Source organism: Pan troglodytes, chromosome 2, assembly GCF_028858775.2.
Source record: "Pan troglodytes isolate AG18354 chromosome 2, NHGRI_mPanTro3-v2.0_pri, whole genome shotgun sequence".
Lineage (NCBI taxonomy): Eukaryota > Metazoa > Chordata > Mammalia > Primates > Hominidae > Pan > Pan troglodytes.
The window spans coordinates 179783145-179855233 of NC_086015.1; the positions used below are offsets into that span (position 1 = coordinate 179783145).

Genomic DNA, 72089 nt, shown 5'->3' on the forward strand with positions numbered 1-72089 from the left:
GAATTGCACAGATGCAGTTATACACGGATTTTCTTCCACCTCTGTCACCCCTAAGACAGCAAGACCAACCCTGCCTCTTCCTTCTCTTCTTCAGTCTACTCAGTGTGAGGACAACGAAGATGAAGGTCTTTATGATAATCCATTTTCACTTAATAATAGTAAATATATTTTCTCTTATAATTTTCTCAATAACACTTTCTTTTCTCTAGCTTACTTTACTGTAAGAATACAGTATATAACACATATAAAAATACGTGTTAGTCAACTGTTTATGTTACTGGTAAGGCTTTCAGTCAACAGTATGTCTTAGAGGGTAAGTTTTTGGGAAATCATAAGTTATACGTGGATTTTCAACCTGGTTTATTCATGGGTCAATTGTATATGCCTATCTTGCCCAGTTAATTCAGAATATTCAAAATTAAAATTACATGAAAGGTCAAAATAGCATTTAAGCTTCCAAATAATAATAGCATGTAAGCACATATACCTTCTTAGAAAACTTTGCAAGTACATGTGCTTTTCTTTAGCTGATAAAATCTTGCTTTTATAAGAATAATGTTCTTCTGCAAAATAGATGTTCCAAAGGTAGAACTGGAATCGATGGTTATAGTTTGCAAAGAGATAGATTCAACTTCAATCTATCAAGACCTTTCTAACAGTCAGAGTTTTCCAATAAATGGATTGACTACCCATGGGGTATTAAATTAGCCTCTCCAGGGAATTCAGGTAGAAACCAACTAACCACTTGGCATTAATGAGAAATTGGACTAAGGATCTTTAATGTTCCTTCAAATTCTGTAGTGAGAGGATTTAAGACCCAGTCAGGATTTCTGAAGTTATTATTTTTTTTAAATGTCTCTTTCTAACAATCAGATGTTTTAGCAGATAGAAAAGGCTTTTTAAAAAATCAATTTTTCATACTGCTCAGCCATTTAGGATAAAGACACTTTTAAAGATCAAAGACTTACAGAGGGTTTGTTATGTACTTGTTTTTTTTTTTTTCCTAAAAAGGGATAAGTATCTGCCAGAGCCTGTATAATAAGCTGGATTTATAATATTTTGCCCTACAGGGGAAAAAAAACTTTGTTGTAGTAGGAGGAAACTACAGCCCACTGTCTGGTAGATTAGATGCACAGTCCTATGAATCTTAATAGGCATTGTCATCCATATACAAAGTCATTCCCAGACAAATGCATTAAAGACATGGAGAACACATGACTTTAGCACATATGTTGTTATTATCCAGAGAAACAGTTGTAGTCTATTTGGATCCAAATAGACAAGGGATAAGGAATGCAGGACGTCATGACAGTGGCTCCTTTCCGTCTCTTCCCAATTCTACATCATTTAGAGATGTATTTTTAGAGCACATGGAGCAATTGGTTTATGTTCCATAAATAATGATGCTATATTTACATCTCTTCAGACCCAGTCTGAAATCACATCTCTGGCCTGCAGAGACTTAAACATAGATTGGCTCAAATAAGATCTCAACTCCTTTGTCACCATAGCAGAAATAATTAATAAGAAACTTTATTCCCTGTACTTAGAAAAGCACCTGAAAAATAGCTTCAGAGCTCAGAACCAAAGACAAAAGGTTGTGATCCTGGGATTAAACTGCTTCTCAGAGATCAGATGCCTCCAAGAAGTATGGTAGGTTTCTCTGACTACAGAAGACCAGGAGATGGAAAGCCTAACCCTGAAATGAGGAAAGAGCAGTAAAAGCAGAGATCAGGGAATAACTATCTGCAACTTAACAGGGCCTGAAAACCTACACAATTATGCACCAGTAATGCAGACACTCAAGTAAGGTTCTTGCTGTTTACAATACTGTATTTGACAAACCTCAGCCCAGCAAGTCCAAGAAAAAATGTCAACTGAGCTAAAGGGGCTGAAAAGCTAGAGTTGATCCAGAAAAATAATCAGAATACATATCCTGTGATATAGAACTGCTAGAGGAGATAACTTAGGATCTGAATGAAAATATATTCACTTGAGAATTTTTCAAGTGAAACATAAAGACCTCCTGGAGCTAAAAGTTACAATTTCCAAATTTAAAAAATTCAACAGATGAGTTGAAGGATAAAGCACTATTGAGGCCCAAATTAGTGATTTGGAAGGTTAAGTGTGAGAACTCTCACATTGTCTTAAAATACAGAGCAAATTAAGGAGATGAAAATCACCAGGTAAAAATAAAATAAGACAATTAAAAAATAAATGCAGAAGAACTAACATAAGAATATTTTGTTAGCTCCAGAGGAAAAACAGGAGCAGATGGAAGAAAAGAAAATAAACTAATATTAGAAGGAAAATTTCCCAAGGAAAGGAAGAGACCTGAGTCTAAAAATTCAAGGGACTCACTAAGGGCTGGATTGATGAGAAAAGACGTGCAACTAAGCATGTCTTGGTAACTTCATGAACTTGGAAGATACATTTTTAAAAAATTTCACAGACTTTCCAGCTGAAAGAATCACTTAGCTAATAAAGGGCAATTAAAGCCAAACTGAGGATGACTAGAAAATAGAGGAGTAGAAGCAATCTGGCTTCACTCTCCTCCACAGAAAACCACCACCAACTACCCAGTGCCAAAATTATCACCAGCAATATTCCAGGACTCAAAACTGAGTCTGTGATAATCCCAGGGGCCACAGAGAAGTGAAAAACTATGAGCAGAAAGTAAGATAAATGGAACTCTCTAGCCGTAACACCTCTCGCCCAAACTTCCAGGCACTTCATGGAAAAGTCCTCCTGGACTCACTGGAAAAAGTGAGCTTGAGGCAGACATCCAGCTTCCCCATGACCTTGAGTTCCTTCACAGGAAAACTGTTCCTGCTTCAATCTATGGAAAGCATCAAGAGTGCCTGTAAGGTGAATAATTCTGAGGGCAGCTGGAAATAAAGAGTGGAGGTGGGGCTAGCAACCCCCGGCATGAGAAACTCAGTGGCTGCTCTTCATGTCAGCCAAAGGAGATGCCAAATCAGAGATGCTGTTCAGCAGCACCATGCTGTAAGAGGCATGCTCCACAGGTCCTCTGGACCCAAACCCCTAGCCAGTCTTCTCACACAGCCAGAGTACCCCATCTGGGATGGGCAGTGCTCCAAACTTTTGTGAGGGCCACAGTAAACCTGGACTTAGTGTCCTATCAGGTGCCTAAAAGGAGGCAGCAGTCTTGAACTAAAGGAACCCAATAGTCAATCTGCATAAAACCTTTAGACAGGTATACTTGTAAAAGACCAAGCCAAGCCAGACAACAAAGACTGGAATAACTAACACTTCCATGTGAAGACATGACATATGTTCATTAAAAAAAAAAAAAGAGAGAGAGAGAAAACAGGGAGCCATTACATTCGCAAATGGAAAAAACAATGACCCAGTAACCAAACCTAAAGAGATAGTAATGTGTGATTTTTCAGATCAAGAATTCAAAATAGTAATTTTGAGGAAACTCCAGAAGCAATAAAATGGCAGTAGTAAGTCCTTACCTATCAATGTAAATGTAATAAATTATCCAATCAAATCCATACTAGTACCAGACATCTCACCTTCAATCCAGAGTAAATAATAGCCAGTGGAATAGCATTCACAGAACCACTGAAAAAAATGATTATAGTCCAAGAATCCTACATGCAAATGATAAATTAATTACAGATTGAGGTGAAAGAAAAATATTTTAGGAAGTACAAGACATCAGAGAATATATCACCTACGTACAACCTCTGAGGAAAACACTTTAGAAAATCTCCTAATCAAGAAAAAAAATCAATAAATGTTAGTTATTCCTAGTATTGTTACTAAATGATCTTACCAAAAATAAAGAAATTAGGTAAAAGAAAGAGTAGTAAATGTAATCCAAATGTAACAATAAATAGGATTTTAAAAAATACTTTCAGATTAATAAGGGGGAGGGCTAGCAGACGGAACAGAAACTTGACCAAAGCAGAAACAATAAAGAAAAATAAAATATAGAAATAAAAACAGAATTTTTGAGATTGATAAATAGATATCACCATGGAATACTCTTCAGCCATAAAAAGGAATGAAATAATGGCATTTATAGCAACGTGAATGGAACTGGAGATCATTATTCTAAGTGAAGTAACTCAAGAATGGAAACCTGAACATCGTATGTTCTCACTCATAAGTGGGAGCTAAACTATGAGGAAGCAAAGACATAATAATGATACAATGGATTTTAGGGACTTGGGGGAAAGGAGGGATAAAAGACTACAAATTGGGTACAGTGTATACTGCTCAGATGATGGGTTCACCAAAATCTCACAAATCACCACGAAAGAATTTACATGACTAAACACCACCTATTTCCCAGAAATCCATGGAAATTTTAAAAAAAAAAGGAAAAATTTAAACAGAATCTAAGTAATGAAGAGAAAGTGAGACAAAATAAATTTTAAAAGAGTAGTAGTAGTCAAGGAGTCGGGGGGAAGACCAGCTATAGACTGTTTCAAAATAAGTAATTTTTTAAAAGCTTAATGAAGTATAAGCAAAGAGGTATCATGTAAAGAAAACTAAACAGAAAGTGGGATGAACTGGGGAGGGGTGTACAGTATCAACCAGAATGGGATATAACATTAAATATACTAGTCAGATAAAATGGATATTATATAATTATGAATCAGTTAGTATAAGGTAGTGAAAAAAGTGGCTGTGTAGTTGTCATAAACATGTATATAACAACCAATATAGCTGGTAGCTCACAAAATCAAACCTTTTTATGGTGCCAGGATAGCAAAGAATAAAAAGTTAATTACCGTGAGAGTCTTCAATATGTTTCTGTCAGAAACGGACAGATGTAGTAGGTTTGAGTCAGGTAAAAATTGAATAATAGAATTCATTAAATGTGAGCTAACATATATTAAGAACTATACATACCTCAAAATAAACAAGAGGATTTCAGTAAATGTGTGTCCCTGTAATATTTACAAAAATTAGTCATCTTGGTCACAAAGACAATCCTAGTGATTTTTTTTAAGTAAAGATTTTACAGTCACATTCTCAGCATAATACAATTAAAAATTAATAGACCTAGAAAAAAATTGTAATACAACAAATAGACAAAAGGCTCATACCAATGATATATGAGCCGTTATAAATTGACATAGAGAAGAAAATATCCCAACAGAAAAAAAATGGCAAACCATGTGAATGAGCATGCACAGAGAAGATATCCAAGGTCTTAAAACAGGGCAAACATGCTCACTTTTACTGATTAGCAAAATAACTGAATAAAATACTATGTATCTACGCCCTGGAAAAATGTACAGATATTCAAAGCAAAGAATTAGAGACTACTTATTTGAGTTGGAGGGATTTCCATTGCATATTATTTTTAAAAAGCAAGATAGTCAAATCTACAGAGACTTGGGGGAAAGGGTGGGGAGGGGGGGTGAGGGATAAAAGTCTACAAATTGGGTGCAGTGAAAGTACCCAATACAAGTAGATTAATGATCATCAAGGACTGGGGATGAGAACAGGGATTAACTATTGATCCCAGCAGAGATCATACTGGGGTGATGAAAAACAACTGATTTCATGGAGACAGAGAGTAGAATATTGGCTACTAGAGGCTGGGAAGGGGAAGGGGATCAAGGTGGAGGGGAAAAAGTGAGGATGGTTAATAGGTACAAAAGTATAATTAGATAGAATGAATAAGGTCTAGTATTTGATAGCACATCAGGGTGACTACGGTCAACAGTAATTTATTGTATATTTTAAAATATTGAAAGAGTGGACTGGAATGTTTCTAACACAAAGAAATGATAAATTCTTGAGGTGATGGATACCCAGTTACCCTGATATAATTATTACACGTTGTGTTCTGTATCAAAACATCACATGTGCCCCATAAATATATATAACAATTATGTACCCATAATAATGAAAAAATGAAAAATTTTTAAATCATGTTTGGGAAGTGATTAAGTCATGAGGGCTCCACCCTTGTGAATGGGATTAGTGATTTTATAAAAGGGGTTTCCAAGAGCTGCCTGGCCCTTCCATCTCTCTGCATGTGAGGATACAGCATTAGTCTCTTTTTGCCCTTCTGCCATGTGAGGCTGCAGTGAGAAGAGGACATCTTGGAAGAAGAGAGCAGCCATCACCATACACTAACCCAGAATCTGCTGGCATCCTGATGTTAGGCTTACCAGTGTCCAGAAGTGTGGAGAAATACATTTCTGTTTTTTATTTTAAAAATAAAAATAAATAAAATATTTAAGTAGAGGCAGTATAATATTATGTACATGCAAGTTAGTTTATGATCCCACTGTAGGGACTGACAGTTTCCCTAATAATAAATTCATATTCCAGTGAAGGTTCTATAAAGTCTTATCAGAAATCCACAAATCAGAAGTGACCATTCCAAGTGCTTCTGTTTTCCACATCTTGATTATCACCTAAACATAGAAAATGTCAGGAAAATGATTTTACTGGTAAAATTATTGGTTTAATTAACATGGAAAATGTTAGAATTGGGCTTGTATTGGTAAAATTAAATATATTCAAGAAATGTTTATTGGGTAAAATACTATGAGACCCATCCTCCCTCCAATCCCTCGCATGAGCAAAATAGAAGACAGTGGCGTGTCTTCTGAATTCCTTGGAAAGATATCAAAGCTTGACCAATAAGCAGACCTATGCCCAACCTTTGCAAATCAATGTGACTATTAGAATATCAAAAGCCAGCTTCCAGAGATCCTGTCATGTTATCCTGAGTGACCCTTTCATCTAGTATGGAGGTTGAAGAATTTAAAAGAACAAAGAGCCGTGCCTTCTTCAAGCTGACAGACCCAGTTATAGAAGCTATTTTCTGCCTGCTTACTAATGTTTGGTTGTTTAGTAAATGTCTTTACGTGTGTAAAAATTTTGTCAGAGATTTCTTTCATTAAAACCTGAAAGTAAGATTGTGGGGGACTGCTGACTCTCACCAGCCACATCAAACTAGTTGCTACCATTCTCAACCAAAGAACCTCTTCAGAAAGAAATTAGCTGTGTCAGTTCCCAACAATAAAGAAATAAAAGTATCTTTTAAAAAAGAAAACTATATAGATTATCTCTTTATTAAAAGAATAATGCCATGAGTATACACAAACAAAACTTTCATATTAAAGTTTTGGGAGGTCACAGGTTTGCCCATTTCCATTCATAGACTACTGGGTCTACTGCCAACAGGTAAGCCCTTGAACCTTAGATATAGTCATGCAAATTCAACCCTTACTTGAGTAGACAAGATGTGAAAGTTGAAGGACACAGGTAGGATCCCTGATTCTATTCAATTACAGTATTCCAGAAGTAAACTTTTTGGAGGCAGACTTTTAACAATGTACAAGATAGGATAGTTTTCTGATCACAGAGATTTGCAGTTCTTTCTCTGCGGGTACAGACCAGTGTATATGTGTCCATTTGGCTGGTTTTCCATTATGGCCGACTAGTGAATGCTAAGATTTCATAATGAGAAAGTCACTGTAGAAGTTTCCTTTCTTGCTTGGGTTTTGAAAAGCAGGAACATGAATGAGGAAATGACCAAAATCTTCATCTCAGTGGAAAACATATAGTAAAGGAGGCAATCCTAAGAAATAAAGGAAATTAAATTAGAAAAGGAATGGATAGAAGTACCTTGAACTCATGATTGGAGATTTTTATTTAATTAAAATGAGACCACTGAGAGGGTTTTGATTAGTTCAATGGGTGATCTTCTTCCACAGAAGTTACTAAAAAGACAAAAATAACTGGCAATTTCAAGCTAATGGAGGAAAGTCGGATGTCTGAGAGCAAATGAAGAGAAAAAAACATAAAATGATAGTGGCTGTATATGAAATTGAGAGAATAATAGAAGAAAAGGGAAATCTATTTAAAGACATTATTTAGGAAGAAACTACAAGATCTGTTGATAGTGAACAAAAGATAAATTTCCCATTGACGTAAGGTGAAACAAACACACACTTCATCCATCCACCAGCATCTCATGAATCTTCTAAAAGTGCTACTTCCACCATGTTATCTTTCTGTCCCCAAAAGGGAGAGCCTTAGTTTAGAATTTTAGAATAAGGTCTAAATTCCTTATCTTGAAATTTAAGACTTTCTGTAGTATAGTCCCAAATTCTCTTTTTCAAAACTACCTTTAAAAATAATTCTGATAAAGGAAGATATTTATGCAGCCGACAAACATATATATATATATAGATAGATAGATAGATAGATAGATAGATAGATAGATATTAAAAAAAGCTCATCATCACTGGTCATTAGAGAAACGCAAATCAAAACCACAATGAGATACCATTTCATGCCAGTTAGAATGGCAATCATTAAAAAGTCAGGAAACAACAGATGCTGGAGAAAATGGGGAGAAATAGGAAGGCGTTTACACTGTTGGTGGGAATGTAAATTAGTTCGACCATTGTGGAAGACAGTGTGGCGATTCCTCAAGGATCTAGAACCAGAAATACCATTTGACCCAGCAATCCCATTACTGGGTATATACCCAAAGGATTATAAATCATTCTACTATAAAGACACATGCACACATATGTTTATTGCAGCACTGTTCACAATAGCAAATACTTGGAATCAATCCAAATGCCAATCAATGATAAACTGGATAAAGAAAATATGGCACTATTACACCATGGAATACTATGCAGCCATAAAAAAGGATGTGTTCATGTTCTTTGCAGGGACATGGATAAAGCTGGAAACCATCATTCTCAGCAAACTAACACAGGAACAGAAAACAAAACACTGCATGTTCTCATTCATAAGTGGGAGTCGAACAATGAGAACACATGGACACAGGGAGGGGAACATCATATACCGGGGCCTGTCGGGGGGTTGGGGGCTAGGGGAGGGATTGCATTAGGAGAAATACGTAGTGTAGATATTTGATGGTGCAGCAAACCACCGTGGCACGTGTATACCTATGTAACAAACCTGCATGTTCTGCACATGTATCCCAGAACTTAAAGTATAATAAATAATAATAATAATAATAATTCTCATTGCAGGAGTCTTGTGAGTTTCTGTTCCACAACTCAGAAGCAGATTTAAAACTAATTTTATATAATTCAATCCTGATCAAGAGCAGGGCTTTCTTATCCCACTATCTTTCTAAGTGTTCCACCTTCTGTTCTAACATACAGAGATGTACGAGGATGTGAGTTAGATAAATCAGTGAATGTACCTCACATTCAGGTGGAAAACTTTGTGGGATGGATCTGCAGGTGGGACGGGCCTGGGCAGAGACATAAGCACAGGTGAGCTAAGCAATTGACTTTGGTCTATGACCTGACCATGTGCTGTATTGGCCTCACTAAAGGCTATGTCTCTCTTGCAAGAACTTTCATTTCTTCATTTCACTCTCTCCTGTCATTGGAAGCCCAACTTTTCTTCTCTCAGCTTCTCATTACTTTTTCACTCATCCGTGTGAGTTGAGAAACCATCGACCTGTACGATGGTTGAGTATTTGTAACCATTATGGCTCCTCAGTGAACAACTGCGGACTCCCATCTAGCTCTGACACAGTTCCAGCTGGAGAAAATAAGAGGTCCCTGTGGGGTACAAGTAAAAGGAGGAAACCGCAAAAATAACCATGAAATAGTTATTGCCATGAAGTTACTTCATATGTCCTTAATTTTACACGTAATTGATTCTTTCTTCAGCAAGAAATGTTTCACTGTTTCCTTGGTATTTTGGTCTGCTTTTGGGGTCTAAGCCACACTTCTAAGACTCTTAGCTTTTCCATTGCCTCATTTCATTATCTTTATTCCCATTCCACTTCAAACTTATGGCCATGTCCTAAATACTTTAATCATCACAATTTTTCTCTACCCAATGTATTAGGTTAGTGCAAAAATAATAGTGGTTTTTGCCATTAAAAGTAATGGCAAAAAATGGTAATATTAAGTGTAACCACCCTGACACAATGCCATAAGATAAATTTTCAACCCTGCTTCATCCCAAAGTCTGCCTTCTCCATATTTATACCTGGACTGCTGATTCATCACTGCTAGAGAAAAATCACACAACCACTGAGATTGATACCATTAAAAATTCATGGCCTCAAACCCTAACTGTCCAGAAATCCTGCACTTCTTCTCCAGGCAAATCTCTTTCCTATTGTCCACAGTGACTATTTTTATACTTCTCCACCTTCCTCAAACCTCTGAACCAGATGCTGCTCACTTCATTCTCAACAAAAGACCTAACCTGCTGTTTACAAAGAAAATAGAAACCTGCTGCGGGGCGCGGTGGCTAATGCCTGTAATCCCAGCACTTTGGGAGGCCGAGACGGGCGGATCACGAGGTCAGGAGATCGAGACCGTCCTGGCTAACACGGCGAAACGCTGTCTCTACTAAAAATACAAAAAATTAGCCGGGCATGGTGGCGGGCGCCTGTGGTCCCAGCTACTTGGGAGGCTGAGGCAGGAGAATGGCGTGAACCCGGGAGGCGGAGCTTGCAGTGATCCGAGATAGTGCCACTGCACTCCAGCCTGGGCGACAGAGTGAGACTCCGTCTCAAAAAAAAAAAAAAAAAAAAAACCTGTTGTGTGGAATTACCTCAATTCCTCCACCACACCCATAACCTCGTCTGTTTCTGACTATATACCCATATTCTATCCTCCTTCCCTTGCTATAAATGGAAAAATTAACATGTCCTCACAATGTATTATTCTCTTTTTCATGTATCATTTTGGAGAGGTAAATAGGAGTTTCTGTTATATAATATTGGAGGCTACCACCACATTGCCTGAGAAGAAGCTGCCTGAGATTAGTGGCTCCTCATTTTCCAATGGGAGGGATTTCTATTATTTTCAGCTTCGTACAAGGTGTGCAGGTTCTATCACGCCAGGGATTTGATATCCGTGATAGCAGGTAGCCAGCTGCAAGATATCTGTCTGTGACTCCTTGAGTAGTTGGTATGCAGATCTATACTGCATATTATTTGCTCTCTCCACTTAGTACAAAGGATAATAACAGGAGAGTTAGAGCCCCTTCCCAACAGCATTGCTCTACTGTGGGTCCAGCTGTGCCCAGGAATAAGGCATATGCAGATCTAATGCATTTCAGCATATAGTCTCTTCTTTAATCATTGTGCAAGAATAAGTAGGGTCATCTTGCTCCAGGAATACAAGTTTACTCACACCATCCATACTGTTAAGTGTGTCCCCAATCATTCGTATCTGACAACCTCTCCTAGGGAGTAAAGGTATTACTACAAGATGCCGGAACTAACATCTGTGACCTTCACCTCAGTTTTAAGATGTTTATCTAGTGGTGTGGTGGGTCTCTCTCTGTATCTTACCTCCTTTAGGGCTGTTGACATCATGTAAGAGACAGTTCCAGGTCACTGGCAATGGGAAAATTCCTAAGATGGAGCTAGGTGCTCCACTCATTCTGACATCAAGATTTACCACCACAACATGCAGGGTTTTTGTTTTGTTTTGTTTTGTGTCTTGTTTTGTTTTGCTTTGAAATAGGATCGTGCTCTGTCGCCCAGCCTGGAGTGCAGTGGTGCTATCATGGCTCACTGCCGCCTTGACCTCCTGGAACCAAGTGATCCTCCCACCTGGGCCTTCCTAGTAGCTGGGACTATGGGCGCATGGCATCACACCGGGCTAGCTTTTGTATTTTTTGTAGTGATGGAGTTTTGCCATGCTGCCCAGGCTGGACTTTAACTCCTGGGCTCAAGTGATCCTCCCACCTCAGCACCTCAAAATGCCCGAGCCTGAGACATGCAGTTTTGATAAACTGTACCCAGCAACATGCAGTTCTGATAAACACCAAAGTGACATGAATCATAAAAATCACAGCTCAAACCATATCATAATCACAAAAGGAGCCCAAAGAATTAATAAAAGAGAGCATAAGATGTTGAAAAGTGATAACAGCCCTTCCTAGGAGAACAAATGGAAGGACAACCAGAACCCTGATGGGCTAACCAAAGACTTCAATGGTTCAGGCACAATTTTGTTTAAAAATCTCACTTTTTAAACCATCCCCAGGATAAGAAATTTATTTCCTGGCACCCCATCAGCACTGATTCATTAAGATGGGCAGCTGGCACCCGCTTTGATTCTGCCTCTACCTATGAGGTAGTAGATGATTCCAGAGAGACTTTCCGTGGAACAGCAGGCAGAAGCTAACTGCATGGTGGTCCAAGAGCCTAAGAAGCAGATTCTTCCTGGTGCTGTTTTTTTTTTTTTTTTAACATATCCATACACTTGATAATAAATTATTAGTATCCATCTTCCACTGGCTTACAGCATGTCATTTCTTCACATTTCTACAATATTTTGCTCGAACTTCACTATCATTTGGATTTTAGTTTACTTTTATTCAGGTGTTTTTTTCCTTGATTTCACATTTTTCTCACGTGAGCTGCGAATACAACTAGACTTCAAACCAGAGCATTTGATCTCCCCTTGTGCTTAACTTTCCAGGAAGATGTCGCAATTGCCCCTGAACAATAATCAAAAGGCACTTCTCTCTCTTCCTCTGAAAAATCACAGCTCCTGGGTGGGGAAGTGAGTGGAGATGTTACATCTCTCACATCCTTACTTTAGTTTCGAGAGTGAGAAGAGATGAAAGAAGATGAAAACAGACTTCAAAACACACAGAAAACTCCTGTATTTACAAAGGGGAAAAAATGATGGCGTTCAAAACACTACAGAGCAACGTAAGCAGTATCTCCAACTCCCAAACAAATAAAAGAACCTTTCACAAAAGAAATCGTATGTGACCCGAGACAATAAACCTCTGTACAGTTCAGAAGTTGGTTTTATAGCTAAAATAGTCAGGCTTTGCCTCGACATACCCACAGTTCTGGAACATGAAACTTTTCAATACCCATCGTGTTCAAACTATTGCCACCCCATAATTTCCTCAATCCCATTTCACTGAAGTGGAATGTTTTATGCATAGCAGCCATTTTAAATCAAGAGGGGCAGGAAGTTACCTATACAGTCTGTTATGAACTTCCTAAACTTAAGTAAGATATTTCAATCCCATGCAAGGAGAAACCAGTGGTGAATTTATGATATGAGTTTTGTCTTTTAATTAAGAACTTAAAAAAGAGTTGACAAAGTTTTTTTGAAAGTGAAAAGAGGCAAAATAGATCTATTGGAGAGAGTTTCTGAGTTGGAGAGTGGAGTACAGGCAACCTTACGAGGAGCTCGGACCTGGGAATCAGCATTTGCTGTAACTTGTAGTGAATGTCAGGGAAGAGTAGGTGGTGGAGAAGGACAGATTGGGCAGGTGGAATTTAGTGTCTAGAGACACATGGTGTCTTTTGGCACAACTGGTGATTATCGTCATCAGAGAGGCAACTGGGTGGGGTGAAGTCTCTGTAGGTAGAGGGTGCATGCAATGGGGTATCTGGGATGCTGGCCAACAACAGGGAAGACTGGCAACAAGGAAAGAACCTCAGCTCCTGGACTGTTGTGTGATTTAATAACTGAAGGAGAATGGAAGGAGCAAGGCAGCATTTCAATACAAATGACAACAATTACTAACAATAATAGATTTGCTAAAACACTGGGAAGGATTGAGTCTTGTACTTCATAGAGGAAACTGAAACTCGAACTACATAGCCTTCCCAAATTCTCTCAGCTAGTGGGTCCCAGAGCCAGATTTATCAAAAGGCAGATCTACTTAGATCCAGAACTCATAAGCACCATGGTGTATTTTACTGAGCTAGAAAGAGCAGAGGTGCAGGGAACTCGGGAAATGATGCACAAGGTTGTGATCCACATATAAGTACATAGCAGTTCCTGTTTTCATAATGTTAAACGTAAGGAAACATAAGTAAAAGTCTACAGCATTCTAGAATTTACGTAGCACTTTCACTTGGGTGGTTTCAAAACCAAGATAGAAACCTAGACAATCAGGTTCAGTGTCCAAAGACCTAACAGAATCAGCAAGGTTCTGTCTAGGATGACTTGAACATTAAGCCATCCTTTAAAAAACATCTACAAGAATACATAGGAGAAATTTTTTAAGACCTTGGATTAGGCAAAGGGATTTTAGGTATGACACCAAAAGCATGAGACCCAAAATAAAAAATTGTTAAATAAGGCTTATTCTCTTAATAGTGTTAAGAGAATAAAACAGCAAGCATATTTAAGTAATTTATTTTCAAATCACATATCTGACAAATGACTTGTATCCAGAATATATATGCACATGACTCTCAGAATTCAACATTTTAAAAAATCTCCCAATTTTTAAAATGGTCAAAGGCTTTTAAAAAATGCTTCATCAGAGAAAATATACAAATGGAAAATAACCTTAGTGTCATTAGTCATTAGGACAATGAAAAAATTAAAACCACAATGCAATACAACATACAACTATTTAAATAGCTGAAATCGATAGAACTAACAGTCATAAGTCTGGCAATGAGGCAGAGCAACTGGAACTCTCACACATTGCTGGTAGGAATGTAAAATGGCACAGCCACTTTGGAAAACAGTTTGGCTGTTTCTTCTAAAATTAAATATACACTTACCGTATGACCCGCAATCCCACTCCTGTTTATACAAAAGAAATAAAAACTTATGTTTACCAAAATAGCTGTATGTAAGCTAATGTTTTCAAGTGCTTTATTCATAATTGCTAAAAGCTGAAAACAACCAAAGTGTCCCCCAATTAGTGAAACAGTTGCACATACATTCAGTGCAACATTGCTCAGCAATAAAAAAGAACCACTGATATGTATGACAACATGAATGATCTCAAATGCATTATGCTCTAAGTGCAAGAAACCCCATTCAAAGACTATACACTGGATGACTTCATTTATATGACATTCTGGAAAAGGCAAGAACTGTCAGGCAGAGAACAGATCAGTGGTTCCCAGGGATTGAAGTGGAGGAGGGGCCAATTACAAAAGGGCAGCATGAGAAATTGGTATGTGTGTGTGATGAAACTCTTTAGCAGCTTGATTGTGGTGGTGAACACAGGACTCTATCTACTAGCAAAATATATACTACTGTACACCCCCCCAGAAAAGTTTACTGTAAATTGAAGAATAAAAAATTGTAAACATTAAAAACTGATTATATATATATTTTACTTTTGCTGAATAAATTCTGTGTGTGTATGTGTGTGTGAGAGAGAAAGAGAAAAAGAGAGTAAAGAGAAAGAGATTTTGCCAAAAAAAATGGTTCTTTTATGAAAGTATGGGAAGTACGGACTGTCCCCTCATGCAATGTTTTATGCAGAGTAGCTGTTCAATATGCATTTGTTAAGTCAAAATGAATAAAAGAATAACAAAGTATACCAGTTACTTCAAATTAATTTCACTTACAAAATATAAATACCAAAATTAAACAATTAATGATATTTATAACTGTCTCAGTAATGATTCACATTGAGATCTTTGAACTTATATCACTCTCAACACACAAAACTTGCAAAGTTACATAAAAGCAACAAAGCCAACTCAATTAATTTATTAGCATATTTAAAATTCAGGGTGCCAATGATAATTTTAGTTGTCACTTTAAGTTATAAAGTAGCAATTTAAAAATCGTAATAATGAAAAAGAAGACTAGGACATACATATTATGTATGATTATGATTTTCTGCACATATTGAAATTCATCTTTATTATAATTGATGAATATAAAATATATAAAATTACTTTAGAACGATGTGGATACAATGAAAGTATATCAAAGGAATAATATTTCATATGCTGAATGCATTTTATATTTTATTTTTAATCCAAACTTTTGTAGAATGATTCAATGCTACTTTAAAAATTAAAGTAGCTTGTAAAGAATACAAATTACAGTCATTATCATGATTTGTTTTAAAAACAGATCATTACAGCTTAAATAACTTTCATGGGAAAGAAATCAACAATAATTCAAAAAGCAAAAGAAAGTATTGAGAAAACAACGTAAGTGTGATATTAGCAGATATATTTCACTTCTGAAGATAGATCAATGTCAAATGAAATTATCTTTTGAAAGCATAAACTTTTATGAATTTATTTTAATTTATAAAATAGCTACAGCTGTTAGTACAAAACTCTAATAGTGTTTATTGACATGCACTGAATTGGGAAAAAAAGATACAGGGAAATGAAAAGTGCACACATTCAATAGAATTTTAAGACGGTGTATATGCCCAAGCTCGCCCAGTTTTAATAGAAAGCAAGAATCTGGTTAATAATGAAGCCACTCCCTAATCTTAAGAAAGTGCAGCAGAAAATAAAACTAAGGAAAAAAATTATCTCACTTTACAATTGTGTATTTTAGACATTTCAATTGCCAGTTTTAATTTTTCCTTGCAACATGAAGCTTTGTTTTCAAGATAGCTAGTGCAGCTTCACATATTAATACTTGTGTTGTTATTTCTTTTGGTAGAGACTTGACAAATATTCCTAACTGAACAGTGGAACAACAAGGATGTGGAACTTATATCCAGCAACTTTTTTTTGTCCAGAACAACTAGTTCGGAGTTTGCCTATGAGTCAGTAATGTATTTTATGGTGATTACTAATATTTTCTTAGGAGTTCAATAAATATTTGGACAAAAAACAGACAAAAGTTACATAACTTACCTAAAGTACAGAACTAAATAAAATATTTTGAGAAAATGTTAACTCATGTCACACATCCAAGATGATGATGATAAATTATTTGTAATGGATTGATTGTTATTGGTGCCACAATACAGATGGAATTCTCTTCCTATAAAACCTCATCTAACAAGATTTACATTTCCTTTTACCTTTTTTTATAAAAGTGGTTAATGGTCATGTATCTAGACTGTGACAAGTAAAGATACTGACTTTATGAAAAATCACAGATTATATTCAGCACCTAGCACAGTGACTGGCCCACACTAATACTCAATGGAAGTTTATCGGACTGATGCGAAATGTGAATAAATTCTATGTAAAAAGAATAAAATTATGCTCTTAGGACATTATGCTAGAGTCAGTTTTAAGTAAAATGGATGTTTTATTTTTGGAGGGTTGGGAATATTCTCATACACTATATGCATGAGCAACAATTTATACAGATTTTCTGATGGAAATTTACTAAGATTTTTTTAAAGTCTTCAAATGTATATATGCAGTGATCTAACATTCTTAATTCTAGGAATTTATCCCAAGGAAAGTATTTGGAATTTGCACAAAAAAATGCCTATGTTTTTAATAATAGCAAAGACTGGAAACCTTCTTCTAAATATATAATAATAAGTGGTTAAATAAATTATGGCAGACTCACATAGTGAAATATCTTTGAACTCATTAAAAATGATGCTTTTTATGGAAGCATGTTTGTTTTATACATTAAGTAAAAATGTAGTTTAAATTGGAATGTATACTGTTATCTCATATCTTGTGCAAATATATGTGTGTGCATGTACACATAGAAAAGTGGTACGTACCAAGTTGTTAATTATTGTTGTCTATGGATGGAGGATTTTAATTTTCTTCTTTTTCCTATCTGAATTTTATAATTTTTAAACACTAGATTTTATTTATTGCTATTGAAGTATGAAAATACAAGTAAGAAAGTAAAAAAACTGATGCTTGAAACAAAAGAGTAATATGGCCACTCACCACCACAAAAATGACTAGTTTGCCCCTCTTCTGGCTAAGCTGAGTGATTGGTACTTCTTTATCAACACAACTCTACCCCTGCTATAATCCTCCCACCAGCTAGACACAATAAATAAAGAAATTCAATCATCACCCATCTCTGTTTCTTTCTCTCTCTCTCTTTTTTTTAATCCCAAGGACTTCAAAACAAAGTCTCTGTTTCTTGATAGCATTCCATCCAGAATGAGTTTCTGCTTTGTAATCCATCCTTAGAACCATTGGCACAAACCCAACCCCATAAGAAGCTCCTCTCAACACCCCCTTACTGAGGTGCTTTCACAATGACACTTAAATGAACTCTCAGATCCTGCTGCACCAAGAAAAATAAACCCAGCTTTGTGACTCTGAGTATTTGTGGTGGTCTTTGGTTGTTTCTTGTGATGATGATGGTGGTGATAATGATATTGGTGATGTTAGTAGTGGTGGTGGTTGTGATGATAGTGAGGCTGGTGATGATGGTAGAGATGATAGTGATGATAGTGGTGATAGTGATGGTAGTGCACAGGTGTTTTTAAAACTAGTAGTATTTGGGACCCAAGAAACCAAAGAAAAATATTCTCTTTCACATAGACAACAACATTATACTAAGTCCTATGACTTCCAGCACAGGAGAGGCAATCTAGTGAAACAGAAAGAAACTATACTAAGAGTCAGGAGTTATAGGTTCTAGTTCTGGTTCTGCCATTAGTTTACTTTGTTACCTGGAGCTAATCACTCAACCTCTCAGGACCTCATTTAATTCATCTGCAAAATGAAGATTTCTGGATTGACTTCTAAAGTTAACTTTTCGTATCGTGCAGCTTTTTGTCTCTGCTCTAAGTTATTAAGTCAGAGACCCAGATTAGATGATCTACAGTCCAGGTCCACTACTTGTTTTTGTAAGTAAAGTTTTTATTGACATGTAGACACATTTGTTTACACATTATCTATGGCTGCTCTCACATTACAGTGGCAGATCAGAGTGGTTACAATAGAAACTACATAGCCCACAAGGCCTAAAATATTTATTATCTGACCCTTCACAGAAAAATTTTGGTACATTAACATGCCCCTGGTCTAGGGGTATGTTAACAAGAGTTTGGTATGTTGAGGATATATCTTATTAGCAGATATATCTCGTTACCTGCTTCACAAGGTAGGGAACTCTCGTTCACTAGTGTATCCTTAGTGCCTATGTCAGTGCCTGGTTTCTAGCATATGCTGAATACATACTTTAAATGAATGAGTGTATTAGAATGAATGACTAAATGAATTATAGCCTCTGGAGGGCTGAAATGTTTATTCATTAGTATTCTTCCTGTCTTGGCAATGTTTCTATTTGCTGTGGAATTTAAAACATATCCAGATGGAGGGAAGTTTATATATAACACCCATTTTCAGTGTTGTCATATAGCATGTCCAAGTGTATATAGTTCCAACTACATAACAGGGCTTAGTCTGAAGTAAATTCTAGTATGATTTTCAAATACAGTAGCAACATACAATATCTGATCTCACTCAGGAGGCAAGTGTGGATTAATAAAAGTAGAGTCTGAGATTTCTGGAAAACAATTCTTCAGTTAGAGGACAACAGAATCAAGTAAAAGTGGAAAAGAATCATCATATGTTATAATCTTAGTACCACTATTTATTGTTTTCAGATTTCTAAAAATAAGGTTTGTGGATCTTTCTTTTGTTTGATGTAGGCTCATTGAACCAACGTTACCAGTAATGTACCCAAAGTCAAAAAGAGGTTTATGTAGCTTGCATCTTCTGTTTTTCTATATACTGGAACATCCAGTAAATTTCTCTCTCTCTCTTTTTTTTTTTTAATAGAGATGGGGATCTCGCTTTGTTGACCAGGCTGGTCTTTAACTCCTGGCCTCAAGCAGTCCTTCCATCTTGGCCTCCCAATGTTCTGGGATTACAGGGGTAAGCCATTGTGCCTGGCCAAGTAAACTTTTCTTTAAGAAGAAGTGTATTCTTTAATTGGCTCTAGTGATTGTGGGGGCTGGTTAAAAGTGAAATCTGCAGAGTGGGCTGGCAGGCTAAAGAATAAGGGAAGAGGTGATGTTTCAACTCAAGTTAGAAGGCAGTCTGCAGGCAAAATATCCTTTTCCTCTGGAAAAAGAAAAATTGAGTCTTTTTTCCCCGTCTTAAAATCTTCAACTTATTAGATGAGGTCAACCCATATTACAAAAGGTAAGTACTTTACTCAATGTCTACTAATTTAAAAGTTAATCTCGTCTAAAAAATACCTTCACTGCAACATCTAGACTTGTTTTGACCAAATATGTGCGTACTATGGCCTAGCCAAGTAGTCATATAAAATTAACCATCACACTCTTCTATATATTAGCCTCATTAAACTAAAGATTTGAAATGTACAGTTGACCTTTTCTAAAATGAAGATTCATAGAGAAGTCCTTTGTTTTTATATAACCTGATAAAAATTGGACAGCCTTAATATGGGTGTCCTGTTCCTCAGAAACATGTATTCAATAACAATGAAAGAAAATCACTGAGAAAACATTTACTAATATCACTGGCAAAGGGAAACATTACATTCAAAACACATAGCAATGGTTTTAAATATAATCTCTCAATCCTTTTTCATCTCTCACAATACAATAGCTACCCACAATATCTGGTTTTTAGGTTCTAGGCTCATGTATTTAAAAGCCTCAAAAGCTCTCAAAACTCAACTTTCGTTGGCTTTCCCCCACCCTTTTTCATTTTTCCATTGTTTCACTTCTCCAGAAGTAACCTTTGCTCCCCCAATTATGTCTTTAGCATTTATAATTTGTCCTCTTTGCCTTTTCCAGTCCCCTGCTTCACCCATTACCTGGGCCAGCGTATGAAAATTTGGGAAACCAGCTGGTACATACAGAAAAGGCAGGGAAATGGTAGTAGGTTTTTAACACTCACATTTTAACTTTTTTAAAATCCTATTTTTAACAGGATTTCAAAAAATTCCCCTGGTATTATTGCTACTTTTGGGAGTGGGATTTTTCCACAGGTGCATATCTTTCAAATTGTACCAAAAGCAACCCAACCCACTACTCTTTCATCTACCATCCACTTCTGTTCACAGTCCATACAACAGCGAAAATATAGAGCTTCTTGCAATTCCCCAACACACGATGTATTTTCTGATTCCTATGTTTTGACCTACTATTTCTTAGGTCTTACTTATCCCTTCTCTCTCATTTTGCTTTCATGACTATCCACACATAATTTAACACCTAGCTCAAATATCATTCTCTGAAGCCTTCATCAGCCAAGTTTCTTTCTCCTCTCTGGTTCCATTTTGCTATACATACACCAAAAATAATGCTTTTCATATTACATTGGAACTATTGTTTTATGAGTCCATTCTAATCAAACAGAATTACTTAAGGACTAAAACCTTATTTTGTACATCTCTGCATCCACAATTTCATTAATCAAGACTTTCAGCTACAAGAGATAGAAATCAAATTCTAATTTAGGCATAAAAGGAAAATTACTAGTTTACTAACTGATACATTCTAGATTATGTAAACTCAGATTAGTCACTCCAAAAGAAAGCAAACCTTTTTTTCCAAAATGTCCCACAGATTAATTCCCCTATAAGTTATAGGCACTTCTGTGAATTTATGTCAGGTACCACGATTAGCCCAGCCTAAGTCAAATGCCTATCACCACAGGCTCAGGAGACATTGGCATCATAATTATTACCCCAACGGGATCAAAAGTGAGGAAAGGGCGTGCTGATACCAAGAGAAATAGGAAAGATTACAATATGACAGGCAGCTAAAGACCAGGGCAACTACAGTTTGCTACTCTGGAACTTAGCACAACATGTGGTACTTGATAGGTGCTCAAAAAATATTAAATTAATAAACAAAGAGTAGTTGTTGTTCTTGGTTCTATAGCATTCTTAGGATCTAAAAACAACTTTACCAGCATATTGTATTTCTGAAGACAATTACCAACAATAATTAACCTCAGACACAGCATTAAATTCTGATACTTTATAAACCAACTGTTCCCCAAATATTTCCAACCTATGACTTTGGAAATGCAATGGTAACATCATGTAAAAAATAATTGAGAAAGTTTACAAGTAATCAAAAATTCTCATCAAGGTTTAAACATACACACATATACCCACATTAATTTATATATTTATATTTATGCCCACAAATATACACACATTAATATTTATGCACACACACATATATATATATATACACACGTAACAAATGGTCATTCTCATATCAGAGAAATATATCCTAATATAGAGTCACCAAACTATAAACTTGATAAAATCTGTTTTCCAATCAGACCTACAACTACATACTAAAAATGTTCTTATTTTATACACATTGCAAACATGTTTTATCAGGCAAAATGTAAGTTTAAAGGATAAGATCCCTCCTGTTTGGGATAGTTTAGGCACTGTTTTGTCTAAAGAGAAAGAACTAAGCATGACGAAGACAAAAGAACAATTAAATAGTGGATAAGAGAGTAAAGGTAAGCTTTCAGGGCCCTTTTTCCACATGTCATATTTAAATCAGTCTTGCTTTATTGAAGGAGGTTGTCTTTGGTATCAAGTTACGAAAACATCTTTAAAGATGCAATTTTTATGTTTTAAAAATTATGATTAAAATGTCATTTACTTTGTTATTCAAAACAAGCCATTAGCCTTAAAATATATTTTCTTTTTAAATAAAAACCCAGGATTGACCCATAATCATACAAATAAGAGCATAATCCTTCTCAATAACATTTTAGAGTCTTTCATTCTCTTTTCATTACCTCTTATCCTTGCAGCTATTCTCAGCAGCATCAGAAATCCAGAAATAGTGTCGAGCAGATATTTTGTCCAAACTTGTCAAAAATAGGCAACAGACACAGTTATATACAAATAAAGCCTTTACTGAGTCTGCGGGAGCCAAATGAACTATTCAAGGTGTTAATTAATTTTGCATTTCTAACATTTCAATCATCATTTCCTTGGAAGTGGACACCCACATGAAGAAAAGAAATGTAGCCACATGTAGCTATTATGTACAAAAAATATTCCTAATATACAAATGCAAACCTTTTCTTGGACAACATTTATATTTTCTATTAGCATCTGGCTCCTTTTTCAATAAAGTTCAGTATTTTTGACAGCCTTTCTTTCAGAAATGTGAAGGCTTCCTTGCCGTGAGCATTTCAAATGTTCAGAAATACCAACTGTGATTCAAATGATTTATAAGGTCATCACCCAAGAAAAGCCATGTACACTGAATTTTCTAGCTGCCAAATAGAGGGAAAATATAAAGAGAGATGTGTGTGTGCTTGAGTGTGTGCGTGTGTGTGTTTGGGGAGGTAACTTCTAGATTGGATGGTGAGACAAAGCAGTAATAAATAACAGAAGTGAAATGTAGAGTGTAAAAAAACAGACCTTTGTTCCTAGATACTTTAGCCTTCCACAGCCGCCAGAATACTGACTTACACATAGTAGGTGCTCTATAATAATTTTTTTAGGGTATAAGCAAAGAGAGACTGAGTCTCTATGTAAAGTAAAATATCCATAACTAAAGACCCCCTTTAAAAAAGGACAACTTGATCTACTTTATTCTTCATAATAAAACCAACTGGCATTTGCTTTGTGCTCACTATCAACTAGATAGTGGGACAGGTGCTTTCCGTGACTGATCTGATTCGAACTTTAAAGTAATTCTATGTGGCATTTATTATTACTATGCTAATTTACAGATGAAGGAAGACAAGCGCAAAGCTCAGAGGAGCTCACAGCTGCTGTGCTTTCCTCCTGGAATCTTTTCCCCTAGCTCTAAACATGGCTGGTTCCTTCTCCTCCATCACGTCCCTGCCTAAATTCCACCTCCTCTCAGCCTTTGCTCATCATCCTTGCCCCACAGAGTCACACTCCATCTCACTTTTCTCACAGCACTTTACCAACACATTACCATCACTTTTAAATTAATTCATTTATTTTTCATTTATTCATGACCTATCTTGCTCATTAGTATAGTCATTCCATGAGAATGGTGCATAACAAGAAATGTACTAAACATATTTTTATAGGAATTAATAAATGTTTCAAATATCACAGGGCTAGTAAGAATGAAGAGGGAACTCTAACACACATACGTGACTCCAGATCTCAGTAGTTGAATCCTCAGCAATGTTCCTTACTAATTTGTTCATTCTTTCACCTTTTTATTGAGCACTTACTATGTTCCAATCACTTTTCTTAGCAAAGAGAAAGCAGTGGTAAACAAGATAAACAAAACAAAAAACTTAGACTTAAGATGTAATGGAGATAAAAGACAATGAATAGTTACAGAGCAACAAGTGCTATAACCAGGAGAATGCATGAGAGGCAGGGGACTGAAGATGCAGACAGGGAGCCAACAAGAGAGGTTTTGCAGAGAAAATTATGTCTAACAAATAAGTGAAAAGTTTGTAGAAGTCCGGTACTTGAAGGCTCAGGAAGAAGCTTCATGGAAGAGGGAATAATAGAAAGTTGTTTCAAGAAGACAGAATAACATGGACCAGGTCTTGGAGGTTGGCAAGGAGAGGAATGGAAGGAAGTGAAGGTCCAGGTCAGGAAGGGTGTTGTAAATGAATTATAGAGTTAGGAATTTAGGTCAAGAAAAAATTGGGGCACTATCAAAAAGCAGTAAACTAATTGTTATAATTAGTTTTTGGAGTAGAAAAAGGGAGGATGAAAGCAGCAAGACCTATTGCAGTAGTCACATGTAAATGGATAATAGCAAGAAGAACAGAAAGTAATAAGCACATTTGAGAGCTGTTATGGATATATTTAGAAAGGAGAATTCATAGGATCGGATTGATTTTATATAGAGGAAATGAGGAGGAAAGGAAAGGGTGAAAGAAAACATCCAGATTTATAGCTTGGGCAACCAGATGCCAACACTGAGACATGGAAAACAGGAGCCAGAGCTGTAGAATGGGCAATGGGGAAACGGCTGTGTGGACGGCCAAGGCAATGAGTGCAGGAGGTACATGGGGAGTTTGAGAATAGACTTCCAAATTAAGAGACCCAGGATGAAGTTTGATAGGAACCTAGAGTTCAAGGATGAGTACTGAACTGCAGCTGTAGATTTTGTTTTCATCAGGTGCTAATTGAAGCCATGCGAAGGATGAGCTGGCCTAAGGAAAATACACAGATTGAAGCCTGAGGAACAAGATTCAAGGGAGGCATGGAGAATTAGGAGCTTTAAAAAAAGACTAAGAAGACCCATCTAGAGAACAGGGAAAAAAGCTAGAAAGTGCCACAGGTGCCAAGAAGAGAGGATTTCAGAGTGAGGGGAGCCCAAAAGTCTAAAACCGTTGTAAAGCATATGTGGACTGAACGTGGACTGAACACTGACAGACATGAGGAAGAGGTAGTCAAAGTCATTGATATTCTAGGACTGAATGGCCAGACAGTTGGAGCCAGGATGATGACAGGACAGGACATGGACATGACATCTGTGAGTTTACTGGTGAAGACTTCAACAAATGGCATCTGAGTGTTCAAGGATGACAACAATACAGAGATGTAGAGAGTATGCCAGACTCATAAGCGTCTCAAGGGCATGGGTTTTTCACTTGGGTGGAGGCATATGGGTATACAGAGAAATGTGCAATAAAAATGAGCAAGGCTGGCCGGGCATGGGGGCTCACACCTGTAATCCCAGCACTTTGGGAGGCCGAGGCAGGAGGATCACATGAGGTCAAGAGTTCAAGACCAGCTTGGCCAACATGATGAAACCTCGTCTCTACTAAAAATCAAAAAAAAAAAAAAAAAAATTAGCTGGGCATGGTGGCATGCACCTGTAGTCCCAGCTACTAAGGGAGGCTGAGGCAGGAGAATTGCTTGAACCCAGGAAGCAGAGGTTGCAGTGAGCCAAGATCATGCCACTGCACTCCAGCCTGGGCAACAGAGGGAGACTCCATCTCAAAAAACAAAACAAAACAAAAAACAAGCAAGCCTAGTTCCCAACCAAGGCCCTGTTTTATCCCAAGACATAACTTACTTGACTCAAAACAAGGAATAGAAATGAACTTATATAATGTTCTGAAAATTTTTTACTATTTAAGTCAAGAAAATATATGTATGCTTACTGCTTCAAATATTTCATTAAAAAACTCCTACACATTTCAATATTTCAAATAAAAACAGCTGTGATTGGACATCCTAGCTGTCAATGATCTAGATTTTGAAAGACTGTATCATATTAGCTCCAAACTTACAGAAGAATTTGGGTGGAAAACAAATCTTTTAGCTAATTTCTATCTCTTAGATCTCTGAATGCATGTCTTGCTGCTTTCCAAAACCCCCAATTCATTAATTAGATCCTGGCAAATAAAAGGGAATTTCCCCTCATCTTGGCAGGTTTCTTTTAAAATGTTCTGATACAGAGGATGGAACTCATAATAGGATATTTTAGCGCACTAGTGGAAGTGCATCTTGGAAATAATAATGATTACAATCACCTAATATTTCACATGAGCTTCTTCATCTTTTCCTGGACTAGCTAGCACCCATTTGTCTTTCAATTAGAATCTTTAAAAGATAACTTTATGTTTTAAACTTAGGTGCTTTATGTTATCAATTAAGTTATGAGTCATCTTTCTCACAAAACCATTTTTACCCTTGATCTCTATAAACACAACTGTAGCTAAATTAGCCTCTTTTATGTTTGCATAAAGAAAAGGATTCCAAGATCACAGTTTTTCTTCAGAATCACAGACAAAAATATAAAAATTAACTCACATATATAAAAACAAAGTTTATAGTTATAATTGATAAGAAATGAGTGAGTTACTTTTCCTACCATACTCCCATGAAAAGAAGAGACAGGCATTTGGGATAGACAGTGCCAAAAAGAGAAAAAAGTAAACTCTAACTCATTACATCATCTTTCTCCACAGTTCCCAGGAAAAGGCACCTCCCAGCTCAGCACAGGGAGTTTATTTGGACCTAGGATTTGCTTTTCACATATCCCCAAAATCCTCAGTGTCAAATAATCTTAGGCACATGTGAAAATCAGTGACTTCATACTCCAGTCTGAGCTTCATTTGAGATTTTTTAAAACAAGTAGTGAGGACAGACACTCTAGGATTCCAAAAGGCCTAGGGATCAGTCAAACAAAGTGATTCTGCTGTCCTTCATGGTTGCCTACCTGTAATTCCACCTGCCACCCCCACTTCACAGCTTGTTCCTTGCTAGCAGATCGCTGCCTAATGTGCCACACATCCAGTCTCAGGTGAGACAATGACTGATCCCTGGCCTCCTAGCTTCTCTTACATTTGAGGGTGCCGAGAGAATGCAGCGTGAGCCAATGAGGCATAAACCAATATTTGCTTAAGGAAGTTGGTGACTTTTGTCTTCCTGAAGAGAGAGGTTGAGAATGATTGGATGTGTTTCCTCTTTCTTCTGTCAAGGTGGACAAAATATCTGGCACATCTTGTGATAAAGATGCAGCAAACATATATATATATATATATATATATATATATATGATCAACAAAGTAAGGCAGCAGAACAAAAGAGGAGAAAGCAATCTGATCTCTGGTGATAACTTGAGCAACTGAACTGATACCAGAAAAATCTCACCTCTGGATGTTTTGTTTTATGAGCAGAATAAATGCCTACTTATGTCAGTCTTTCAGGTGGACTTTCTGTTATTGGAAACTAAACACATTCACAAGGGATGCACATTTTTTATTGTTTCCTCACATTGGGCACATCGATTTTGGCACTCAGCTTGTTAGGTTTCTTTTTCTCCTTTTTCTTTTCAGCTGTCTGAGCAGATCTAGACTTTTTTTCCCAACCCAGTGCCCTGTGGAGAGTGGTACTGAGGATGGGTTCCACCAGTTTTAAGAGCTGTACTGGTCCTTGTCCCTTTCTTCTCCTGGGACATTCTTGTCTGCAGTAAGGGGAGTCATAGCTCCCTACTTTATTTGAAGTGGGCTCACCGGTCAGGTCCCACATTAAACCTCCAACCAGAATGACGTGGGGCTGGAAAATTCTTACAAAAAATTTGAAAATACATACTTCATTCTTTTCTGTAAGTAAAATATATCTTTCAGGAAAAGGGTACACACAAATATTGGTGTAGCTTATTAAAAACCCTAGTTAACAGAGCCATTATAAATTTATGTTTTTTCTAAGAGAGAAGAAAAATTATCATGTATAAGTTTATACTTTGAAGGCACCTCAAGCCTCTTAAGAGGAATTAGGCCAAAGAAGTAAAATCAACCTTTCCCTTAAGAAGACCAAAAAGGAGAGCCATGCCACTGGGGGAACTGGTTTAATTAAAACAAGAGGTAAAAAGCAATGTTCAGAGGTTCCAGGGAGTCTGGAGTTGTACAAAGCAAAGAGAGCAGTGCAGTGCAGACGAGAATTGCAGTGGGAGAGAAGCAGCCTGGGGCATGATGCCTTCAAGTTAGGTTAGGGCGCAAGGCAGCTGGTACAGAGGCTTACACGAAGCCAGTTGAGACCCTGGGGCTTTGAGAGCCTGTAGGTGATGTGCTCGGGGGCATAGGCAGAGGCCTGATGATAGATCGCTTCTCCTACACAGTAGAGCTGATGAAAGCCCTATGGGAAATCTTAAAAAGAAATATGATGTTTTCTCTTGTAACCCCCCAGTGCCTAGTATACGTGCAGTTAAGTGTGCTGATAAACATAAATGCTATGTCCTAGTTTTGTTTTTTCTCTCCAACCAGGTAAGTGCCTTAAGAATGGGAAGCATCGGCCGGGCGCAGTGGCTCACGCCTGTAATCCCAGCACTTTGGGAGGCCTAGGCGGGCAGATCACAAGGTCAGGAGATTGAGATCATCCTGGCTAACACAGTGAAACCCCGTCTCTACTAAAAATACAAAAAATTAGCCTGGCGTGGTGGTGGGCGCCTGTAGTCCCAGCTACCTGGGAGGCTGAGGCAGGAGAATGGCGTGAACCCAGGAGGTGGAACTTGCAGTGAGCTGAGATGGTGCCACTGCACTCCAGCCTGGGCGACGGCAAGACTCCATCTCAAAAAATAAAAGAATGGGAAGCATCTTTATCCAGACAAGTGTCTCAAAAAGCTTCTTAATTTAACTTAATTCCTCATTCATTCATTTTAGCATTTACTACGTTTTTAACTATATAAATACAAGGAAGAAAATTGAAATGAACATGATCCCATCTAGATAATCATGGGGAAAGTTCAAACAATAGGTACAAAATAAAATGACAAACTTTCCCACATCCCCCACTCATTCTCACCAATGATAATCATGCCCAGACCACTTCTCTCCCTCACCTAAAAAAGTATATATCTAGCCATGTTCTTTAATCTTTTCTAGAGAATGCCAGCTTGCTCCTCAGCTTTCTAAAGTATGTGCATATACCTTCCACAGTGACTCCAAACAAATATTCCAAGGTCTCATTGGACAAGACAACAATCCTAAATTCTCTAGGTCCTTGGAAATTTTATTGAATAAAATGATATTTATTTGGAGGAGGTAAAATTTATTATGATCTTTAAATAATCGTAATTTCTATACTTACATCAGGAAAGACATGAGATGAGTACAGATTCAAACACATTTATTTCTTTAGCCATTCACTCAGTCATCTTTATTTGGTTGCTCTGTGAATCTAGGATGTGAAAATCAATGGTCACTAACATCATAAAAAGAGAGACAACCAGGCATTGTGCTACCTCCTGACAAAAGTACACAATACTGCCTATGAAGTAACCTTCCCAAGAAGTCAAACCTGAATCTAGTTAAGGTAATCTGAATCAGATCACCAATTTAGAGAAAATATAAATGCTAAAGCAATACATTTAACACACCCCAGGAATACAATCAACAAAATCCAATCTGTTGGAAACACCATAAAGCAAATAATTTGATTTCTACAATAAATAAATTGATGGCAATAAAGAGATGAGTGAGAGTCTACATATTAAAAAGACACAAAATATAGCAACCAATCCAATTCATGAACTTGATTTTGATTGAAGCAAACAAAGTGTAAAATAAATGAGACAAGGACATTAGAACATTGGCTATTACTTGAAGATCTTTAAGAAAATGTTTAGTTGTAGTTATGATTTTTCCCAAAGTGCTGCTTTTCCTTAGCAATACATACTGAAATACTTATATAAAATGATATGATGTCTGGAATTTGTTTCCAAGCACTTCAAGGGGAAGGAGGAAGTAAATAGAATGAGATTGGTCATGAGTTATAAATAGTTAAAACTAAGTGACAGCTACATGTCAGTTAATACTATCCTATTTTTGTATATTTTTGAAATTTTCTACAATAAAAAGTTAAAACAAAAGGAGCATACATAAACTATTGCACTGAAATAGTCACAGATCAAATAAAAATTGAAAATTAAACTCTTAAAACAGTTATTTTGCTATAATATGCTATGTAGTTATTTTTTACCCCAAAGGTACCTTTTAGAACTTAGACCAATGAAGTTGGGTAGAGTCTGTTTTTAAAAACTAAATAAATCTTTATAGACTATATAAATCTTTATAGAATTTATTCTAGCTTTCCATACATTCTGTTTTTTCTCTCAGTTCACATTAGTGGGACATTAGAAAGAGACAATCAAAAGAATTTGGGGGCGCAGTGTCTCACACCTGTAATCCTAGCACTTTGGGAGGCTGAGGCAGGTGGATCACAAAGTCAGGAATCCGAGACCAGCCTGGCCAACATGGTGAAACCCTGTCTCTACTAAAAAAATACAAAAATTAGCCTGGGATGGTGGCATGTGCCTGTAATCCCAGCTACTCGGGAGGCCAAGGCAAGGAGAATTGCTTGAACCCAGGAGGCAGAGGTTGCAGTGAGCCGAGATCATGCCACTGCACTCCAGCCTGAGCGACAGAGAGAGACTCCGTCAAAAAAACAAAAAGAAAGAAAGAAAGAAAAAGACAGAAGGAAAGAAGGAAGGAAGGAAGGAAGGAAGGAAGGAAGGAAGGAAGGAAGGAAGGAAGGAAAGAAAGAAAGAGAGAAAGAAAGAGAAAGAAAGAAAGAGAAAGAAAGAAAGGAAGGAAGGAAGGAAGGGAGAGAGATTTGAGGCTAATCAGGGATAATGGCAAGAAACCAAGAATTCTGAAGAGTAGGTGTTAAAGGAGGTCTGAGATAAAGCTGAAATAACTTTAGTAATTTATGTAGATGATACAATGAAGCTAAGAATAGGGAATGTGTGTGTAATGGAGTCAGGTTAATTAGAAGGAGGAAAATGATTTCAGAGGAGCACACTGAGTTCAAAATTGGAAACGAAACTAAAGGAAGCCAAAATGTAGACATTTTAGGAGAAGAAAATTCTGAGGGAAAAAATCAAATGTTAAGGGTATTAGAAATTTTGAAAGATGAAGAGAAGAAAAATGCCAAGCTGTCCTGTAAATACAAGGTTTGAAGGATGACTTATGGGCAGACAGCACCTATTTCAGAACTCTTCAGGCTGAGGGTGGAAGAGAGGGTCGAAATGCCATTGTATGAAAGGCTGACCTCTCTGGGGTCTAGACACATTTGAAAAACTCGGTCCCTCTATGGCAGCACATGCTCTACCAATGGAGGATAATAATTCCACAAAACATAATTCAATCACCTTCTGAACCTTCAAATTGCATGTTGCAGCTAATAGAAGTATTGATTCAATTGTCAGAGTCACTATGCAATTTTTCATTGTACAGGAGCCTAGATGGAGAGAAGTCTAAAGCAGAGCAAAAATGGATAATGCACATTTTTTCTTTATTGCATCATGAATGAAGGAAAAAAAATCCTGCTTCTCCCACTTCCACTCATGCAGACCCAAAAACACTCAACATAGACTCAGCCATATTCTCATCATATCAGTTCTAGATATTGAGGCTACACAGTTCAAAGTGTATGGTCTTTGACTTCAGGCAGACCTCAAATCCTGTCCTATCCCTGCCACTCACTAGCTGCATTATTGAAATCATAATCCTTAACTTCTCACCTACTCATATGGTAGGTATAAGGATTAAATAAGATAAAAGTTACAAAGTACTTAGCCTAGATTCTGGCACATACTAATCGGTAGTGGTGACTATCCTTAGGCTGCTATAAGAGGAAGAATCTCTCATCAGGCTCAGAAACATGGTGAAGGGTTGCTAGGAGAACTTGAAGAACTGCAGCTATTGAAGCCAGTGGTCTATATCTCAGCAACCTCCAATGTCCCTATGTGGGTGACACCAAGCATACTGCTTGAGGAGATCCCACCTAGAGATAATATTAACCACACATTCAAAAGAAACTTGCCTATATGGTGTGATTTGGGGAAAACTCAGACTGTTCTCCAGTTAGTCTGCCATAATGCCTAAAATTCTCTCATCAAGGACAAATTCCTTTGGGGAAAAGATCCAATAAAAGATGATGAACTTTTCTAAAATATTAATCATAATGCATATTATATATTTATTTTTAATCCCCAGCACCTATCATAGTGTCAGACAAAGAGTAGGTGGTTAATAAATTACTCTTAAAATTTCACTGGATAAGTGTATATCACAAATATACTATGCCTTCAACACCGTGCAAGGCTTTGGGGAGGCAATAGGGAACAAAATAGATGAAGTTATTGCCTTTACTGAGCTTCTGATCTAGTGAATAAATGAATTAATTCATTAGTGAAGTAACAATAGAACTGTTTAGATGCTTAGACCATATGACCTTAAATTCTTGCTAATGTTTTACAATATTAATTGATTTACCTCCCACTGTAATTTGTCACAATTGTATTAACTACTCTAAAATGCATAGCAGTGTATGGTGGCTATGGTGGTTCATGCTATAATCCCAACACTTCGGGAGACCAAGGTGGGAAGATTGCTTGAGCCTAGGTGTTCAAGTCCAGCTTGGGCAACATAGTGAGACCCCTATCTTTGCAAAAAAATAAAAAATTAGCTTGGCATGGTGGCACACACTTGTAGTCCCAGCTACTCAAGAAACTGAAGTGGGAGGATTGCTTGAGCCCGGGAGGTAGAGGCTGCAGTAAGCCATGATTGTGCCACTGCGCTCCAGCCTAAGTGATAGAGCAAGACCCTGTCTCAAAAAACAAAACAAAACAAAAAATACATAGCAAATAAATATGGTAAGCAGAAAGACCCAAAATTAATTTTTCTTAAAATGCATTTTAAAATGTCTAACACTCGCCTCGTTGCAAGCCAGTCTTATTCTATTCAGACAACTGCTTCACCAAGTAAGCCAAATGTGGTTATGTTCAGATGCCCTGCAGGATTATTTTCCAATTTGGGGATATGCTTTTCTCGAGGACACATTGATGACTGAGTTGCCTAAGCTGGACTTGAAGAAAAGACAACAAAAGGCTTAAGCAGAGATAATAAAAATTATTCTGAAACATAAATTGGGTGTTACCTTCCCCAAAACCATTGAAAAAATTAAAGCCAAAAGAAGAGGGCACTCTGTAGGGAAAAACAGGGAAAGCTAATGAAGTAGACCAAAAGACTAAGGGTGTCATTAATGCAAAACAATGCATTGTTTAGAGCACACCCAAGGTTATCTAATTTTGTGAAGTTTGTGCTTTTCATTGTCTTCAGCTATTTTATAATTCTGTAAAGGTAGACATTAACCTGCAGAAAACTGATAGCAATGCAAATAATTCTTGGTTAGAGGCATGCAAATAAACTCTGTCCAGTGGAAATTCAGTTGACTTCCCTCTCCCACTGTTGAAGAAGCTAGTTTTGCATCTACTAAGCAAATTTAAATCAGCCTTTCTGATGAGCTTGTGTATTAGTTGGCTGTCAAAATTCTCCTTTGTAGCAACCAGTTTTAACAACTTTTCCAGTTCCTTCACTAATCAGTGAGTGAAATAAAATTTTTGACATGTATCTATTTCATATTTGTATAAGTCATGATTATATCCTCTTTCAACATTTATCCTTTACCAATAGTGTGCAAACCAAGTGAAATATCCCCACCGTAGTCTTTATAACTCCTTCCTCTTAAAAGAAATCAAGACCGAGACAAGTTGATCCATAGAAAGTGCTATTTGATCTAATAAGATCAAATAGCATACATAGAAATACAATTCCTACGGACATGGATTTGATAAAGCAATCATTTTACCTTCCTGAAAGGGGTATGAAAGGGCATTTCAGAAGTCCTGGAGGATTTATACCTTGCCCACAGTGGAAGAAAATAATTATATTAGCCTCAAACCATCACCACAGGCTCATTTCAAATAACTATGAGGAACTACAGCCATATAAGCCAGTAGGTACTTAGTATTGTATAGATCTATTTAGAGATGATCATTTAGAGAAATGAATCAAATTTTATTAGTTTGCAGACAGGAATTTCAGCTCACCAAAAATTATGCCCATATCTAAGTGTACTTTCCTTACTTCTAGAAGTTAGCAGTGCCCACATTCTCTTCAGGTCCTTTTTCATCACATAATAAAGTCATTCTAAAAGTGGAACAGCATTTCTTTTTTTAATGTGTTCATAACATGTGATTTGCTAAATCTAAAATAATTTATGTTGCTGCTAAATTCCCATTATTGTGTCATTATTCATGGTTTGGTTATTGCAAAACTTGGACTTGGCTAATGATTTGAGACTGGCCGTGTGACAGGTCTGGGGCAGTGACTCTACACAAGAAACAACATGTGATGAGGCCCAAAGACACATGTTCTCTGAATGAAAGCAATATACTCAAGTTATGTTAAACTCAGGTCAGACTTTTAGAAATGGACTTTTGCAAATATAAAGCATATAATTCCCATAAGATGCTCCTCTTATAGGTCTGAAGATTCAAAATGTTATGAATGAAGAAATAAACATGAATGTACACAGAGATGTGGAATTTGTAATTCATTAACAACCATACTCTTCTTATTATATTCACTAGAAGCAAAGCTTCACCAAGGGCCTAGAAACCCAACTCACTACAGTCTACAATGAATTCTTCATCTATGTAATGAGAAATTTTATCAAATGACTTCTAAGACCCTTTTAAGCATGTAGAAAGTATATATTTTTAAGTTTTTTCATACTTTGCAGTTTTTCATAAAACTTCAACACAAGTGAACATTTTAGACAGTGGATTTTGAATAAACAAAATAAACTTTTGAATTCAAACCCACTCAGGAAGATTTAGAATTAAAAGTAAGATTAGTTTATTATTTAAATGATTTTTTAAATCAGGCACAATCAAGATAAATGATAGAAATCTTAGTAAAGCCCTCTGGAGCCTGACTAAAGGAGACAGCAAACAACTTTGGCACAAATGTGCTAAAAGATGGAGTGAGGAAGATGTGAGCTCAGTCAGTGTTAGACAGGCCAAGTCTAAGGTGGAAATTAAACCAGGTATGTGAAAATGTAGACCTGGAGCTCATGAGATGTCAGGGCAGGAGATATAAAATTGATCTCTAAAGCCATAAAACAGTGAACAGAGGCAGACAAGCCATCCAAGAATTTCAGAGAAGGACTGAGAAAAGAAGAAGGAAAAAACAACTGTACGTTTCTCCAAAGCCAAGAAAGAGAGCAAAGATTCAAGCACCACGAAAGATAAAAGCAGAGCTCTATTCATGCTCCACCAAATTCGGCAGGAGGCTCCAAAAATTATGGAATAATGGATATTTCCCATTAGCAAAAAAAAAATGCTACTATGGTCCTTGCTTCCTGAAAGTTAAAGATAGTAATTCTGTATTTTCACTCAGAATCAGAATGTGTAATAAATTTTTCTAGATTGGACACATATATGTGAACACTTGTACCTTCCTACTGTACAAGATCAACCTGAGAGCACCTGGAAAAAAAAAAGTGTTCTTTCTCTCTTTTATTGATTTTTTAAGGAGATGATTTTAATCAGAAAATACAAAATTGAGATTAAGATTTAGCACGCTGCAAAAACTAGGCATCTACAGTCATTAGTGTTGAAAAACAAGATCTTTATGAAACAAACATGATGTATTTTAAATAATATCTATAAAATATAAAAGACTACAGATTCATTCAAGGCTAGTAAATAATGAAAGAAAACTAATCACATGCGAATGTTAAAAGAGTCAGAGATAATCATGAAAAACCGTGATGGTAGTTGTATTTAGGGAGGGGTGAGAAGCAGGTTTTTAAAAGATAAAATGCAAAGGCTTCTCCTGTACAGTTTGGTAGCACAGAGAGGTGGTTAGTAGCCCTGAAGAAAATAAAATCCCAGGGTTTAGACAGGCTACCTGAAGATTTTACAGGGCATTATTTAAACAGATGGCAAGCGCTGTTGCTGCTTAGCTGCTGTTTATTCCTAGAATCTTCTTACCCTAGCCAGGTCACCATACGATCCAAGCAGTGCTTCCTTGCACATAATTATTCTTAAGGCAACTACACAGCAGAGAGCTGGAAATGAGTCTCGGTTGAATAGCATTCTCTTGATTTGACTAACGCCCTTTTGCATCTATCTGCACACCCTCCTGTAACATTTGCAGGCACTGAATTGTGCCAAAGAGTTTTGACAAAGCTTCAGGTGCGGTCAGTAGCTTTTCCTTTCTTTCTTTTTAGATTGGGAGGGATGGGGGATAAGAGTTGGGGAGATGTGCTGGGGTGCCACAAGTACCACTGTGAGCCTTCGAATGCTTCCCGAGTAGAAAAGAAGTAAACATCACTAGAGAAAGGATTTCTAAACCCGTTGTGCTTGTTAAAAAGACATACGAAGAAAGACCCATGAGGGCAAAAATAACAAACCAGCTCTCAATTCATTTTCCAAATCCTTCCAAGGGTTTAAAATAGTTAAACCAAGGCCCCAGCACATCTTTAACTACCGAACAACACATTCCTTTTCTACTTTTTATGACTCCTCACACAATTTATATTCCTGCTAAGAACCCTGTCTGGCTTCTTCCCCAAACCCATGCCATACAGGAGCCTGGCTCCATGCAGCCCTCAGGGTCCAGGCTGTGGGAATGCAGGAAGGTGGTGCTGTTGTAACAAGGTCCTGCCAGTGGAGAGAGCCCTTTGGCCAAGGGCACTGTAGGAAGCGCATTGTATGAATTCTGTCTTGTCTTGACACCCTTGTGTGATCCTTAATAATATCAGAATTTCATTAATATGAATATAAAATGACATGCTCTTTTAAAACACTAATAATGTATTAGAATTTAAGGCAATGTAGTGCCACAACATTGAGAGGAAAAAGCAAATCTATATGACACTCCAGCAGAGTAAATATTGAATACCAGCACGGTATAATTTAAAGGCAAATACTGATTGTGGTTTCACCAACAACCAATCATCTTACAGACTACTTCATACCAACAAAGCTTAGGGTGTATCTAAGCATATGGCAGCAGTACTAAGAAATATCGTCCCTGTTCTACATTGTCATTGCCCTAGGCAACAGATGACATCCCACACTTCCATGTCTGCTCCCAATTCTTGCTAAAACCGCTTTATCACAGCATCTCTTGTACAAGTCCCTTTCCTACGTACTCATTCATTGGATCCTTGTCCCATTGGGAACACAGTTTAATACAGAGGGGAAAAAAACCATGTTTTAAAGTCAGAAAGCCAAAGATTCAAATCTCAATTCTACCACTTAGAAGATCTGCTGCTTACCTTCTCAGATGGCATTATCTGTCACATGTTCTCTTAAAAAGTCAAAGCTCGGGGATTCTGGGATGAGCAGGGGACAGATTTCCTGGCGACTCAGGCACTGTCTCTATTCTCCAGGTGGTGACGATCTAAGCCTTATCCGTACCCTCCATTTTGGTTCTTGTTAAGGGGCTACTCACTCTATGCTACAGAGGCTCCCCAGCAGTCATGTGCAATCAAAAATAAAAACAATAAATTTCTTATTAATAGCATTCTATTTGGCCCTAAATTATAAACTGAAGAAATGGCTGGCCTCTGTTCTGCTGTCAAATAATAATGCCACTATTTGCACAGTGCTTATTATATGCCAAGCACTTTACACACAGTATCTCATTTCATCCTAACAAGAACACTATGGAATAGGTGCTATTCCTCATCATTCTGCAGATGAGGAAATTTGGGCACTGTGAGTTTGCATAACTTGCCTATGTTAAAAGGCTATCCAGTGGCTGGACCTAGATTCAAATGCAGGTAATCTCTACCCTGAGCCTGATTTTTTAACCACTACCCTCTACTAACTCAAAGTAGTAGTACTGGGCTAACTGAGAAGAAATGCCTTCTCACTGTTCACAGTAAGAAATGGAAAGAATGGGGAAAAAATAAGAGAAGAGCACAGTAAGAGAAAAACATTTTATCATGAAGACTTACTTAAGAACAGGCATTATGAACAGATCAGCATGGTAATACAGGGAGACAAAGCATAAAGCATTTTAGCGACTTAAATAACAGCTAAAGAGAGAACACATCTCCATAATTTTATAATTGTCAATGTGTGATAATCTTCCAAGTTTTATGACAGTGCTTATCAGAGTGTACTATAACTATTGCTTTTCACGTTTATTTCCCTCTTATACTGAGAATGTGATCAGAGTCCTATTCATCCTTGTACCTGCAGAGCTTAGCCCCACGACTGGCACCCAGCAGACAATCAAATAGTGTTGGATGAATGAGTGATTTGAATGCTGAAAACTCAAGTTAATGTTTATGGGTGCCAAACATTTAAGGATTTTTAGGGAAAGAAGCAAACCACTGAGGCCTGAAGCAGTAAAGTGCCTTAAGGAAGAAGATCTTTACCTGGATCATGCAGAATGAGTGGGATTTTAACTTCAGCTAAGGACTGATTGAAAGATGACAGGGTGTTGTTTTAATGGCATTCCAGCTTTTCTCGACTAAACTTGCCAATTCTAGGAGCCAATACTTAGAAATGCAATATTGTTTTCTTTTATGAGCTAGGTTGAATAATCCTGGGACCAAAAGCTGTAAATAAAAGATAGTACATTTTGGCAAACTATAAAAAAGAAAGGTGCTAAAGTAAAACTAATTAGAAAGTGTATGCCAAGAAAAAAATCACGACTCTGTTTTTCAAGAATTGTCTCTTCATATAATTGCCTATGGACTTTCTATTATCCGGTAGGAATACTGCAATATTCCAACAGCCTAATTTAGATTTCTACCACTCCCTAATTCTAACATGTGTTTAAAGAGTTTCATGGTCTTCGGATTATTACTTTAAAAACATATTATCATAAAGAATACACAGTGATGTTGCTTTGGCACCAACATACATTTTCAGAGTTACTCTTACTGAAGGATATTGAGATTATAACAGAAGATAATTTATTTCAACCTAACAGGCATACTCAGAACAAGCCATCACTCTTCTGTATTTCTAATACATCATTTTCCTCATTAGATTTTGCTAGTACAACCTTTCCACCCATATGCATTCTTCAATGACATAAGTTTACATTCAATTGATTGCTTATGGCAATCAATTCCTTAAAAGCTACTCTTGAGTTAGGAGCCTGAGTTTATATATGCATCATAGTTTTCAGAAAAAAAAAATGAGTTGTCATAATCATCCATGGACATAGAGTTAGAAAATTTAGGAACCAAATTGGAAGAGATAAGGTAGAAATGTATTACAATTGTTTTATGCCTTTATTAACATAGACGGAATCATCATTTTCAGTGCCAAAATTTGGGGTGTCTTAATGATCATCCATTATTTCATTCCATAACATTTATTTCCATCACGTTTATTTCCCTCTTATACTGAGAATGTGGTCAGAGTCCTATTCATCCTTGTAACTGCAGAGCTTAGCCCCATGACTGGCACCCAGCAGACAATCAAATAGTGTTGGATGTATGAGTGAACTGAATGCTGAAAACTCAAGTTAAATGTTTATGAGTGCCAAACATTTAAGGATTTTTAGGGAAAGAAGCAAACCACAGAGGCCTGAAGCAGTAAAGTGCCTTAAGGAAGATCTTTACCTGGAACATGTTTTAAAACATGTTGGGACTGTGATGCTGAATTAAACTACAGCTGGGTTCTTTGTGTGTCATGGACAACATTGATATTTTGATGAAGTACGGGGATCCTTTGTGTATCAGTTTAGTATTGCTGCTGTAACAAAGTAGAACAAACTTAGTGGCTTAAAACAACAGGTAATTATAGTTCTGTAGGTCAGAAGTCTAGTACAGGTCACACCAGACTAAAATAAAAATGTGGTTATAAAATAAAAATATAGTTACTGAAAGAAATATTTAAGCAAATTCGTGGTTTAGTTATATGTCTGCATCTTCACTAATGCTTTAAATAATAAGATCAAGTGGTGAGTCTACTAACTAGTATATTTTTCAAAGGGTTAAGCATAAATGATATTTTAATTTATTAGAAAAAACTATAAATGTAATATGAAAATATGTGTGAGTTCCATTGGTAACAATGTCACAGCTATTGCCAATACTATTGTGCTTTGTTGCTTATGCTTATAATTGAAAGATATGATAAATTTCAGTTTTAAATCAGTTAAAAAAAGAAAGATGTATGTGCACCCTTCACCCCCAAAATCACACAACTCCTGAGTTTTTAAATCCTAAATTCCTGGTACAGAGATCCTAAAGTTCTGAATTAATTTTTTTTTCCAGTATATTTTAGTGAAAACTTCTAGGGCAGAGAATTTTAGATTGGGCCATATAAAATGAAAATCAGTGACTTTTTAAAAACCCATCTGAGAACGTAGGTCCCAGGGCAAACTGGAACCCAAAGCCAAGATCATCTGGAGCAAAAGCCATTGGAACCACTAACTAGCAGCAACACTTAGATCAAGCTTGTCCAACCCATGGCCCAACAGGCTACATGCAGCCCAGGACGGCTTTGAATGAGCCCCAACACAAATTTGTAAACTTTCTTAAAATATTTTTGCAATTTTTTTTTAAGCTCATCAGCTATCATTAGTGTATTTTATGTGTGGCCCAATACAATTCTTTTTCTCTCAATGTGGCCCAGGGAAGCCAAAAGCTTGGACATTCCTGACTTAGATGGTAATTTTGGTGAATTGATGGCGATGCTAGAAATCTAAAACGGAGCAAGAGTGGTGAAGATTATCTGATGGGCCCAGGAGTAGACTCAACCCAAGGAAATAACCAGTGACCTTAAAGAGACACAAGCAGAACTTCCTGAACTAAAATGCAAGGAGAAGACAAGATGAAAAAGAAAAACAAACAAACAAACAGAATAAAACAGAATAGCCAATAGTTATGGGACAATTTCAAAAGATGTAATATTACAGAATGCCAGAATGTAAAGAAAGACAAAAGAAATATTTGAAGTAATAATGGCCAAGAAATTTCCAAAATTAATTATAGACAACAAACCACAGATCGAGGAAGCTCAGAAATAACCCGCAGAATAAATAACCTCCCTCTCTTCCCTCCAAAACCAAAAACTATCTATAGGCATATCATATTCAAGCTGCAGAAAGCCAAATGCAGAGAGAAAATCTTGAAAGTAACCAGAAAGAAATAAAATGCTTTACCTATACAGGAACAAGGATAATAATTACAGCGGACTTCTCACCAGAAACTATGCAAGCAATATTTAAAATATTTAAAGTAACAAAAAGCAAAATATTTAAAGTGTTAAAAGAAAAAAACCTGGAATTCTATATCAAACTATATTATCCTTCATAAATGAAAGAAAAATATTTTATAAAACAAAAACTGAGGGACTTCATTGCCAGCATATCTATCATGTAAAAAATGTGTAAAGATTGTCTTTAGATAGAATGAAAGCTATGTAAGCTGGATACTTTAGTCTACATTAAAAAGGAAGAGCAAGGGAGAATAATAAATAAAGAAAAATTAAATACTTTATTTTTCATATTCTTAATTGATTAAAAGATAACTATTGCATATTTACTGTTACTAAATAATAACAATTTCTATCTTCTGGATAACTAGAAGAATGACAGCAACGTCACAAGAGATGCAAGGGACAAATCAGGACTACATGTGAAATGGAATACTTTCATTTGAAGGTGAACTTAGATTTGTTGAAATTTTATATTGTAAACTCTAGGACAACCACTAACAATATTTGTAAAAGTAAGATAATACGCTAAGAGAGAAAAGAAAATGGAATTATATAAAATGCTCAATTAAAATGAAAGAAGGCAGAAAAGACAGCTTTTGGCAACAAATAAAAAACAGTAAAAACATGGTTGCTATTAATCCAAGTATATTAATAATCACTTTAAAGACAAATGATCCATATATACTAATTAAAAGACACACATCATTAGAGTGAATTAACATACAGAACTGAACTATATGTTGCATACAAGAAATTTACTTTACATATAGACTCTGATAGGATAAATGTAAAGGGATGGAAAAAGATATACCATGCTAACACTGATCCAAAGAAAGCTGAAGTAACTCGATTAATTTGAGACAATGCAGACTTCAGAATAAGAAAAATGCCATGGATAAACAAGGCAATGATTAAATGATAAAGGGACTGATTATCCAAAAAGTCACAACAATCCTAACAATAGAGCATCAAACCATGTGAGGCAAAAACTGATAGAAGTTTAAGGCAAAATAGATAAACTTACTATTATAGTTGGAGACTTAAACATCTATCTTTCAGCAATTGATAGATCAAGCAGGCAGAAAATCAGTAAAGATTTAGTTGACCTAAACAGCAATATCAGTCAATTTTTTCTAACTGGCATTTGTGGAATATGCTATTCAACAACACTAGAATATACTTTCCTCTTTGGATCACACAAAATGTTCAACAAGTTAGATCACATTCTGGGCCATAAAGCACATCTTACTAAATTTAAAAGTATGATATCACACAAAGTATCAGCTCAGATAACAATGGAATTAAAACTAGAGATCAATAACAGAAAGAAAGATATCTGAAAACTCATCAAATATTTGGAAATTAAACAATACACCTTTTTTTTAAAGTTCCAGGATATATGTGCAGGATGTGCAGGTTCTTTACATAGGAAAACATGTGTGATGGTAGTTTGTTGCACCTATCAACCCATCACCTAGGTATTAAGCCCTGCACGCATTAGCTATTTATCCTGATGCTCTCCCTCCCTGCACTCCCTTAACAAGCCCCAGTGTGTGTTGTTCACCTCCCTGTGTCCACGTGTTCTCATTGTTCAGTTCCCACTTAGGAGTGAGAGCATGTGGTGTTTGGTTTTCTGTTCCTGTGACAGTTTGCTGAGGATGATGGCTTCCAGCTTCATCCATGTCCTGCAAAGGAATGATCTCATTCCTTTTTATGGCTGCATAGTATTCCATTGTGTATATGTATCACATTCTCTATATTCAGTTTATCATTGATGGGTAATTGGGTTCATTCCATGTCTTTGCTATTGTGAATAGTGCTGCAATGAATATATACATGCATGTATCTTTGTAATAGAATGGTTTATATTCTTTTGGGTATATACCAAGTAATGGGATTGCTGGGTCAAATGGTATTTCTGGTTCTAGATCCTCAAGGAATCGCCACAGTTTCTTTTACAATGGTTGAACTACAGTTACCATTGTTACCAACAGTGTAAAAGCGTTCCTATTTCTCCACAGCCTCACCAGCATCTGCTGTTTCTTGACTTTTTAATAATTGCCATTCTAACTGGTATGAGATGGTTTCTCATTGTGGTTTTGATTTGCAGGTCTCTAATGATCAGTGATGTTAAGCTTTTTTTCATATGTTTGTTGGTCATATGAATGTCTTCTTTTGAGAATGTCTGTTCCTGTCATTTGCCCACTTTTGGATGGGGTTGTTTGCTTTTTTCTTGTAAATGTGTTTAAGTTCCTTGTAGATTCTGGATATTAGACCTTTGTCAGATGGGTAGATTGCAAAAGTATTCCCCCATTCTGTAAGTTGTGTGTTCACTCTGATGATAGTTTCTTTTGCTGTGCAGAAGCTCTTTAGTTTAATTAGATCTCATTTGTCAATTTTGGCTTTTATTGCAATTGCTTTTGGCATTTTTGTCATGAAGTCTTTGCCCATGCCTATGTTCTGAATGGTATTGCCCAGATTTTCTTTTAGGGTTTTTATGGTTTTGGGTTTTACATTTAAGTCTTTTATCAATCTTGAGTTAACTTTTTGTATAAGGTATAAGGAAGGGGTCCAATTTCAGTTTTCTGAATATGGCTAGCCAGTTTTCCCAGCACCATTTATTAAATAGGTAATACTTTCCTCATTACTTGTTTTAGTCAGGTTTGTTGAAGATCAATATCCCTGATGAACATCAATGTGAAAATCTTCAATAAAATACTGGCAAACTGACTCCAGCAGCACATCAAAAAGCTTATCCACCACAATCAAGTCAGCTTTTTCCCTGGGATATATCCCAGGGAAAGGCTGGTTCAACATATGCAAATCAATTAATGCAATTCATCACATAAACAGAACTAATGACAAAAACCACATGATTATCTCAATAGATGCAGAAAAGGCCTTTGATCAATTCAACATCCCTTCATGTTAAAAACTCTCAATAAACTAGCTATTGATCGAACATATCTCAAAATAATAAGAGACACTTATGATAAACCCATAGCCAATATCATACTGAATGGGCAAAAGCTGGAAGCATTCCCTTTGAAAATCGGCACAAGACAAGGATGCCCTCTCTCACCATTCCTATTCAACATAGCATTGGAAGTTCTGGCCAGGGCAATCAGGCAACAGAAAGAAATAAGGTGTATTCAAATAGGAAGAGAGGAAGTCAAATTGCCTCTGTTTGCAGAAGATACAATCTTATGTATAGAAAATCCCATTTTCTTAGCCCAAAAGCTCCTTAAGCTGATAAGCAACTTTAGCAAAGTCTTAGGCTACAAAATCAATGTGCAAAAATCATAAGCATTCCTTTACACCAACAATAGACAAACAGAGAGCCAAATCATGAATGAACTCCCATTCACAATTGCTACAAAGAGAACAAAATACCCAGGAATACAGCTAAAAAAGGATGTGAAGGCTGTCTCCAAGGAGAGCTACAAACCACTGCTCAAGGAAATAAGAGATGACACAAACAAATGGAAAAACATTGCATGCTCGTGGATAGAAAGAATCAATATCATGAAATGGCCATACTGCTCAAAGTAATTTATAGATTCAATGCTATTCCCATTAAATTACTATTGACATGCTTCACAGAATTAGAAAAAAACTACATTAAAATTGATATGGAACCACAAAAGAGCTTGTATAGCCAAGACAATACTAAGCAAAAAAAAAAAAAAAAAAGCTGTAGGCATTACACTACCCAACTTCAAACTGTACTACAAGGCTACAGTAACCAAAACAGCATGGTACTGGTACCAAAACAGACACATAGACCAATGGAACAGAATAGAGATCTCAGAAATAAGACCACATCAACACACTTTTATTTATTTATTTTTTATAATTTTAATTTCTACTTCTATTTTAGATTCAGGGAGTACATGTGCAGGCTTATTACATGGGTATACAACATGATGCTGAGGTTTGGGGTACAAATGATCCCATAATCAGATCATGAGCATGGTAGCCAGTAGGTGATTTTTAAACCATTTCCCTCTTCCCACCCCCACATAGCTTCCAGTGTCTATTTTTCCCATCTTTATGTTCATGAGTACCCAATGTTTAGCTCCCACTTATAAGTGAGAACATGTAGTATTTGGTTTTCTATTTCTGTATTAATTTACTTAGGATGATGGCCTCAAGTTGCATCCACACTTCTGCAAAGGACATGATTTCATTCTTTTTTATGATTGCATACTATATTCCATGGTGTACATATATCATATATTCTTTATCCAGTCCACCACTGATGGGCACCTAGGTTGATTCCATGTCTTTTCTACTGTGAGTCATGCTGCCACGAACATGTGCGTGTCTTTTGGGTAGAATGATTTATTTCTTTTGGATATATACCCAGTAATGGAATTGCTGGGTTGAATGGTAGCTCTATTTTAAGTTCTTTGAGAAATCTCCAGACTTTTCCACAGTGGCTGAACTAATTAAGATTCCCACCAATCTTGTATTAGGGTTTCCTTTTGTCTGCATCCTTGCTAGGATATGTTTTCTGACTTTTTAGTAATAGCCATTCTGATTGGTGTGTAATGTTACCTCACTGTGATTTCGATTTGCATTTCTTTGATGATTAATGATGTTGAACTTCTTTTATGTTTATTGGCCTCTTGTAGGTCTTCTTTTGAGGAGTGTCTGTTAATGTCTTTTGCCCCCTTTTTAATAGGGTTATTTACAACACACTTTTAAATAACATTGGTCAATGAAATCTCAAGATAAAATAAACAGTATTTGAATTAAAGGAAAATTGTAATACAATTTATCAAAATTTTTTTTTTTTTAATTATACTTTAAGTTTTAGGGTACATGTGCACATTGTGCAGGTTAGTTACATATGTATACATGTGCCATGCTGGTGCGCTGCACCCACTAACTCGTCATCTAGCATTAGGTATATCTCCCAATGCTATCCCTCCCCCCTCCCCCCTCCCCACCACAGTCCCCAGAGTATGATATTCCCCTTCCTGTGTCCATGTGATCTCATTGTTCAATTCCCACCTATGAGTGAGAATATGCGGTGTTTGGTTTTTTGTTCTTGCGATAGTTTACTGAGAATGATGGTTTCCAATTTCATCCATGTCCCTACAAAGGATATGAACTCATCATTTTTTATGGCTGCATAGTATTCCATGGTGTATATGTGCCACATTTTCTTAATCCAGTCTATCATTGTTGGACATTTGGGTTGGTTCCAAGTCTTTGCTATTGTGAATACTGCCGCAATAAACATACGTGTGCATGTGTCTTTATAGCAGCATGATTTATAGTCATTTGGGTATATACCCAGTAATGGGATGGCTGGGTCAAATGGTATTTCTAGTTCTAGATCCCTGAGGAATCGCCACACTGACTTCCACAATGGTTGAACTAGTTTACAGTCCCACCAACAGTGTAAAAGTGTTCCTATTTCTCCACATCCTCTCCAGCACCTGTTGTTTCCTGACTTTTTAATGATTGCCATTCTAACTGGTGTGAGATGATATCTCATAGTGGTTTTGATTTGCATTTCTCTGATGGCCAGTGATGATGAGCATTTTTTCATGTGTTTTTTGGCTGCATAAATGTCTTCTTTTGAGAAGTGCCTGTTCATGTCCTTCGCCCACTTTTTGATGGGGTTGTTTGTTTTTTTCTTGTAAATTTGTTTGAGTTCACTGTAGATTCTGGATATTAGCCCTTTGTCCGATGAGTAGGTTGCGAAAATTTTCTCCCATGTTGTAGGTTGCCTATTCACTCTGATGGTAGTTTCTTTTGCTGTGCAGAAGCTCTTTAGTTTAATTAGATCCCATTTGTCAATTTTGGCTTTTGTTACCATTGCTTTTGGTGTTTTGGACATGAAGTCCTTGCCCACGCCTATGTCCTGAATGGTAATGCCTAGGTTTTCTTCTAGGGTTTTTATGGTTTTAGGTCTAACGTTTAAATCTTTAATCCATCTTGAATTGATTTTTGTATAAGGTGTAAGGAAGGGATCCAGTTTCAGCTTTCTACATATGGCTAGCCAGTTTTCCCAGCACCATTTATGAAATAGGGAATCCTTTCCCCATTGCTTGTTTTTCTCAGGTTTGTCAAAGATCAGATAGTTGTAGGTAAGCGGCATTATTTCTGAGGGCTCTGTTCTGTTCCATTGATCTATATTTCTGTTTTGGTACCAGTACCATGCTGTTTTGGTTACTGTAGCCTTGTAGTATAGTTTGAAGTCAGGTAGTGTGATGCCTCCAGCTTTGTTCTTTTGGCTTAGGATTGACTTGGCGATGCGGGCTCTCTTTTGGTTCCATATGAACTTTAAAGTAGTTTTTTCCAATTCTGTGAAGAAAGTCATTGGTAGCTTGATGGGGATGGCATTGAATCTATAAATTACCTTGGGCAGTATGGCCATTTTCACGATATTGATTCTTCCTACCCATGAGCAAGGAATGTCCTTCCATTTGTTTGTATCCTCTTTTATTTCCTTGAGCAGTGGTTTGTAGTTCTCCTGGAAGAGGTGCTTCACATCCCTTGTAAGTTGGATTCCTAGGTATTTTATTCTCTTTGAAGCGATTGTGAATGGGAGTTCACTCATGATTTGGCTCTCTGTTTGTCTGTTGTTGGTGTATAAGAATGCTTGTGATTTTTGTACATTGATTTTGTATCCTGAGACTTTGCTGAAGTTGCTTATCAGCTTAAGGAGATTTTGGGCTGAGACGATGGGGTTTTCTAGATAAACAATCATGTCGTCTGCAAACAGGGACAATTTGACTTCCTCTTTTCCTAATTGAATACCCTTTATTTCCTTCTCCTGCCTGATTGCCCTGGCCAGAACTTCCAACACTATGTTGAATAGGAGCGGTGAGAGAGGGCATCCCTGTCTTGTGCCAGTTTTCAAAGGGAATGCTTCCAGTTTTTGCCCATTCAGTATGATATTGGCTGTGGGTTTGTCATAGATAGCTCTTATTATTTTGAAATATGTCCCATCAATACCTAATTTATTGAGAGTTTTTAGCATGAAGGGTTGTTGAATTTTGTCAAAGGCTTTTTCTGCATCTATTGAGATAATCATGTGGTTTTTGTCTTTGGCTCTGTTTATATGCTGGATTACATTTATTGATTTGCGTATGTTGAACCAGCCTTGCATCCCAGGGATGAAGCCCACTTGATCATGGTGGATAAGCTTTTTGATGTGCTGCTGGATTCGGTTTGCCAGTATTTTATTGAGGATTTTTGCATCAATGTTCATCAAGGATATTGGTCTAAAATTCTCTTTTTTGGTTGTGTCTCTGCCAGGCTTTGGTATCAGAATGATGCTGGCCTCATAAAATGAGTTAGGGAGGATTCCCTCTTTTTCTATTGATTGGAATAGTTTCAGAAGGAATGGTACCAGTTCCTCCTTGTACCTCTGGTAGAATTCGGCTGTGAATCCATCTGGTCCTGGACTCTTTTTGGTTGGTAAACTATTGATTATTGCCACAATTTCAGCTCCTGTTATTGGTCTATTCAGAGATTCAACTTCTTCCTGGTTTAGTCTTGGGAGAGTGTATGTGTCGAGGAATGTATCCATTTCTTCTAGATTTTCTAGTTTATTTGCGTAGAGGTGTTTGTAGTATTCTCTGATGGTAGTTTGTATTTCTGTGGGATCGGTGGTGATATCCCCTTTATCATTTTTTATTGCGTCTATTTGATTCTTCTCTCTTTTTTTCTTTATTAGTCTTGCTAGCGGTCTATCAATTTTGTTGATCCTTTCAAAAAACCAGCTCCTGGATTCATTAATTTTTTGAAGGGTTTTTTGTGTCTCTATTTCCTTCAGTTCTGCTCTGATTTTAGTTATTTCTTGCCTTCTGCTAGCTTTTGAATGTGTTTGCTCTTGCTTTTCTAGTTCTTTTAATTGTGATGTTAGGGTGTCAATTTAGGATCTTTCCTGCTTTCTCTTGTGGGCATTTAGTGCTATAAATTTCCCTCTGCACACTGCTTTGAATGCGTCCCAGAGATTCTGGTATGTTGTGTCTTTGTTCTCGTTGGTTTCAAAGAACATCTTTATTTCTGCCTTCATTTCGTTATGTACCCAGCAGTCATTCAGGAGCAGGTTGTTCAGTTTCCATGTAGTTGACCGGCTTTGAGTGAGATTCTTAATCCTGAGTTCTAGTTTGATTGCACTGTGGTCTGAGAGATAGTTTGTTATAATTTCTGTTCTTTTACATTTGCTGAGGAGAGCTTTACTTCCAAGTATGTGGTCAATTTTGGAATAGGTGTGGTGTGGTGCTGAAAAAAATGTATATTCTGTTGATTTGGGGTGGAGAGTTCTGTAGATGTCTATTAGGTCCGCTTGGTGCAGAGCTGAGTTCAATTCCTGGGTATCCCTGTTGACTTTCTGTCTCGTTGATCTGTCTAATGTTGACAGTGGGGTGTTAAAGTCTCCCATTATTAATGTGTGGGAGTCTAAGTCTCTTTGTAGGTCACTCAGGACTTGCTTTAGGAATCTGGGTGCTCCTGTATTGGGTGCATAAATATTTAGGATAGTTAGCTCCTCTTGTTGAATTGATCCCTTTACCATTATGTAATGGCCTTCTTTGTCTCTTTTGATCTTTGTTGGTTTAAAGTCTGTTTTATCAGAGACTAGGATTGCAACCCCTGCCTTTTTTTGTTTTCCATTTGCTTGGTAGATCTTCCTCCATCCTTTTATTTTGAGCCTATGTGTGTCTCTGCACGTGAGATGGGTTTCCTGAATACAGCACACTGATGGGTCTTGACTCTTTATCCAACTTGCCAGTCTGTGTCTTTTAATTGGAGAATTTAGTCCATTTACATTTAAAGTTAATATTGTTATGTGTGAATTTGATCCTGTCATTATGATGTTACCTGGTGATTTTGCTCGTTAGTTGATGCAGTTTCTTCCTAGTCTTGATGGTCTTTACATTTTGGCATGATTTTGCAGCGGCTGGTACCGGTTGTTGCTTTCCATGTTTAGCGCTTCCTTCAGGAGCTCTTTTAGGGCAGGCCTGGTGGTGACAAAATCTCTCAGCATTTGCTTGTCTGTAAAGTATTTTATTTCTCCTTCACTTATGAAGCTTAGTTTGGCTGGATATGAAATTCTGGGTTGAAAATTCTTTTCTTTAAGAATGTTGAATATTGGCCCCCACTCTCTTCTGGCTTGTAGGGTTTCTGCCGAGAGATCCGCTGTTAGTCTGATGGGCTTCCCTTTGAGGGTAACCCGACCTTTCTCTCTGGCTGCCCTTAACATTTTTTCCTTCATTTCAACTTTGGTGAATCTGACAATTATGTGTCTTGGAGTTGCTCTTCTCGAGGAGTATCTTTGTGGCGTTCTCTGTATTTCCTGAATCTGAACGTTGGCCTGCCTTGCTAGATTGGGGAAGTTCTCCTGGATAATATCCTGCAGAGTGCTTTCCAACTTGGTTTCATTCTCCGCATCACTTTCAGGTACACCAATCAGACGTAGATTTGGTCTTTTCACATAGTCCCATATTTCTTGGAGGCTTTGCTCATTTCTTTTTATTCTTTTTTCTCTAGACTTCCCTTCTCGCTTAGTTTCATTCATTTCATCTTCCATTGCTGATACCCTTTCTTCCAGTTGATCGCATCGGCTCCTGAGGCTTCTGCATTCTTCACGTAGTTCTCGAGCCTTGGTTTTCAGCTCCATCAGCTCCTTTAAGCACTTCTCTGTATTGGTTATTCTAGTTATACATTCTTCTAAATTTTTTTCAAAGTTTTCAACTTCTTTTCCTTTGGTTTGAATGTCCTCCCGTAGCTCAGAGTAATTTGATCGTCTGAAGCCTTCTTCTCTCAGCTCGTCAAAATCATTCTCCATCCAGCTTTGTTCCGTTGCTGGTGAGGAACTGCGTTCCTTTGGAGGCGGAGAGGCGCTCTGCATTTTAGAGTTTCCTGTTTTTCTGTTCTGTTTTTTCCCCATCTTTGTGGTTTTATCTACTTTTGGTCTTTGATGATGGTGATGTACAGATGGGTTTTCAGTGTGGATGTCCTTTCTGTTTGTTAGTTTTCCTTCTAACAGACAGGACCCTCAGCTGCAGGTCTGTTGGAATACCCTGCCGTGTGAGGTGTCAGTGTGCCCCTGCTGGGGGGTGCCTCCCAGTTAGGCTGCTCGGGGGTCAGGGGTCAGGGACCCACTTGAGGAGGCAGTCTGCCCGTTCTCAGATCTCCAGCTGCGTGCTGGGAGAACCACTGCTCTCTTCAAAGCTGTCAGACAGGGACATTTAAGTCTGCAGAGGTTACTGCTGTCTTTTTGTTTGTCTGTGCCCTGCCCCCAGAGGTGGAGCCTACAGAGGCAGGCAGGCCTCCTTGAGCTGTGGTGGGCTCCACCCAGTTCAAGCTTCCCGGCTGCTTTGTTTACCTAAGCAAGCCTGGGCAATGGCGGGCGCCCCTCCCCCAGCCTCGCTGCCGCCTTGCAGTTTGATCTCAGACTGCTGTGCTAGCAATCAGCGAGATTCTGAGGGCGTAGGACCCTCCGAGCCAGGTGTGGGATATAGTCTCGTGGTGCGCCGTTTTTTAAGCTGGTCTGAAACGCGCAATATTCGGGTGGGAGTGACCCGAGTTTTCCAGGTGCGTCTGTCACCCCTTTCTTTGACTCGGAAAGGGAACTCCCTGACCCCTTGCGCTTCCCAGGTGAGGCAATGCCTCGCCCTGCTTCGGCTCGCGCACGGTGCGCGCACCCACTGGCCTGCGCCCACTGTCTGGCACTCCCTAGTGAGATGAACCCGGTACCTCAGATGGAAATGCAGAAATCACCGTCTTCTGCGTCGCTCACGCTGGGAGCTGTAGACGGGAGCTGTTCCTATTCGGCCATCTTGGCTCCTCCCCCCAATTTATCAAAATTTGAGGGATTGAACCAAAGCAGTAGTTAGAAGACAATTTATAGCATTAAATGTATATATTAGAAAAGAAGAAAGATCTAAACCCACTCACCTAAATTTCCACATAAGTAAACTAAAGAAGAAAGAGCATCTAAGTCTAAAAAGCAAACAGGAGAAAATAAGTAATAAAAATTTGAGCAGAACAATGAACTTGAAAATAGGAAAACAATAGTAAAAATTAATGAAAACAAAAGCTAATTCTGGCCTGGCATGGTGGCTCACACCTATAATCCCAGCACTTTGAGAGGCCGAGATGGGAGGATCACTTGAGCCCAGGAGTTTGAGACCTAGAGTAAGCAACATAGTGAAGCCCCATCTCTACAAAATAAAAATAAATTTTAAAAAAATAGCCAGGCATGGTGGTGTGCACCAATGGTCCCAGCAACTCAGGAGACTCAGGTGGGAGGATTGCTTGAGCCCAGGAGGTCAAGGATACAGTTAGCCATGATCACACCACTGCACTCCAGCCTGAGTGACAGAGTAAGACCCTTTCTCAAAAAATATTTTTTAACCTAATTATTTGAAAACATCAATAAAGTTTATGAACTTTTTGCCAAGTAACTATAAAAAAGGAAGAAGACAACAATTAATATTAAAAATGAATTAAAGAGCATTACTACTGTTCCCAAGGATATTTAAAAAAAAAAAGAAAAGAAATAGCATGAACAATTCTTGGCCCCAAAACTGATTATTTAAATGAAATGAACAATTGCTTGAAAGATACACATTACTAAAACTCACTGGAGAAATAAGTAGCATTAGTCCTAAATCCATTAAGATCAATAATTGCTACAGAATGATTGTTTGTGACTTACCCCCACCATGACCCCCAATTATGTGTTGACTCCTAACCACAATGTGATGACATTTGAGATTTAATTTTGGGAGGAAATTAGGATTCGATGAGGTCCTGAGGGTGGGGCCCTCATAATGGCATTTGTGCTTTGTAAGAAGAAACACAAGAGAACTTGCCTCTCCCCTCCTTTCCTCTTTTCTCCTCTCTTCCATATGAGGACACAGTGAAGTGAAAAGGCAGTCATCTGCAAGACAGAAGAGAGCCCTCATCAGATGAACCCAACCATACCGGCACCCTCTCTTCAGATTTCCAGGCTCCAGAACTGGGAGAAAACAAATTTCTATTGTTAAAGCCATTCAATCTATTGTATTCTTTACGGCAGCTCAAGTAGGTTAATACAATAAATAATGACTTTATGAAAAAGAAAGCACCAGGCCCAGATGTTTTCACCAGTAAATCCTACCAAACATTTATGATACCAATTCTTCTAAATCGCTACCAGAAAATAGAAGCAGGAGAAAGATTACTAACTCATTCTCTGAGGTCAGTCCTGCATTAACACCAAAACTAGATGAAAACATTACAACAAGTTTTTGTTGATATTGAACCTTAAGAACAATATCTATCATGAACATGCAAAAATCTCCAACGAAATTGTAGCAAATTAAATCTAACATTGTATAAAAATTAAATCCATCATTGTATAAAAATAATTATATACCAAGACCAAATGGGATTTATTCCAAATATGGAAGACTGATTCCAAATTTTTAAATCTATCAATGTAATGCACCACATTAATAAACACAAGAAAAATCATATGACCATATAAATCAACACACAAAAACATTTGACAAAATCCAGCATCAGATCATGATTAGAACTCTCACCAAACTAAAAATAGAAGGAAACTCCCCTAATTTGAGAATGAATGAGGCTACAATAAACCCACGGTTAACATGATACTTAAAGATAAAGAACTGGTCAATTTCTCCCTAAGCTCAGGAACAAGACAAAGATGTCCTTTCTTAACACTCCTATTCAGTATTGTACTGGAAGTCCTAGCTAGTTCAATAAGGCAAGAAACAGAAATAAAAGGTATATTGCCATGGTCTAAATGTTTATATCCCCTCAAAATTCATATATTGAAATCCTCACCCCTAAGGTGAAAATATTGGGAGGTGGGGCCTTTGAGAGGTGATTTAGATCATGGGGACAGTGCCTTCATTTGGGAGATTAGTACCCTTATAAAAGAGGCCTGAGAAACATCCCTCACATCTTTCACCGTGTGAGGTTAGAGAGAGAAGACAGCTGTCGATGAGGAAGAGGGCCCTCATCAGCCACTAAATCTGCCTGCACTTGATCTTGGACTTCCTATCCTTCAGAGCTGAGAAATAAATTTCTGTTGTTTATAAAATACACACTTCATGATATTTTGCTATAGCAGCCCAAATAGAATAAGACATATATAGATCAGAAAGGAAAAAATAAAACTCTTTCTGTTTACAGATGACATGATTGTCTATACTGAAAATCCAAAAAATCAACAACAAAACTCCTGAAACCAATAAGTGAGTCTGGCAATGACACAGGATATGAGGTTAATACACAAAAGACAAATGCTTTCCTATACATATGTATACAAATTACCCGAAATGCAGTGACTTAAAACAATATGAATGTATCTTCTCACAGTTCTGGAGGGTGGAAGTATGAAATTGTTTTAGATGAGCTAAAATCAAGGTGTTAGCAAGGCTGCATTCCTTCTGGGGACTCTACAGAAAAATCCATCTACTTGCCTTTTTCAGTTCCTAGAGGCCACCTGCATTTTGTGGCTCATGGACTCAACCTATTTTCTGAATGAGGAGCACCACATCTGCAAAGCTTTCTTTGATTCTCTGGACTCTCTTTCCATCATTACATCTCCTTTTCTGATTCTGACTCTTCTGCCTCGCTCTTGTAAGTATCCTAATGATTACATTGGATCCACCTAGATAAGCCAGGATAATCTCCCCATCTCAAAACCCTTAATCACATCTGCAAAATGCATTTTGCAATTTAAGGTTAAATATTCACAGATTCAGGGCATTAAGACATGGACATCTTTGGAGGCCATTTTTCTGACTACCACAACCAGCAATGAATAATTGAAATTTAAAATTTAAAAAATAATATCATTTATGTTAGCACTTCCCAAAATCAAATAGGTGTATGTCTAACAATATATATGAGAGCTGTATGTATAAAACTACAAAACTCTATGAAAGTAATCAAAGAAGATGTAAATAAATGGAGAGAGATTCTATGTTTATGGATTAAAAGATCCAATATTATGAAGATACCAAGCCATCCCAACTTGATCTATAGATTTAATGCAATCCCAATTAGAATCCCAACAAACTATTTTCCAGAAACCAACAGATTCTGAAGTTTATATGGAAAAGCAAAAGACCCCAGTGTAGCCAGCACAGTACTGAAGAAGAACAAACCTAGAAGACTTGCATTATCAAATTCCAACACTTGCATAAGACCACAGTAATACAGACTGTGATCTTGGCAAAAGAATAGACACACAGTTCAATGGAGCAAAAAAGAAAGAGCAGATAGAGCCACATAAATACAGTCAACTGGTTTTTGACAAAGTAGCAAAAACAATTCAATGGATAAAGGGTATTCTTTTTAAAAAATATAGTGCTGGAATGTGCACACGCCACAGAAAATGAATCCAGACACAGACTTATACCTTTCACAAAAAGGAAGTCAAAATGGATTGTAAATCTAAATGTAAAATTTAAAGCTTTAAAATTTCTTGAAGGAAACAGCAGAAAAATCTACATGATCTCAGGTTTGGTGATGAGATTTTAAATATAATGCCATTAACATTATCTGTGAAAGGAAAATTTGGTAAGTTGGACTTCATTAAAATTAAAAATTTCTCTGTGATAGACACTGTTAAAACAATGCAAAAAGAAGCCAATGACTTGAAGAGACTATTTGCAAAACTCTGATATTGGACTTGCATTTTAAAATACGCAAAAATTTCAACAATAAGAAAACAAACAACACAATTTTAAAAATGAGCATACATTAAAAAAAAAATCATGTCCTTTGCAAAAACATGGATGCAGATGGAGGCCATTATCCTAAGACAATTAGTGCAGGAAGAGAAACCTAAATGCCACATGTTCTCACTTATAAATGGAAGCTAAAGATTGGGTACTAGGGAACGTAAAGATGACAGCAATAGACACTAGGGACTGTTAAAGGGGGAAGGGTGGGGCAAGGGCTGAAAAACTACCTATTGGATACTAAGCTCACTACCTGGGTGATGGGATCATTTCTACCCAAACCGTAGCATCACTTAATGTATCCATGCAACAAACCTGCACTGTACCCCATGAATCTAAAATAAAAGTTGAAATTATTTTTTTAAACGGGCATAAAATATGATTAGAAACCTTACCAAGGAGACATACAGATAGCAAATAAGCATAGGATAAGATAATTTGTCATTAGCGAATTTTAAATTAAAACAAAAATGAGATACCACTATAGATCCATTAGAAAGACTAAAATCTGAACTGAGAGTACGAATTGCTGGTAAGGGTGGAGAGCAACAACTCTTTCAATCATTTGCTATTCAGAGTGCAAAATGGTGCAGCTGCTTTGGATGACCACTGTGATTTCTTACAACACAAAATACAGTTTTACCATATGATCTCGCAGTTGCACTCCTCAGTATTTATCCAACTGATTTGAAATCTCACGTCCATACAAAAACCTGAATGTAAATGATGACAGCAATTTTATTCACAATCACCAAAAAGTGGAAGCAACCAAGATGATCTCTAATAGGTGAATGTATAAACTGTAGTCACCCATAAAAAGGAATATTATTCGGCAATAAAAAGAAATAAGCTACAAATTCACATAAGGACTTGAATGAATTTTAAATACACGCTGCTAAGTGGAAAAGTTAATATAGAAAAGCTATATACTGTATGATTTCAATTTTATGACATTCTGGAAAAAGTAGAACTATGGAGGGAATAAATGGATCAATATTTGCCAGGGGTTCAGTGGCAGAGGGGGATTGAATAGGTGAAACATGGGATATTTTTTAGGATGTAAAACTATTCTGTATAATACAATAATTCTGATTATAAGATATTAAACATTTATCAAATCCAGATAAATTTACAACACAAGGAGTAGGCCTTAACATATGTAAATTTTAAAAAACTCATTTAAGAGATTGGGGAATAACAGGATGGAATCAACCTCACTAAAGGGGATGGTGGAATAAAGTGCTGACCTAAGTAATTTTGGAAAGAAGGCAAAAGGAACTACAGTCAGCACTGTACTTCCATTGATAGAATTGATTCCTACAAAGCTACAGGTTAATAATTCTTAAGCCAATATACACTTATATTGGAAATGAACAATTATGTAAATGGTTGATGGATGGTGAGCCAAGTGGATGATGGAAGGGGAGGTTAAAGATAAGCAAGGAGAGGTTAAAGATAAGCAAGGGAAGGAGGCCCATATGGTAATGAATTAGAGTTGGAGACATCAATATGAACCAATGTTTAGCTTAATAAAGATATCTACATATGGAAACATTTATAGATACATGTCCATTCATACACATACATAGGTTTCCTTGCTCAGTCAGCTAAGAAGGCCTGGAAGGAAGGAGACCACAGTAGCAAAGAACAGACCTAGTATCCAAACCTTGATTTCTAACATCATTCTTTAATCAAAGGAACCAGAACTCCCTAGAGAAATGGCTGATTCTAGGACAGGGGTAAGTTTATACTAGATGAGCCTTGAGCATCTTGTAGTACCCAAACAAACAAACAAAAAGACAACGATATAGTTATGTCAAAGGGATATAGAAACCAACGGAAAGAGGTCCCAGTGGCCAAACCTGGAATAATTTGAGTAATAAAGTAAACCAAATTAGTATTGAATTATAGCCCAAAGTATAAAATAATATCCATGAGTTTATGCTGATGTAAATCAATTATTTGAATAAATAAATAAGCAAAAAAAGATTAAAATATATAAATGAAGTTATAGACATGCTAGAAAAAAAACTTAAAAATTTTTATTCCCATAAACTAGAAGTGAAGAAGTTAATTGAGATGCATAAGCAATAAGATAAAATAGATTTGAATACTGCATAAAAATTTGATATTTCTATATGACAAAAATGATCATAAATTGAAGTGAAAGTAAAAATAATATTTGGAGCAAACAATTTAAAATTTTATTACGTAGGACTGAGTTCCCTAATATATAGAAATACATTTTAGGCCAGATGCAGTGTCTCACTCCTGTAATCCCAGCACTTTGGGATGCGGAGGTGGGTGGATCACTTGAGGCCAGGAGTTCAAGACCAGCCTGGCAAACATGCTGAAGCCCCTTCTCTACTAAAAACACAAAAATTAGCTGGTCATGGTGGTGCACGTCTGTAGTCCCAGATACTTGGGAGGCTGAGACACAAGGATCGCTTGAACCCAGGAGGCTGCACTGAGCCGAGACTGTACTACTGCACTCCAGCCTGCACAACAAAGCAAGACCATGTCTCAGAAAATAAAATAAAATATATATTTTAAATGATCAAGAAAAAGGAAAATGTTACCTAAAAATGGACAAAGAGTATACACAGATAGATCACAGGAAAGCAATGCATAAGGATTTTAATTATATTAAAGGATGTTTAGCTTCAGGGACAAAAGAAATACCAACTACTCTAGAATGGAAATTCTATTATTGTAAACTAGTTTCTCAAAGGTGAAAATATAGTAGGTAATGTACTATGTTGGTAATATTGGTGGAAACAAGTATTCTTATACATTGTACTTTTATGGCATACAATTGAGTAACATATAAAATTTTAAATGCATATACCTTTGATTCAGAAATTCCACCTAAAATAACATTCAAATGATATATTTACATGTGTATACAAAAAAATCATGTAAACGATGGTCATAACAATATTGTTTATACTAGAAGAACTTAGGTGAAATATGTGTATAGGAATCTATTACTATGTAAAATTTGTTTAAGTATACACACACACACACACACACACACACACACACACCCTTCATCACACATCAACTTGAATGTACTTTAAAATAATAGATTTCGGCTGGGCGCAATGACTCACACCTGTAATCCCAACACTTTGGGAGGCTGAGGTGAATCACGAGGTCAGGAGTTCGAGACCAGCCTGAACAACATGGTGAAACCCCGTCTCTGCTAAAAATGCAAAAATTAGCTGGGCTTGTTGGTGCGCACCTGTAATCCCAGCTACTCAGCAGGCTGAGGCAGGAGAATCGCTTGAACTCAGGAGGCTAAAGTTGCAGTGAGTCGAGATCGTGCCACTGCACTCCAGCCTGGGCAACAGAGGGACACTCCATCTTAAAAAAAAAAAAAAGAAAAAAAAAAAGAATAGATTTTGATTTTTATGTATATTCTGTTTTAGAGCTGTAATTACTGCCTGGCTTGATGTGGGAAAGACCCAATAAATCAATAATACTTAAGCATGAATGATTTATATTATCTAATGTGTCAGTCAAGGCAGGCTGGATCCTGCTATAGTAAACAAGCAATGTTACAATTTTAGAAGCCTAAAACAACAAAGGTTTGTTTCTTGCTCCTGCTACATGACATGCAATATAGTCTTTCACCACTAGTCACAATCCATCCATTCATTTCTTTCTTCCATGTATTTTTCACATTTCTTAAAATTGTAGTGAAGGGCACAGGCAGGGCATTTATAGCATGACGAATCATGGTGGATCTTGCCTCACTTTCTCAGACATTAGATTCAGTTTGTAGACCTTAGTAGGTCAGCCTTGAGCTTGCTTCACACCATTCTTGCTCAGTGACTCCAGCTAACGGTGATGTCATCATCTCAACCATGATGAGGCATTCTGACAGAAGGTTGAGAAGAAGGCAAATCATAACTGGTAGTGATACATATCACTTTCACTAACATTTTATTGACTGGCATGTTCTATGGCAAATTCTTCTGTGCTCCTAAGGATGAAGAAGTGTGTACTCCTAAGGATGAAGAAGTGTATCCTACTATTTTGCCAGAAAATAGAAAATCAGAATATTAGTGAACAAGCACTTAAATTTAAATGACCTCTGAATCCTTAATCCCATCTACTACTGCCTCCTTGATAGCATTTTTTTATATATTGAAGAGATTTATTCTGAGCCAAAGATGAGTGACCATGGCCCGTGACACAGCCCTCAGGAGACCATGTGCCCCAGGTGGTCTCGGTGCAGCTTGGTTTTACACAGTTTAGGAAGGCATGAGACTTCAATCAATTTTTACATTTAAGAAATACATTAGTTTGGTCCAGAAAGGTGGAACAACTCACAGCTGGAGGGTGGGGGGATGCTTCCAGCTTATAGGTGGATTTTTACATTTTCTAGTTGACAAGTGGCAGAGTTTAAAGACCTGGGATCAACAGAAAGAAAAGTCTTGGTTAAGATAAAGGATTATGGAGATCCAAGTTCTTATTTGCAAAGGAACCCTTGAGGTAAAAGACTTCAGAGAGAAAAGACTGTAAAATGTTTCTTGTTTCTTATCAGACTTATCAGACTTAAAGTCTGTGTTGCTGTTAATGCCAAAGAGGTATAATGAGGCATGTCCGACCCCCACTTCCAGTCATGGCCTGAAACAGTCTCTCAGGTTAAATTTTAAAAGACCCCTGAATGAAGGAAATCCATTCAGATGGTTGGCCCAGGAAAGTGGGGGTGGGGGAGAGTGGAAATGCAAATATATAACCTGAACTTTTAGTTCAATGTATAAACTCTGCCACTTGTCAACCAGAAAATGTAAAAATCCACCTATAAGCTGGAAGCATCCCCCCACCCTCCAGCTGTGAGTTGTTCCACCTTTCTGGACCAAACCAATGTATTTCTTAAATGTAATTTTATTTTTGGTTTACATTCTCCCCCTTCTGGCCAAGATTTGCCAGAAGCAACATCAAAGGCCAGCAAATCTTTATTTTGTCCCATAGAGTTGCCAGGATGGCTTGGCTACCTGCCCCATGACCACCCTGTCCCTTGATGGGACTCCCTATCATGGAGAGCATTAACAGTCAAAAGACTTATAGCCGATTAATTGTTCTAGGCCAAATAGAAATAGATGTGGACAGTCATCCATCACCTCTTAAAATCATTATTTGAAGTAAAAAGTCAACAAACAAAACCAAAAGGCAAAGTTACAAGACTCATTTATTTTTAATTTCTATGTGTTGAGCTACTGTAAGCTTGGTTTTCATTACAGACTTAGCAATTAGCTATATAAACATAAGCATTGTTCTGCAACTTATAACTAGGAGTATTATATCCAGGAGGCTTTGTCATGAGGTATTTTTATCCTGTCAGTAAATATTTTCTTTTTATTGTATGGGCAGCAGAAAATTATTTATGGCTGGGGTGGATGCAGAAGTGACACATAACATCTTAGAAGACTTGTTTTACCAGCTGTTTCAGCATCTTTGTATCCCTCCTTGGTTTGGAGGGGTCTTTTTAAATAAGTCATTAATCTTTCTAAAATGTCATGTCTCGCTTTATACTGGTTCCAACTCTTCAATTTATAACACAAACAAATTATCTCCCTTTCTAAAGTACAATTTTAAAAACTTCCTCCACCTTTGGTCCTAATTGATCTATCGTTGAATTTATTTCCTCCATTTCTTGTCCAAACTTCTTTCTTTTATTTCAAGATGGAGTCTCGCTCTGTCACCCAGGCTAGAGTCCTTTGTCATGATCTCACCTCACTGCAACCTCCGCCTCCCGGGTTCAAGTGATTCTCCTGCCTCAGCCTCCTGAGTAGCTGGGATTACAGGCGTGTGCCACCACGCCCAGCTAATATTTCTATTTTTAGTAGAGACAGGGTTTCACCATGTTTGCCAGACTGGTCTTGAACTCCTGACCTCGTGATCCACCCGCCTCAGCCTCCCAAAGTGCTGGGATTACCAGCGTTTCCCAAACTTCTTAAAAATGTAGTCAACACTCTCTTTACTTTCTCAGCTTTCGTCCACTTCCCAACTATTGGAATCTGACTTCCACTACCTCCACTCTATTAAAAAAAAAAAATGCTATCCCTAAAAAAATCAATGTCTTCCTAATGATAAACTTCAATAGATGTATTTCTGAGATTTTCTTACTGGAATATTGGAAAGATATTGATCTCTAGGGGATACTTCTGGCTTACGGCCTAGGTGTTTATTTGGATCACAGAGTTTATGTCATGACAAGTCGTGGTGGATTCTGATCTCTTTTTCTCAGACATTAGATTTAGTTTGAATTCTCTCTCTCTTTCATTCAAAAAATTTTAATATTACTTGTAATTGTCTCCTGCTTAGAAAATGCCTTCATCTGGAGGAGCTGGAATGAGCCTTAGGAAGTCCTAGACCTTAAGCAGAACTCAAAGTTTTTCCTCCTTTACGTGGTTTGATTTTCCTTGGATGTACATTTCTTCATCATCTAAATAAAACACAGAACAATGAGATTGGGTGTTCCAAGTAACATGCCTATTCTAAGTAAAAGAGTCTTTAAGGTCTTTCTATGTGTCAACCAAATACCTAAATTACAGTTCTACATTACAGTTTGAGGCCAATACTTCATCTGGAAATAAAATGTATTGTTTGGGTTTGGTGTGGCCTGGCTTTCTTTTCTTTTCTTTTCTTTCTTTTCTTTTTTTTCTTTTCTTCTTTTTCTTTCTTTCTTTTTTTTTTTTTTTTGTACGTATTCTTCCAGAATTTCTTGGGGTTATTTTAACTGAGTGGAAGGCAATTTGCTCAGGATCCTTGGACCCAACCAATTAAGCCTTGCAAAATGACTAAGAACTTTCTGAAGTACTTGACTGCACTAAGCACTATCTTTGAAACTCTCCACTCCCTTGATGCCCAATTCTCTTGTTTTTAAAAAAAGACCCTGGACTCAGTGGCTCACACCTATAATCCCATCACTCTGGGAGGCCCAGGTGGGCGGATCACTTGAGGTCAGAAGTTCACAACCAGCCTGGTCAACGTGATGAAACCCCATCTCTACTAAAAATATATATTTAAAAAATTAGCTGGGCATGGTGGTGCATGCCCATGATCTCAGCTACTTGGGAGGCTGAGGCAAGAGGATCACCTGAGTTGGGGAGTCAGAGGTTGCAGTGAGCAGAGATCACACCACTGCACTCCAGCCTGGGCAACAGAGAGAGACTCTGTCTCTAAATAGATAAATAAATAAATAAATAAATAGTGTCCATGTCCTTTTTATGACCTCTTTGTGCCTACCCTCTGTTTCCTTTGTGTAACTCTTATCTCTGTCTGCCCTTTAAATATTGATGTTAGGGGAATTCCTAGACTCTATCTCATCATCACAATTTTCCAGTCCCTGGGAAATTTCACCCACTAGCATAGTTTCAAGTGAAACATAAATGTTCCCTATTCCCAAATGTATATTTTCTGCACATGTATCTCCCATGAAATACAGACTCATCAAACTGCTTGCCTGCTAGACTATTACCTCGGTTTATCCTAAATGCAGCTTGAACTTAGCACAGAAACACCTCAGTTTGAATTATCTTTGGACTGCCCTGCTCTAGCACTAAATATTTTTAATTCATCCTCCTAAATATGCATTGATGCCATCGCATCCTCTTTCTCTAGTACTATGGCACTGTGTCAGAATATGTCAGAATCTGCACTAGTGCTTCTGCTTCTTAACCACAATCCAGCCTCCATTCTTGTTTTGGTCTTGGTCTCCACAGTACTGCCAGAATGCTGCCCTGAAAGGCAAAGGTGATCATATTTCTACCTTGCTCAAAAACCTTCAGTGAGTTTCTAAAATGTGTAAGAAAAATCCTTATTTCATTAACATGAATTGTAAGGCTCTTATTGTGCTTTCCTACCTCATCCTTCACCACAATCTTGCCTTGCACTTTACACTACAGAAATATTGGACTGTTATTTCCCTCAGAGACACTGCTACTTAAAAGGCATCTTCTCTTGCTCTTGCTATCTTTTTTGTCCAGATGATCTTCTAGCTCTACTCCTAAACTGCACTTATTGTATGCTTCCAATTACCCATGGCATCTCTCTATTTTTGAACAAGCCATACTGCCTTGTAACTATATATTTATACTGTCTTCAGAGACAGTAGTCAGTATGGATCAATAATTTGTCTTTATTTATCTTCCTGTTTCCATACCCCAACACAATCAATGACACACATTCAGCACTCAATGAATGTTTATAGTGAAAGGGAGGGAACGAAGGAAAAATGAAAAGAAGGAAAGGAAAGAGAAAGAAAGAAAGGAAGAAAATTCTAAGGAGTATTACCACCCAAAGAATCTATTAATAGTGGTGGGCCCAGAAACTGAGAAGGAAAGCTAGCTTGGATTATCAGAATTTCACAGGATCTCCTCAAACAACATAGCACATATGACCACGTGCCTTCTTCATACCTTCATTTGAAACAGTATTTGAAAAACCATTGGCAAATTATGGACTGGGTTGATGATACCACTACCAAGAACTATACTGTTTATTGGGTGTCCCCTTTTTCAGAGTCTTTCGGAGAAAGATGCTTGGGGAATTCTTGACTAACAACAGAGCTAAGTACCATTAACTCTCGATTTTTCAAAAACCGATTACCTAGTGTGTGGATTTGCCAGACCTCTTGATTGTTCTGCTTCGGGCTATTTAATTGCTCATTAGAGAGTCGAAGGAAGAAGGAGATGAGTCAACCACATCTGTCACTTGTTAGTGCCTACAGTAAAAATTTATTAGTAAAGAGGATGAAACCATGCAATAAACATTAATTTCATTTTTATAATCTACCCAATCTTCATTCTCACAGATAATGAAAAATGGACTCTATTCAGCCCACATTTTCCTAGGAACTAATTTTGGAAATTCCCATGTTGCCATCACTCAGGATTTTTATGCATACAAGCATACATGTATAATGTACATGAAGCATTGCAATTGCCCCTAATAGAGGCCAATATATAAATTGCTTCATTGCTAACCAATGACACAACTGAGCATGTGCCCTCCAGTCAAGGGTCATGGTGCTGTAACCATAGTAATCAACATAATGCTTCCAACAATTTAACTAAAATTAAAGATAGAATGTTTAGAAATACTATCATAATACTATGTATATCTAACATAGTATATGTCATATACTATGTATATCTAACATAGTATATGTCATATACTATGTATATCTAACATAGTATATGTCATATACTATGTATATCTAACATAGTATATGTCATATACTATGTATATCTAACATAGTATATGTCATATACTATGTATATCTAACATAGTATATGTCATATACTATGTATATCTAACATAGTATATGTCATATACTATGTATATCTAACATAGTATATGTCATATACTATGTATATCTAACATAGTATATGTCATATACTATGTATATCTAACATAGTATATGTCATATACTATGTATATCTAACATAGTATATGTCATATACTATGTATATCTAACATAGTATATGTCATATACTATGTATATCTAACATAGTATATGTCATATACTATGTATATCTAACATAGTATATGTCATATACTATGTATATCTAACATAGTATATGTCATATACTATGTATATCTAACATAGTATATGTCATATACTATGTATATCTAACATAGTATATGTCATATACTATGTATATCTAACATAGTATATGTCATATACTATGTATATCTAACATAGTATATGTCATATACTATGTATATCTAACATAGTATATGTCATATACTATGTATATCTAACATAGTATATGTCATATACTATGTATATCTAACATAGTATATGTCATATACTATGTATATCTAACATAGTATATGTCATATACTATGTATATCTAACATAGTATATGTCATATACTATGTATATCTAACATAGTATATGTCATATACTATGTATATCTAACATAGTATATGTCATATACTATGTATATCTAACATAGTATATGTCATATACTATGTATATCTAACATAGTATATGTCATATACTATGTATATCTAACATAGTATATGTCATATACTATGTATATCTAACATAGTATATGTCATATACTATGTATATCTAACATAGTATATGTCATATACTATGTATATCTAACATAGTATATGTCATATACTATGTATATCTAACATAGTATATGTCATATACTATGTATATCTAACATAATACTAACATAATTCAGTAAAAGTCTGAATCCACAGCTGCAATTTTTGTTTCTCTTTCTTTCTTTACAAACTGCTATAAAGTTAGGTATTTCTAACTCATATACCTTGACATTATTTATCTGGTCATCTATTAGATTTTTATTCTGTCTGGTGTTATCTATATAACACCACACAGAAAACATTTATGGAAACATTTGTGGCTCCCATCTATCAGGTCAGTTCTAAGAAGAAATAAATTTTGTGTTGTAATTCTGAAACCTGAAGTGCACCAAGCATTTGAACAAGCCTTGTTGACTATCCAATTTAACAGAGGCAATTAACTCTGCTTAAATGACCTTCCAAAATTAAACTATGCAATATGGCACATCTCAAAGGCCAATCTAAATTGCAAAGATTGTATCATTGTTTTTCACATTATCATGTTCATTATTTTCCCTCATTTCTTTTTGCTGTGGTTATTTTCTATGTCACAAGCTGCTGTTCAAACCCTCACATAGTTAGAAGCCATCTAAGTTTGTGCTGGAACTTCATATTCTAGATTTCTCCAATTGTTCTAGTAGTTTTCTGTCTCATTTCACATCTGCTTGACAAATATGCTAATGAAGCTCTTTTCCCTTGGCCCCTGACAAACAAGGAAATAGCAGATTTATTACCTTTTTCTTTTTGGTAACTAATAAGTACAAATGCTATAAATTTCTCAACAGGTAGCAAGTTGTTTAGAGCTTTGTTTTCTTAGTTGCTACCTTTTCATAAAATATGAACACAGGAATTTGAGTTCAAAGTAGGAAATAACATGTATTTGCTCTATTTAACTAGGAATAATTATTTTTTCCAGAGAAAACACTACAAATAATGTGCACCTTCTCAAAAAATACACAACAATTTATAATGTACACAATGCTCAATGGTTTTTATTATTAAAGCACCATCACTATTTGGGCCATTTTACTAACATGACCTGAATAGTAGATCATTTGTGCAGCACCTTGAAGACCTTCTGAAGAATTCGTGTATCTAAAAGATCAGAAATTATTTCATAGTACAATAATATTTAATATTCGTTGAGGGAGAAAGAAAATGTTATCACTATTAATTATCCAAGGGGTTTTTCATATCCATATTTGTCAGTCAATAGGATGGCAATACCAAAAGCCTAAAGGTGCAGAAAAACTTTACTATATTAACATAGCCAAATTCTACACATTTAATAAAATTAAGGTGGAATCCTGAAATTTTCATCCATGGCACAAAATATCCCTCTAAGGTGTTTACTAATTGTTAAATCATGATTTTGGACTTTTTATTCTGACTTCCTTTCATTTTTAAGTTTTTAATGAGGTATAAGAAACATACAGAAAATGGCACAGATCAAAGCTTTATAATTTGAAACCATTTCACCAAATTGAATACACCTGAAAAACCACCACTCAGAGAAACAGAACATTGGCAATCTCTAAAAGCCCTGCTCATGCCCCTCTTCCTATCACTATTCTCTCTCAATCCTTAAGGGTAACCACTCTTCTGATTTCTAACACCACATATTAGTTTTGTCAGTGTTGAAATTAATATAAATAGAATCATACAATGTGTGCTGTTTCAGGTCTTTATTATTTCATTCAACATTATTATTGTTGTGTATGTCAGATTCATTCCTGGTGTGGCACGTAGTTGCATTTCATTCATTTTCATTGCTATATAAGCATTTCACTGTATTTATATACAGTAATCATGCATTCTACTGTTGACGACGTTTGGTGTTATTTCCAATTTGGAATAATTACAAACAGGTCTGCTACAAACATTTGTGTGTATATATATTGATGAATATATTCATTTCTATGTGTCATATACCTAAGAGTGCCATAACTAGGTCATAAGGTATGCATATAATCAGCTTTAGAGATACTGACAAACAGGTTTCCAAAATATTTATAGCTATTTACATTCCTATCAACAGTGGGTGAGTGTCCCAGTTGTTCCCATATCCTCAACAACACTTGGCATTTTCTGTCTTTTCCATTTTAGCTTGATTGACTTTTAAGTTCTTGCTAAAATCTTGGTAGAAACAGTGAAGTGAAAAAAAATAAATAAATATCACTACCACACAAATATTTAGCATCACAAAAAATAAAATGGAAGTAGAAATTGAAAGTCAATGACTTTTCAACAATAACAACAGCAAACTTGCAAAGTATCTTTCCTGTGATACTAAAAGATGCATTCATAATTCATAAAGTGTTATCAAATTCTGTCTTTTAGAGCAACTGTACACATATATTCCTCCATATAACATGATACATTGTATGAGTTCATGAAGAGTATAAATATAAAACCAAAGAAACTAAAACACTACAGATTTTCTCCAAATTTCTTTCCAAATCACATACTTGAAGCAGTATAAAAATTCTCATTTCTTCATTCATTTATGTAATTTTGCTCTTGCCAAAAACTCTGCTGGATGTTAGAGATACACAATCAAATAAGTTATGACCCCCACTCTTAACCACTTAAAACTAGTGGCAAGTACAACAAGTAACAATAATAGTAAAGAATGAAACACGTGATAGAGAAGTACACAGGGTATTGTTGGAGCACAGAGATATTACTGTGGGTGGGAGCGGAGTCATGCCAAGAAAATGGCACACTGGGGATAAAATTCAAGCTGATTTGTGAAGGAATATTAGAATTAGCTCAAACAGTGATTTGTGAGAGGGGCTTCTAGGCATGGGAATAGAATGTTCAATACCACCAATCTGATACTGAACTCACTTTACTACATTACCTCCAGGGCTGGAAATGCCAAGATAGTCAAGTCCAAAATTATTTCTTGCAATGAATCAGTGATCCCCTGAAGCTTTCATCCACCTGTCCTGCTTCTACACTTTGATGCAATAGGAGACAAGTCTAGCTACTTTTTTGTGACTTCACATCCTTTCTCCATAAAAGAAAACATCCTAATTTCCAAATGTACTAAAAGGAATAAATGCATAATAAAGATAAAAGAATATTGTCCTAAGTAAAGATAATAATAAAAATCCATATGACAAAGACATTCTAGACAATATATTCTGAGAAAAATGGCATCAATGTGCTCTGTTTTCTCTTTTCAGAACATTTCTGGCACTTAGGAAAGGAAGAAATAACTGAGGGGGAAAATCACAATCTAATAAAAGCATAATGACCTCTCCAGGAAGAGGAATATGGTTCCAAGTCATTAAAGACAAAATACGCATTACACAAAAGCACAATAATTTAATTGAAAAAAATTGCTCCATTCATCTGCTTTCCTGTAATTATTAATATAATGTATTTTTTTAAATAAAGATGTCAAATTACTTTTGCAGTAGTTTCCAAAAGGTAAACTAAAGCTACAGTTCTAGCCAAAAGAGTTGTATTGAATTTTTCCATGCATATTAACTTTCTATAGATGTGGCAAGGTCAGACTTTTTCTTCTGAAAGAGAGAATAGACACAAGAGATTTTTGTGTTTCATTCTATTTACTGACATTGAAATTATTTGATGGGGAGATGTTTATTGGAAGACACACAGACATAGCACAATTCATGTTTAGGGAGATGGATTTCTTGCAATTGTAAAAGTCAATGGCATTTCACAAATGCTCTCAGCACTCTTTATTGACATTCTGGATAGATATTTTTACTAATGAAATGAGTCAGAATTTCATGAAGCATTGATGACATAGATAAATGCCAACTTATTTCAAACATCCCCCAATGTCATGATGCTTTCAGAACTGATTTCTGTTGCACATTTTGGAATTATCTTACTTTGCATGTTTATAACTTTTTCCTTCACAATGTAGACTTACATAAGTTGATCAACAGGTAAAAAATCACCTTCTTTAAGAGTTTTGGAAAATTGGTAGGATTTAATCACAAATTAAATAAATATACTTCTAAATTTCATAAATGGGAAATATGACACTGAACCATGAGAAATTCAGAATGTAAAGAATTGCCGTTTATCTCACACATAGTTATGGGGGGAAAGATTCTGTAAAATATTGTAACAATATCATATTTTCCACAACTTGGGAGATGAAATACAAATTTTAATTAAGGAAAACATATAGAAAGGTAGGTTACCTCCTTGAGTTGCGGAAACTTCTTAAGAGACAGAACATCTAATAAAATGAGACACGGTATTCACAATCAATAGAGAATATAAAATAATCTCCCTTTCTTTTATCATAATTTTAAAATATTTTTTGGACTGAAATATCTACTTAATGCTTATTCTGTCCAACATTTAGCTACATGATAAAGAAACAACAACCAAAATCTTAATATGCCCTAAAAATTTTTATTTTTACTATAAAGTTTGGTTTGTGGAAGGTCATTACACAACTATGATATCCATGCATCAAAAATGAAAATTTACAAAAATAAGTTGTCAAGCATACATTGAAGTTTTATCCCATTGAAGAAAATTATTCTCACTTGTACTAGAAAAATAAATGCACATAACAATATTTATTTCTATATGTATTCTTGCTCACCCCTTTCGTACCCTTTTAATTTTTGTAAAAGATTTGGGATTCTATGAAATAAAAGCATATAAATAAACCCAAAACTATTAACTCATGATAAAAAAATTTAAAACGACTGTAGCAGGAGAGCTAAAAAGAAAAATTATATAAAGTCTTGACTGCAGAAAAATATAGCAAGTGATTTCAAACCTTAGCTCTAAGTTTCTAGCAATCTAGGTCAAAGGACAATACAATGAATTTCATATCTCTTATCATCAAGTAGACCATGAACTCATTGGTAGAGTTCTGAGCTCTTGGAGAAATTTTTCATAGGGATTTTTACAAGGGCTTTTAACAAAGTAATGAATGAAGACCTTGACAGCAGGGTTTTTTAATGCAACAGAAAAGTTTCCTATTATATCAGACCATCTATGAAAACTGATAATACAATATTTAAAGAGTTCACTAATAAAAATTATAAAGCGAGCCAGAGGAATATAACCAAGCTATGTAACTTTTTGGTCTTCAAGCTCACATTAAAATAGAGAATAAGATGATAAGTTTTTAAACTACAAGTGTTTTTTAATTATTTCTGCTGGAAATAATTTTATGCCACAAGCATGTAATAGTAATAACATTTTGCCCCACAATATTAAAGTAAAATGGACCATTCAGGAGGCATGTCATGTTCCTCCTATGTTGTAATGAAACCTCTGAAGAAATATAGCAAGTCTTAGACTAAGAAATGTAGAACCAGAAACATAAGCAGAGAAACAAACATGCACCAGAATAAGAAACGTAGACTTATCTACTCTTGTGGAAAAGCCTCTCTGTCAGCAAGAGTTTTGACAAAATTTCCACAGAAAGGTATCTGCTAGAGAAGTAGGATTGCCCAGTATTTACTGTCTAGTCTCTGGACTATTACCATGTTATTTACTAGACTGCCTGAGTTCAAGGCCCAAGCATATCACTTTCAGGCTGGAAATAGTGGACAGTTATTTAACATCTCCAGCAGTCCTGTGACTCTTCAAAATAAGGTTGATGATGATAATAACAATATTTATCTTACTGCATAAAGTAACCACGGAAAAATCAACCACGTGAGTTGTTTAACACAATACCAAATATCTGGTAGGTATTATCTCAATGTTACAGACACCTAATGTTTTTTACTGATAAAAATGAATGTATTCTATATATCAGGCATATACATGAGACAGCATTTTGTTTCAAAAGTTGAAAAGCCAGCCTTCTGTTTTGTCTTAAAGGTGAGTCATCAAAATGCATTATATTTTATTGGAAGATTGTTTCACAAAATACATTGAACCCAGGAAAAGAAGAGGAGTTTATATCTAGAAGCTAATTTTAATCACAGATTTTTCAGCTGGGCACAGGTTTTATAAAATTAGATTTATTTGTGATCATTAGCTCAAGCATTCACTTCATAGTAAAAAAAAAAACTAATTTACAAAGATTTGCATCATCTGAAATTTTATTAGACCCAAACGTTCAGCTTCGGGATACTTTAG

The 72089-nt window shown here is 36.5% G+C and overlaps 1 long non-coding RNA gene across 1 annotated transcript; it reads right to left on the reverse strand.

The window, feature by feature from the left end:
• Positions 1–7046: 7046 nt before the first annotated feature.
• LOC100612016 (uncharacterized) lies at positions 7047–38495 on the reverse strand. Its single transcript, XR_127425.4, has 3 exons — positions 38331–38495; positions 37221–37411; positions 7047–7585 (listed from the first exon to the last, which is right to left on the reverse strand). It is a non-coding gene; the product is annotated as an uncharacterized LOC100612016 (long non-coding RNA).
• Between the last annotated feature and the right edge of the window lie 33594 nt (positions 38496–72089).